Genomic DNA, 72,089 nt, shown 5'->3' with positions numbered 1-72,089 from the left:
ATCGACCAAAGATGAACGGCGCGGTGGAAGCTGCCAACAAGAACATCAAGAAAATCATACAAAAAATGACAGTAACCTACAAAGACTGGCATGAGATGTTGCCTTTTGCTCTTCATGGTTATCGCACATCTGCGCGTACTTCAACAGGGGCAACTCCATTCTCCTTAGTCTATGGTATGGAGGCAGTTCTTCCAATTGAAATTCAGATTCCTTCCCTAAGGATTATGAAAGAAGCCAATCTAGACGAAGACGATTGGATTCAAACACGGTTGGACCAGATAAACTTGATTGATGAGAAAAGGCTCGCAGCTATTTGTCATGGTCAGCTATACCAAAAGCGCATGATCAAAGCCTTCAACAAAAAAGTCAAAAGTCAAGCATACCAAACTGGTGGCTTGGTTGTCAAACGCATCATCTTACCACAAGGTGATCCCAGAGGCAAATGGACTCCCACCTACGAGGGACCCTTCATAATCAAGAAAATATTCTCCGGCGGCGCCATGTTGCTTACCACCATGGATGGTGAGGATTTCCCACACCCTGTGAATGCTGACATAGTCAAAAAATACTTCTCTTAAAAAGAAAAAAAAACAAACACAGCTCGCTAAGTTGAAAACCTGAAAAGGCAACTTAGGCAAAAAATGAGCGTCTCGGTGGATTGAAAACCCGAAAGGGCGGTCCAGGCAAAAATTAGAGACTAAACAAATACTATCCCGGTAGGCTGAAAACCTGAAAGGGCGGCCTAGGCAAAAGTTAGGGAATGAAGCATACAACTGTGTTCCGTTCAGCTGCCTACTCACCATCAAGATTCAACACCTCAAAGACACCGATCAGTCTAATCACTTTCTTCCAACAAGTGAGGGATGAGATGCTCGAGGACAGATTGGCAATAGCAGAGTTGAAACTTGACTGGATCATTTTCACATAGCTATTTATCTTCATAAATATTTTTCAAAACTTTCTGACAGTTTCCTACTTCTAGGATTGTTGTCTCCCTGTGCTAACCCGCCTATCATGGCTCTTTTCAATGCAGCTCTTTCAAAAATCACTATTTTCATTTTTTCTGTTTGAATACGTAAGCATCCCAATGATAATTTTGAATGAACATATGCATTTGAATATGATTGATGTTTACCAGGAAAAACAGGAATGGCATTCAGGAAATGTCCCGATCATCTGGACATCATTCCATCAGAAGGAAATCACCAAGAGAAACGCATTTCTCAGCAAATTCCTCAAAAAGATTTTCTCTTCAAAAGAAGTCTTATTCCCCAGCAGGTTTGTTCCAGATTACTATCTTCAGAAGGGGTGATCCCCGCACCCGGACTTGGTCAGATAGTGCATCGGAGGATTATACATCTTCCTCATTCCCATTTGAAAGGGCATCAGAACTTCCAGTTACCTTTGGTTCCCCAAGCAGTAGTCAAAGATCCTTCAACGGGATACCCGGGTTCTCAAAGAATTTCCCCAGACGAGGGTACTCAAGCAAGACAAAAGATCATCAACGATCACAATACATTCATGTCCAGCTGACTAGTGGGAATTTATTTTTCCAATTAGAAGCTTGACATCACATTCACATTCACATTCACATTCACATTCACATTTACATTCATACATTCATACATTCATACATTCACATATTCATACATCATACATCATACATCATGCATCATGCGCATATTCATACACAGCATAACATGCATATTTCTTCGGGAATATCTCACATTTACATGCATCATAAACATTGCATATCACTAACTTGATTTTTCAGGTAGGCAGATATCTTCAACAAAGATGTTCTCAATCACATGCCGTGTTCACCTGAATTCCATGAACGGTTCTCTCAGATATAATCAAGCCGAAGATTCATTCTGATCACTTACCAACTCAAAAACAGACATTGCAGATCTAAGTTGATACCTCAGACGGTTCCAAAACGATCTAACATTGCAGATCTAAAGCGATACCTCAGACGGTTCCAGAATGATCTAACATCAAAGATCTAAAGCTGATACCTCAAACGGTTCCACAATGATCAACTTTCAAAATCTAAAGCAGAAAAAACTTTGGACGAGTTCCGTAGCAATCATCCTCCAAGACTTAAAGCGGTAACCTTGGACGGTTCCGAAACAGTCAACACAAAGACTTTCAAATCCTTCATCGAGATATAATCAATGGGTTCATTCTGATGAACAAACCCTCAACACATTTACCAGGTGGCATCTGAAAGCCCATCTCAGGTAATGTTTCAATCTGCCAACAACATTTCGCAGACGACATCCAAATGCAACTTCCAACATCTCTTCCGATCAAGGTAAGTGCAAATTTTCAGGGCATCTATATATTCAATCATCTTCTACCTTCAGATTTCAGACAATCTCTTCAGGTTTAAGAAGATTGAATAGGGGCAACTGTTATACCCCAAAATTTGCCCACATATTTTTCAAGAAAACTCCAATCTGAAAATTAAGGGTCTCATATAATCATGGATTTTTATTTCAACAAATGTCCTAACATATGAAACACTTAGTTTTTAGAATTTTTCGTATACGGTAATTTGGCCTGCAGTTGAATTTATTCTTACGCAAACGCCAAATACTGTTTATTACTTCACACATGCTATTTATTTATTTACAGATAAATAGTACTGACACAATTGGTACAGAGTTAAATCTTTTTGCAGGCGCAGAATCAGGAAACTCAGACTGTACTGGTAACAATTAGATTATTATTATCTTTTGTTTCCCACTAATTTTTGTACTATATTCCATTATTTGCAAAAATCTTTTCAAATCTCTTTTTCAAAAATCAAATCTCTCCTTTTTCCAACACTATCATACACTTTCTTTCAAATCTTACTTCCACTCAAATTTTCCTTTTATACGGAATCACATCATTCCCCAACGTCTCTATCCTTCTTTCCATTCTATAAATACCTCTCATTTTCTTCCATAAAATCTCACATCAAATTCCAATTCATTTCTCAAAATTCCACTTCATAATCCATCTTCTTTTCTTCCCTAACAAGAATGGCAAAGTGGATAGAGACACTGTTTCTTACAGTCATCACCATTGCTACGGTGATCATGACTTTCTTCTGCCTGCATAGTCCTGAGGAGTGTGGACCTGCAATGGTTATGCTCCCAATCATCTACATGTTATTGTTCATAGCATGGGTCATTAATCGTCATTCTTAAAATTTGCCGTATTTCTTATTTCTTAAATGTACCGTTTATTCGTCGTACTGTTCAATATAGTATGTGATATTTGTACTGTCAGTATTAAATGTTGTACTATTTGTCATAATATTGCTTAGTTACTAAGATAATATTTTGTGTGTTTTCTGCCAGTCAAATATTCCTATTTCTGTGCATTAAATGATTTTCAGGGTTATTATCGGTAATTTTGCCCGCATACCGTAAATATTAGTTATTTATTATGTCTGTGTTTTTCTAACAAGTCATGTAAATAAACTTTCATTTTTCACATAAAACAAAAACAAAAAAAAAAAACAACAAAAAAAAAAATTAACTTTGACTGTTGATTTTTCACTCTAACTACAACGTCAATACCTGAACAGTCAGTCGACAGCCGAACTGCTGGCAGTACAATTCTCAGTGTTTTGTGCCATCAATCAAATCAATCTTTCACAATTCAAAATTCCAAGATTTTTGTTCAAAGAAGTCTTCTGAATATCACATGATTAGCAGAGACTCAACACTGCACAAAAATCAGGTACGCTTAACTGTCTCCTACACAAACAGTCCCTAATCAGGGTTTTTCTTGTTTTTACAGGGGCAACAAGTTTTTGAGAGCTCAAATGGATTTCATATACATCCATATATCTCAAAGTACCATCATACAAATTTTCAAACTTCAATTCACTCAGACGCACCGTCAGCAGCTCAAACAGTCAACAGACGACCCGTTTGACCAAAAAAGTCAACAGACAGTCAAAAATGAAATTTTTTGTCAAAGTCCATATTTTGTCAAAGGATTCATCATTTGATCATTGGATGATCATAATTCATCAAGGAAAGATCAAAAATCAACAAAACCCTAAGATTCAAAATTAGGGTTTTTGCCTGAAAAGTCAACTCAACTTTGACTGATCATAACTCTCTCATCCTTCATCCAAAAAATTCAAACCAAAGCTTGTTTTGAAGGAAATTCAATTATCTTTCAAATGCCATTGATCCCATGATCATTGGATTCACCATTTGAAAAATATGACCACAGACATTACAGGTCATTTTCAAAGTCAACAAAAAGACACTTTTTTCAAAAGGACACACAAGGAGCTTCAAAAATCATTTTGACATGAGACCAAAGACATTGGTTAGAGGACTCTTTGAGGTTTCCAAAAAGTGCAAGATCTCCTTCATATGACAAAAATTGAAGGATTTACACCTTGTTGAAGTTGGCTAAATTTTGGTAAAATGCATGAAGTCAACATTGCTAAAAAATGTATTTTTTCCAAATGGGGCCAAGTTTTCAGCATTCAAACATCATTTCCATGTTACTATGGGCCTCCCACGACCAAGACTAAGCCCATACCTTTTTTTATCCATTTTCGCATGATTTTATCTTACTTTAAGATTAAAATTAAAAGGAAAATGCATGGATAAAGGTTAGCTTACAAATCAAGCATGACTCACCTCAAAGAATCTTCATCTTTCTGCAGAGAATTGAAGGGCAAGGCAGGTGCATTGAAGGCAAGATGACTTGGTCAAGAATTCAAGCTTTTTTATATTAAAAAATGCAAAGTTTCAACAAAGGCAACTAAGACACATCTTAGCTTCATTTCTAAGCACACATAGCTTATAAATAAGCTATCTTAGTTCAGCAAAGAGAGGGACACGAATTCAGAAGCATAGCATAGCATATAACACTTGTAATCACTTCAAAAAATTCAAAGAAAAACTCAAATTCGAATTTGTAATTTCAGTCCATTTCAATACAAACTAAGCATTCATACACCTTCCTTAAACATCACTGAAACTATCTCAATCAATTACAAGCCTTGAAGCTCACTGAATCGAGCTACACAGGTCAAAATTTGTTCAAACTAAAATCAATTCGTATCTGGTTATTCACACATGTTTAACAAGATGTAGACATACTATTGAGTTTGGTTTGAGGTGTAGATCATTTCTGGAAACTTAATTGAAGTTTGGACACGTATAAACGAAACTACCATTTTAGGGTTCATAGCTTCAAATTTAGGGCTTTCCAAATTAGGCAAAATTAGAAGTTCTAAATAGCGCCATTAGATTCGTATGGACAAAACGAATTGAATGGTACCATCGCGCTAAATGTATGTGTGCGTTTGACCCTATTCGCTATTTTGCAGGTTTAGTAAGTAACCAATTACAGCGCTTTTGGTAAGAAAGCGCTATTAAAAGTCTCGTCTGAAGGTTGAAGACGAAGACGTGTCCCCTCCCTATTGGTTCTGACGCGCGCGCTTTTTTTGAATATAACCCTTGGTTTCAGTGTTTTGCAGGCGTGTCATAAGTGATGTTCCCTCACCATCTGGACCATCTGATCTCATTTATGACTCATCCAACGCTCCAGATCACGCATGCACACCATGCTCCCTCACAAACAACCACACAGGATCAGTATCCTTTATTTCTATTTTATTTTTTATTTCTATTTTAATTTCTTTATAAAATTAATTAAAAATAGTTTTAAAAATCCAAAAAATACACAAAAAATATTTTTAGACTTCTAAAATAATATACTATTTTCTGAAATAAAAATATTTTATTTTCTTCAAAATTTTAATATTTTTGCATAATTAATTAGTATATATTTATATATTTGCTTTTTTAATTATTCTAACCAATCAAAAAATCATAAAAAAATTGTTCTTTATGTTAAATATTGTTTATATATTATAAACTAATTTTGTACATATTTTGAATAATTTTATCTTTAAGTTTTAATTATTTTTATAATTATTTGCATAATTATGTTTTAATTAACTTAAATCAATTTCCAAAAATCCCAAAAAAATTAGTTTTGTTTTAAAATTAATTAACAAATATTTTGTACATATTTTAAACTTAATCTCTAGGTTTAAATCTATTTTCATCTTTTTTCTTCATTTTAATTTAATTAGTCATGCATTAATTATAATTAAAATCAATCATAAAAATCCAAAAAAACATGCCTTTTATTTTCTTGCAATTTAAATTCCTAGATAAATGTATAGGATGTCAAATTCATGTAAATAGGCTAGTTTACATTTCCTGCACAATCGATGTAATAGCGTAGATTTACTTTCCGCACTTTACATTTCCGCATTTTAATTTCCAGCAAATATAAACTGCGTGTATGTCAAAGATAAAATTGAACCGTTAGATCACTAACTTCAAAGATAAATATCTGAATCCAATCACAATCACACTTGCACCTCTTCAGGTAATCCTTCTCATTCTTTCAAAATCAAAGTCAAATTCTACTGTTTTGAGTACAAAATCGAACCTTGCTTTTATATCCGGTGAAAGGATAGATTTTTAAAGGAAATAGGATAAAGACCTTACAACTCAGGGTAGACCTCCTAGTTTGCTTGCTCAAATCAAAACAAACAAAATTCTCATACACTGTTGATTTTTCAAAGCTTTCAAAAAAGACAATACTTTGTATACATCCAAACACGGGTTATTACAAAGTTAACGTTCTTTTCAAAACATCTTTCGAAAGATAAACAAGCATTTTGTATACATCCACACACGGATCATTACAAAATTCAAATTACAAAGGTATTTGAAACCACATATGAGCAATTGAAAAAGTGATCGAAAAACAAGTGAGCTAAGCAAACTTAAGAGCCCATGGATAACCATGGATACAAAGGGTGCTAACACCTTCCCTTTGTATAACCTACCCCCTTACCCAGAATTTCTTAAAGGTCTTTTTTCTGTTTCTTTTATAAACCTTTCCTTAATTGGATAAAATAAAAGGTCGGTGGCGACTCTGTGAATTTTCAAAAATGCGAAAGCATTAAGCGACAAAAAGAGTCAGTTCACGTATCTCTACAGATCAGAGGTATGGCCCGGTATTAAAAAAAAATCGGAGGTCCACAGTCTGTATCCACAAAGTTCAAAGAAAGAACACCCTTCTGAACATAGTCCCTCATAAAATGATGTTTAATCTCAATATGTTTAGCTTTGGAATGTAAGATAGGATTCTTAGATAAACATATAGCAGAAGTATTATCACAGAAAATAGGAATGTTACTCTCATATATCTGATAATCTTCTAGCTGACTCTTCATCCATAGCATTTGTGTGCTACATCCAGCAGCAGCAACATATTCTGCTTCTGTAGTTGAGAGAGCTATGGTAGCTTGCTTCTTGCTATACCAGGAGATCAGATGACTTCCAAGGAATTGACAACTTCCAGAAGTACTCTTTCTTTCAATTCTATCTCCAGCATAGTCAGCATCACAGAATCCTACTAAGTTGTATTCTTTAGATCTTCTGTAGACTAAACCAACGTTAATAGTACCTTTCAGATACCTCAGAATTCTCTTAACAGCAGTTAAGTGAGATTCTCTAGGATCTGATTGGAATCTAGCACACAAACAAACACTGAATAGAATGTCAGGTCTAGAAGCAGTTATGTATAGAAGAGATCCAATCATACCTCTGTACAGCTTCTGATTTACCTTCTTACTTACCTCATCCTTACCTAAAACACATGTTGGATGCATAGGAGTTTTGGCTTCTTTGCTTTCAGAAAGATTAAACTTCTTCAGAAGTTCTTTCACATACTTCGTTTGATGAACATAGGTTCCGTCAGAAGTTTGATTGATTTGAATCCCAAGGAAGTACTTGAGTTCACCCATCATACTCATTTCGAATTCAGCCTGCATAGACTTAGCAAACTCCTTTCCAAGTGAAGCATTGGATGTTCCAAAGATAATATCATCAACATAAATTTGACAAATTAAAATATCCTTCTTAGATGTTTTACAGAAAAGAGTTGTGTCCACTTGACCTCTAGTGAAACCATTGTCCAGAAGGAAAGAACTTAATCTTTCATACCAAGCTCTGGGAGCTTGCTTCAATCCATACAATGATTTCTTAAGTTTGAAAACATATTCTGGAGACTTAGAGTCTTCAAAACCAGGAGGTTGATGGACATAGAATTCCTCATCTATATAACCATTTAAGAAGGCACTCTTAACATCCATCTGATACAGAGTGATGTTATGTTGAGTGGCAAAAGAAATCAATAAGCGAATAGATTCTAACCTGGCCACTGGTGCAAAGGTTTCTGTATAGTCAATCCCTTCTTGCTGACTATATCCCTGAGCCACCAGTCTGGCTTTGTTTCTTACCACTTCTCCCTTTTTGCTAAGCTTGTTTCTGAACACCCACTTAGTACCAATGATGTTGAGTCCTTTTGGTCTAGGAACCAAATCCCATACATCATTCCTTGTAAACTGATTCAGTTCTTCTTGCATAGCAATTATCCAGTATGGATCTTCTAGAGCTTGATCAACAGAAGTTGGCTCGATCAAAGAAACAAGACCTAACTGACATTCTGCATTGTTCTTAAGGAATGCTCTTGTTCTGATGGGATCGTCTTTCTTTCCAAGGATCACATCTTCTGAGTGAGCTAAGGAGAGTCTAGAAGATCTTCTGACTGTTGGCTCTTCAGAAATCCTGAGATTCTCTAAAGATGCAGCAACTTGATCTTCTGATCCATTGCTTCTGAGACTTTCAGCTTCTGGAGCTTTGCTTCTTGGTTCTACAGCTTCTGATATGTCAATATCTATATCTGCAAAATTCTCAAACTGCTTTGGTTTTTCAAGACCAAGCTTATCATCAAACCTGATATTGATTGATTCTTCTACAACCAATGTTTCAGTATTGTATACTCTGTAGCCTTTAGAGCGTTCAGAATATCCAAGAAGAAAACATTTTTGTGCCTTAGAATCAAACTTACCAAGATGATCTTTAGTATTCAGAATAAAACACACACATCCAAAAGGATGAAAATATGAAATGTTGGGCTTTCTGTTCTTCCACAATTCATAAGGAGTCTTATTTAGAATAGGTCTTATAGAGATTCTATTCTGAATATAACATGCAGTGTTTATTGCTTCTGCCCAGAAGTGCTTAGCCATATTGGTCTCATTGATCATGGTTCTGGCCATTTCTTGCAGAGTCCTATTCTTTCGCTCTACAACTCCATTTTGCTGTGGAGTTCTAGGGCAAGAGAAATCATGGGCAATACCATTTTCTTTGAAGAACTCCTCAAAGAATCTGTTCTCAAATTCGCCACCATGATCACTTCTGACCTTTATGATTTTGCACTCCTTCTCAGATTGGATATGAGTGCAGAATTCAAAGAACACTGAATGAGACTCATCCTTGTGTTTTAAGAACTTTACCCATGTCCAGCGGCTATAATCATCTATGATGACTAATCCATATTTCTTCCCTCTGACAGATGCTGTTTTGACTGGTCTAAACAGATCAATATGCAGAAGTTCTAACGGCCTTGAGGAAGAGACAACATTCTTAGATTTGAATGCAGGTTTGGAGAACTTGCCCTTCTGACATGCTTCACAAAGAGCATCTGATTTATATTTCAGATTTGGGAGTCCTCTGACCAGATTTAGTTTGTTAATCTGAGAAATCTTTCTCAAACAAGCATGTCCTAATCTTCTATGCCAGACCCATTGCTCTTCAGAAACAGACATAAGGCAAGTCACCTTCTGCTTCTCAAGATCTGAAAGATCAATCTTATAGATGTTGTTCTTTCTTTTGCCTGTAAATAGGATTGAGCCATCCTTCTGACTTACAGCCTTGCAAGACTTTTGATTGAAGATTATATCATAACCATTGTCACTTAATTGACTTATGGACAATAAGTTATGCGTTAATCCTTCTACAAGAAGTACATTAGTTATGGAAGGAGAGTTACCAAAACTTATGGTTCCAGAGCCAATAATCTTGCCCTTCTGATCTCCTCCAAACTTGACTTCTCCACCTGGTTTAAGCACCAGGTCTTGGTACCATGACATTTTGTGCTTTGTCCTCTTTGCAGCTAAGGATATCTGCAATAGAAATTATCTTCTCCTTAGGTACCCATAATTTCTTGGGTCCTTTCTTGTTAGTTTTCCTCAAGTTCTGATTGAACTTGGGTTTAGCATAATAGTTAACAGGAGGAACAGCATGATATTCTTTAGGTTTGACAGCATGATATTTCTTAGGTTGTGTCACATGCTTCTTGGTGTGTACAGTGTTAAAACTCTGTGCATGTGAAGTGAGCCTAATATCATGTGCATGGCCATATTTGAACTGATCATACAATGGCTTGTATGTGATTTTCAGATCATCAATAGGTTCAAATTTATGTGAGGTATCACCCTCATAGCCAAAGCCAAACCTTCTGTTTCCAGAAACACCATATATCATAGAAGCAAGATGACTTCTGCCAATACTTCTAGATAGGAACTTTCTGAAGCTCGAGTCATATTCTTTCAGAATATGATTTAGACTAGGAATGGATTTTTCTGATTTAGAAGGAGATCCACTATTTTTGGATAATTTTAAAACTCTTTCCTTCAGTTCAGAATTTTCCGATTCCAACTTTTTAGTTTCAAATTCAAATTGCTTTTTCAGCTTTTTGTATTTGATACTAAAGTGAGCCTTGAGTTCCAGAAGTTCAGTCATGCTGGAAACTAATTCATCTCTAGATAGTTCAGAAAATACCTCTTCAGAATCTGATTCTGATGTAGATTCTGATCCATCATCCACTGTGGCCATCAGTGCAAAGTTGGCTTGCTCTCCTTCAGAGTCTGATTCTGATTCTGATTCAGAATCATCCCATGTTGCCATAAGACCTTTCTTCTTATGAAACTTCTTCTTGGGATTCTCTTTCTGAAGTTTTGGACATTCACTCTTGAAGTGTCCAGACTCATTGCACTCATAGCAGACAACTTTCTTCTTGTCAGATCTTCTGCCACCAGAAGATTCTCCTCGTTCAAATTTCTTTGAACTTCTGAAGCTCTTGAACTTCCTTTGCTTGCTCTTCCAGAGTTGGTTTACCCTTCTGGAGATCATGGATAATTCATCTTCTTCTGATTCTGATTCCTTAGAATCTATTTCTTCTGCCTGAAAAGCGTTAGTGCATTTTTTAAAATTAGATTTTAATGCAATAGACTTACCTTTCTTTTGAGGCTCGTTTGCATCCAGCTCTATCTCATGGCTTCTCAAGGCACTGATTAGCTCTTCCAAAGAAACCTCATTCAGATTCTTTGCAATCTTGAATGCAGTCACCATTAGACCCCATCTTCTGGGCAAGCTTCTGATGATCTTCTTTACATGATCAGCCTTGGTGTAGCCTTTATCCATAACTCTCAATCCAGCAGTTAGCGTTTGAAATCTTGAGAACATCTTCTCAATATCTTCATCATCCTCCATCTTGAAGGCTTCATATTTCTGGATTAGAGCAAGAGCTTTAGTCTCCTTGACTTGAACATTTCCCTCATGGGTCATTTTCAATGACTCATATATATCATAGGCAGTTTCCCTGTTAGATATCTTCTCATACTCAGCATGAGAGATAGCATTCAGCAAAACGGTCCTACATTTATGATGATTCTTGAAAAGCTTCTTTTGATCATCATCCATTTCTTGTCTGGTAAGCCTTACGCCTGTAGCTTTTACTGGATGTTTGTAACCATCCATCAGAAGATCCCATAGTTCACCATCTAGACCAAGGAAATAACTTTCCAGTTTATCTTTCCAGTATTCAAAGTTTTCACCGTCAAATACTGGTGGTCTAGTATAACCATTGTTACCATTGTATTGCTCAGCAGAGCCAGATGTAGATGTAGATGTGTTTGTTGGAATTTCACCAGCCATCTTTTACAGAAGCGTTTTTCTCTTCCTGAATCTTTTCTAAACACGGTTAAGTGCTTGCACCTTAGAACCGGCGCTCTGATACCAATTGAAGGATAGAAAAACACTTAGAAAGGGGGTTTGAATAAGTGTAGCTTTAAAAACTTGTAAGATAAAAACTATTTGCACAATGATTTTTATCCTGGTTCGTTGTTAACTAAACTACTCCAGTCCACCCCCTTGGAGTGATTTACCTCACCTGAGGATTTAATCCACTAATCACACTTGATTACAATGGTTTTCCACTTAGAAACACTCTAAGTCTTCTAGAGTATCCTGATCACAACCTGATCACTCTAGGAACAAACTGCTTAGACAACTTCTAAGACTTGCTAGAGTATACTGATCAACAACCTGATCACTCTAGAACTTACAACTTAATGTAAACAAATTCTTTTAAGAGTTACAATGCTTCTTATAAAGCTATTATCACAACTGTGATTTTCTCTTAAGTTTAAGCTTAAATCTCACTAAGATATTACAACAGCAATGTAGTGAGCTTGATGATGAAGTTTGAAAGCTTTTGATTTGAACAGAGTTTGTGCAAGTTTGGTTCAGAGTTCGTAATTCGTTAACCTTTGCTTCTCATCAGAACTTCATATTTATAGGCACTTGAGCAGATGGCCGTTGGGAGCATTTAATGCTTTGCGTAATCCGTACAACATTGCATTTAATGTTTCACTCTTTTGTCAACTACCTCGAGCCTTGTTTCCGCTGTGTCTACTGGCGTTGCCTTTAATAGCTTCTAACGTTCCTTTTGTTAGTCAGCGTAGCCTGCCAGTCTAGTACTTGCTTCTGATCTGATGTTTGTGTAAACAACGTTTGAATATCATTAGAGTCAAACAGCTAGGTGCAGAGCATCTTCTTGTCTTCTGACCTTGAAGTGCTTCTGAGCGTGATACCATGAGAACTTCAGTGCTTCTGCTTCTGATCTCAAGTTCTTCTGATGCTTCCATAGACCCATGTTCTGATTGTGCTTGACCATCTTCTGATGTCTTGCTAGACCACGTTCTGATGTTACATGCTGAACCTTCTGAGTCAGTGCTTCTTGCGCTGATTTTGTGCATACTCTTTGTATAATTCCTGAAACGGAAATTGCATAGTATTAGAGTACCACACTATCTCATACAAAATTCATATCCTTGTTATCATCAAAACTAAGAATATTGATCAGAACAAATCTTGTTCTAACACTTACCACCCGTATACCCACTTTCCACAACCTGAACTTAGAGTTTATGAGTTCCCTCCGATATGAGCCTAGACTTGGATTAGGTTTCAACAGAGGAAGAGTTTCATTCAGGTTGTTTGGATTCACCTACCGCTTCACCACCCATCAGCTGGCCGAGTTACTAGGATTTCCTAAAGGCATGGATGCCTTAATGGAAGTCGATGATGAGTACTTCCCTGATAACATAGTTGACTACTTTTGGAGTACCATATCTGGTAGACACCAGAATGATCTACGACTCTCTTCAGGAATCCACAATCCCGCCATTAGGTATTTCCACATGATTCTAGCTTTCACACTTTCCGGAAAACCTTTGTGCGATACCTCGGTCACTAAGGATGAGCTAGGCATTATGATGTTTGTTTTCCAGGCCAGACTGGTTATGGGAGTTTCATTTATGCTTGCTAGGATGGCCACTCTAGCCCAAGATACCATCAGTCCTATCCTTGTAGGTGGTCTTGTCACTAAGATCGCCCGTGCTTTATCTTTGAGAGGCCCGCTTGCTAGATTGATTCCTTATGGAGGATTCAAATCCATGGACATGGAGTTTTGCTTCAACAAGAGCCTGATTAGCAACTACGAGTCTCCACCTTATCAGCTTCTCGTGAACTATGAGCCGGTTAATCATTTTGCTTTGCCTTGCATTAGGTTCACAAGTGTTCACAAGAAATAAAGTTGGATTTATGACTTGGAAGGACAAGGTGAAAATGATTTCGAGGAGGAAGAAAGTGATCCGAGGACACCGACTGGCTACCATCACATTGATACTACACCTGATGAGGATGTGCTTATGGTTGACCATGCTACTGCTATTGAGACCCTTCGGAACGACATTGCTGTACTTCGTACCGATTTAGGGAGACTCCGAGGAGATTTCCACGGATTTATGGATTTGGTCACGGCAAATCTCGACAGTTTTTATCAAGACTTTCAGTTCATCCCGGCTCCGAAAAGTGGCTAATTGAAGACCGCTAATTTTTATTTCTAACTCTTAGATTTAGACAATGAGGACATCGTCTAGTTTAAGTGTGGGGAGAGGAAATTCTTAGTTAGGATTTACCGCTTTAAGTAGTTTTAATTTTTCAGTTTTTCAATTTCAGCATTTTTATTAGTTAGCATTTCTATTTTTAAGACAAAAATTTTAGCTTTCAATTTTTGATTTTAATAAAATTCAGTATTTTCTTTATTCTGTTTTTATTTTTCTGCTATATGTTCCCTCTGCCAAATTTATACTGTGTGTGTGCATTGTTAGAAATTAGTGTTTCTAAAAAATATCTGCTAAGGATTGCTTTATGATAACACGAAAATGTATCACATATTTGGCTTGATTTACATATATTATTTCCCTATTTTATCTTAATTATGTTGCTTTATGTCGGTATTATGCTGGTATTTTCATTGTTTCAGGTTTTATGTTCGTTTTGAGGACTATTTGTGAAAAGGAAAGAAATGGAGCTAAATTCATTGCTATTTATGCCTAAAAGATGAAAAAAGGGTGCTGAAGTAAGAAAGGGGTGCAAATAGGATGGACCAAGTTTGGAAGCCCAGCCCACGAAGGAGCTGAAGCTCCTACTATGAAGAAGCTGAGACGCCCGTCTTAGGGCCCAATTGCATGGAGACGCCCGTCTCCAAAGTCCAAGGGCCACGTCATCAAAGGAGACGTCCGTCTCCCAAGTTCACCCACGTCCACTGCCACGTCTCTAAGCTCCAAGCCCACTAAGAGACGCCCGTCTCCAAAAGTACGTGGACCCCGCCACTTTCTCCATTAATTTAGTGGGCAATTCCAAGTCTTCCTATATTTTCTCAACTTCCCACGCATGATCTCTACTACTTCTCACATGATGCTGAAAGGAACTTCCATTTCCATTCACTATAAATAGAGGCTGAGCATTCATTTGAGAGTATCCAAGTTTTAGGCGCGGAAGCGCTGTTCATAGTTTTAGGCCTAAATTATCACTTTGTAAAAGTGGTAGTTTCTCACATTGAGGAACTACCACACCATTAGTTTTAGGCCTACAATTTATGTACTCTTGGATCACAATCTTGCCGACATTATTTCAAAGCTTCATTCAAGTTTCAAGATTTGTTTTGTTCGCAATTTAATTCAAGTTCGTTTTGTCTGCTTTACTTCCAGGTTTATTTATTTGCAATTATTTTAGTTTTATGTTCTTATAATATTGTTTTATCATTATCATTATCATTATAATATGGTTAGTAATTATAATTTCATGTTTAATAATTATAATTCCATGTTTAATAATTATAATTTCATGTTTGTTTCTTTAAGTATGTCTGGCTAATTTATTTAGATGTCGGTATGTAGAGTAATTTAACCGTAGGGATCCGAAATAAATTGGCTTAATTATGTTTTATTAAATATCACTTGTTTTTGGTTTGTATGTCTAATTTAATTAGTAAGTCTTAAAACCAATAGAGCGAAAGTTTGAGGTCTTAAGACGGTCAAAGGTTAAAATCAATAGAGCGAAAGTTTGAGATCTTTAACTGGATAGTAGACATAGGACATTAGTTTTAAGGATGGCGAAAGCGTATTAAAACTAATTAGAACTTATTTATTTTCAAAAAGTGTTTTTAAACCCGCGCGGGATGGCGAAAGCGTACGTTAGGGATATTAGCATGTTCCGAGTCAACAGAGCGAGAGTTTGAGATTAGGAGATTTAAGTAGATAACGACTTCATAAAACAAGCATTTTATTAACTAGGTTGTTTTCAAAAAGCGTTTCTAAATCTGGTGGGATGGCGAAAGCGTACATTAAGAGTTAGGATCGTAGTCTGAATCAATAGAGCGAGAGTTTGAGAGGAGGACTTTTAAATAACATATTTAGTAAAGATCTTTGATTTAATTAGAATCTGGCCAATGGAACTTCGGATCACCTAAGTTAGACGAACTACATACCGATATCCGCGCATTTATATTTTACCTAGATTTAAGATTTTAGTTTCCCCATTTATAAAAAAACCCAAATATCATTAGCCTTAGCTTTATATAGTAACTTTAGATAACGTTAGGTCGATTTATAGTCCCTGTGGATTCGATATCTTTTAAAACTACACGACACGACCGTGCACTTGCAGTTATCCCGACTAATAGACACGCAAAGTCGCGATCAAGTTTTTGGCGCCGTTGCCGGGGACTATTCAAGTCGATATCGTAACTCGCTGTTACACCGTAGAGACTAAGGCATTTTTTTCTTTTCTTTTTCATTTATTACAATGTATCACCCAAACTTTTTCTACAACTCCCAACAACAGTATTTCGAGGGATACCAAGAATCCCATAAATCCGACCTCGAAATACTGTTGGAAAATTTCAATGCGTCACAAACTCATTCTCACCCGAATTACCTCTTCAACTACCAATCCCAACATTTCGAGGAACCACAAGAATTTTGTAATTCCAACCAAACGTATCCTCAACCGAATTTCCCCTACGATCACCACAACCAATATTTTGAGGAGTCGCAAGATTATCCTAAATCCAACCTCGAAATAATAATGGAAAATTTTAATGAAACATCTATGATGACAAGGCATTTTGTGGAAACACAAAATGCGACGCTAACCTACTTCGAGGAACCACAAGAATCCTATAATTCTAACCTCGAAGCATTAATAGAGGATTTCAATGCAACACAAACTTATCATCAACCGAATTCTCTCTACGATCACCACGCCCAACATTTCGAGGAGTCGCAAGATTATCATAAATCCAACCTCGAAATCATAATGGAGGAATTCATTGAAGCACAAACTCTCTCTAGGCTAGAATATATGATGACGAAGCACTTTGAGGAAACGCAAAACGCAACGCTAACTCCCTTTGAAGAACCTCAAGAATCCCATAATTTTAACTTCGAAACATCAATGGAGGATTGTGACGAGACGCTAACTCACTCTAGATTAGAAGCCATGATGGAACACTTTGTAGAGACACAAACCGTCCAAAACCAAGAGTTTATCAAACAAAGTCTTCAAAACAATGAAACCCTTAGGCAACTGACCACTATGGTTGAGTCCCTCGCAACTCACAACATGGCATTAGAAACTCAAATCTCCCAACTTGAACAAAAGTCGCTAGGACACTTACTTGAGGAGTATATGGAAACAACCATTAGTGAAGAACAAATTGAAATTCCTGAGGAGAGTAATAATGAGATTGAGGAGAATGATTATGAGACTGAGAAGAGTGATAATGTGGTTGAAGAGATTTCTAGTGAGAAAAGAGTGGAGATTGAGAAAAATCCACCAACACCATCTGAAAGGGAGGTTGTAGAAGAGGTAGAGAGGAAAACACCTATTGTTATTCCTCTTCCCTATACCCCACCGATTTCTTTCCCGCAAAGTTTTGTGGAAGCTAAGGTAGACTCCAAATCCATAATGTATGTGAAGATATTGGAAAATATCCACACTAATGCACCCTTATTTGAAGTCTTGCATAAAAAGAGAAATTTAGACGACCATGAAACTAAGGATATCATTAGTGATAAGAGGGTAAGGTTAACCTTTGAGGTGGTGGATAATATCACTAAACCCGAACTTGAAAAACTGATACTTAGGATCGATCCAGAACCGCGACCACGATTTCAAAAGAATGAACCACCCCACAGAAGAAAGAAAAGAAAAGGTGAGGGATATGTGAGATGGCTTGATAAGTGGCCATGGAAAACGAGGTTTGCTAAAAGTTCAACCAAGGAGTCATTCTCGAGAGAACCACCTTGAGTGCTTGCACTCTTAAGCCGTCGAGCTATCGACGTTAAACAAAGCGCTTCGTGGGAGGCAACCCACGAGCTTTCAATTTAATGTTTTCCTTTTATCGTTTGAACTTGAAGATAATAAAGATATGGATCGCTTGTCACGTCTCGGCCATATCTAGGCGAAAAATCTATAGACGATCATCTCAAAGATGAATGGGTCTCCACGCACATTCCTACGAGTGTTGCTGCTGGTGGTGACACAGTTGATGAGCATGATAGGAGAAGATATTTCCTCTGGACGCGGAGCAGATTTGGTCGTGATAGCCCGCCGGTAGCATCCATATAGGTTCTGTCTTTTCTTCTCCACCTTGGATCGAAACATTGAGGACAATGTTTGGTTTAAGTGTGGGGGAGAAGCTTTACCGCTTTCATTTGTTGCTTTATTGTTTTCTAGTTATGTTGTCAAGTCTTTATATATGATTTTCTGTTGTTATCAAATTTCCCTAAAATTTGAAAATTTTTAATCACCAACAATTTATTTTCTTTTTGATGCATGACACGCACACTCTGAAAGTATTTAGGTCGTCACACTTTAGGCTTTGTCAGAAAGACTTGGGAATGTTTCAATAACATCGATACCGTCCTGACACCCTAAACCCCCTCATTATGTGATATCAATTTGGATGCCCATTATGTCGAGACCTTAGGATCAAGTTTTCAAAATAGCTCTTAAGTAGTTTATATTAGCAGTCGGCACCATCTTAAGTACAAACTACGTAGGGAGTCGATGAATATAAGTGAATGATCCTGTCTATAATAAAAAAATGATTTAAGTGAAAAACAACCTTCCAAGTTAGGTGACCCTCACCCGGTCATTACCCCAACGGTTGTTAAGCCAATAAGGATTCAATAATTAGCACCCACTGTTGGTTGGCCTAGAGGTCACTGGTACTGGGCTTGGTAGGGTGGACTACGGTCTGATCCCCCGCAACCGCAGTTGGGAAATATGGGGCTTTGCCATTTAAAAAACCAGAACCCCGTGCTAAAGAAAAATGATCATAGTCGCTAACCGATTTCCCCTACTATGTGCGTGTACGGATAACGGGCTTAATGTGATTGCGCTTGAATGACAAGAGTGAAAGGAAAAACGAGAGATATAGGTTGAGTTATAATGGCATAATTCAAGTTGGTTTGTATAAGGAGGGAGTTTTTGACATTGTGTCGTTACAGTATCCTTGGTGTTGGCATTTAGTACCTATCGATCTAACATTTGCCTAGTACCGCGTATGACTAGGAGCCGTGTCGTGCCTTTGTTTCAAAAACCATGCTTAATCATTTTCTTTTACCGTGTGGTTGATTGCTTGAGGACAAGCAATGGTTTAAGTGTGGGGGTATTTGATAACACGAAAATGTATCACATATTTGGCTTGATTTACATATATTATTTCCCTATTTTATCTTAATTATGTTGCTTTATGTCGGTATTATGCTGGTATTTTCATTGTTTCAGGTTTTATGTTCGTTTTGAGGACTATTTGTGAAAAGGAAAGAAATGGAGCTAAATTCATTGCTATTTATGCCTAAAAGATGAAAAAAGGGTGCTGAAGTAAGAAAGGGGTGCAAATAGGATGGACCAAGTTTGGAAGCCCAGCCCACGAAGGAGCTGAAGCTCCTACTATGAAGAAGCTGAGACGCCCGTCTTAGGGCCCAATTGCATGGAGACGCCCGTCTCCAAAGTCCAAGGGCCACGTCATCAAAGGAGACGTCCGTCTCCCAAGTTCACCCACGTCCACTGCCACGTCTCCAAGCTCCAAGCCCACTAAGAGACGCCCGTCTCCAAAAGTACGTGGACCCCGCCACTTTCTCCATTAATTTAGTGGGCAATTCCAAGTCTTCCTATATTTTCTCAACTTCCCACGCATGATCTCCACTACTTCTCACATGATGCTGAAAGGAACTTCCATTTCCATTCACTATAAATAGAGGCTGAGCATTCATTTGAGAGTATCCAAGTTTTAGGCGCGGAAGCGCTGCTCATAGTTTTAGGCATAATATGGTTAGTAATTATAATTTCATGTTTAATAATTATAATTCCATGTTTAATAATTATAATTTCATGTTTGTTTCTTTAAGTATGTCTGGCTAATTTATTTAGATGTCGGTATGTAGAGTAATTTAACCGTAGGGATCCGAAATAAATTGGCTTAATTATGTTTTATTAAATATCACTTGTTTTTGGTTTGTATGTCTAATTTAATTAGTAAGTCTTAAAACCAATAGAGCGAAAGTTTGAGGTCTTAAGACGGTCAAAGGTTAAAATCAATAGAGCGAAAGTTTGAGATCTTTAAATGGATAGTAGACATAGGACATTAGTTTTAAGGATGGCGAAAGCGTATTAAAACTAATTAGAACTTATTTATTTTCAAAAATTGTTTTTAAACCCGCGCGGGATGGCGAAAGCGTACGTTAGGGATATTAGCATGTTCCGAGTCAACAGAGCGAGAGTTTGAGATTAGGAGATTTAAGTAGATAACGACTTCATAAAATAAGCATTTTATTAACTAGGTTGTTTTCAAAAAGCGTTTCTAAATCTGGTGGGATGGCGAAAGCGTACATTAAGAGTTAGGATCGTAGTCTGAATCAATAGAGCGAGAGTTTGAGAGGAGGACTTTTGAATAACATATTTAGTAAAGATCTTTGATTTAATTAGAATCTGGCCAATGGAACTTCGGATCACCTAAGTTAGACGAACTACATACCGATATCCGCGCATTTATATTTTACCTAGATTTAAGATTTTAGTTTCCCCATTTATAAAAAAACCCAAATATCATTAGCCTTAGCTTTATATAGTAACTTTAGATAACGGTAGGTCGATTTATAGTCCCTGTGGATTCGATATCTTTTAAAACTACACGAAACGACTGTGCACTTACAGTTATCCCGACTAATAGACACGCAAAGTCGCGATCACTTTATTAGAAATAAATTGCACTGCTATTAAGCACAGGCATACTTTTTCTGTCTGTTACCTATACTGCTGCACTGCTTTAAAATTCAACTGGTATAGGATAGAGTTATAATATGCTACTGATACCATTGTGTGCACCCAATTTAAATACTTTGACTACCAGTCAAAAGTATTTATGTCCAATTTATGTTGGTCCACTAAGAATGCATGCATCCTGGTCAAAAAGGCAATGGAAGGAATCTCTGCAAAGACTGACCACGCTGCACACACGCAAGACAACAGCACATGCATGTGTCTACCGTCCGTCAGAGGGAGGTGCACACCGACCGTCACCCTGGGCCCTACATCGTTCGTCCCCCTTTTCCATGTGACGTTCATCACCTTCTTTAAATGCACATAATGCATTTGTCTCAGTCCACACCATAAGCAAACCAAATTCTCCTCTGTTCAAACTTCCCAGTGCTAAACGAATTCCCATTTTCAACTTCAATTCAAACCTACCCTTAATTTCCATTCAATACTCAGTCAATCTATTTTCAACCTTCACACTACTATATTATCCCACTGCTACAAACAGAACCACAAGCATTTTTCTGCTAATTCTTCTATAATTTTCTATCATACTTCCTGCAGAAAAATCATTATGGCTAACCTCAACAACCAAAACGAAGACGGGTTTCCTGGTGTTATTTTCCGGAACAGAGAAGCGGGAGAAATTCAACGAAACCGATACCGAAGTTTCTTTCAGAGAGGTGTGGTAGCATCAAGATTCACCCATATCGAAAGCTTGCGAAGTTTGGGGCTGTTCGAAACCAGTGTGCGAATATTACTCAATAAAACGGGTTTATCATTCATAAGCACACTAGACTTCCCCACATATGAGGCGTTAACCTTGGAGTTCCTAAGCTCGTATATTTACAACACACCCACCGACGCTTCTCACAACCTCATCGGAACCGCTACCTTCCGATTATTCAACCGAGAGTACACCTTGAATCAAGACTACTTAAGTACGATCTTTCAGTTCACACGTGTTGAGGGAGTCAACTATAGAATTCCGCCCGAGCTTGATTGGAAAAGAACCTCAAATGATATTTGGCGTCGAATATCCGGTAACGAAAATGTCGCTCCCGACATGCATTTCTCTTCGCAAATTCATAATCCGGTTATGCGTTACTTCCACCGCATTTTAGCAAATATTTTCGGAAGAACCAACAGCAACAAAGTCAATGGTAAGGAGTTATACTTCTTTTACTGTGCTTTTTCCAACCATCGGATCAATGCCAGCACTTTCCTTTTGTCTCATATTCAAGCTCTCGTATCAAGAGAAGGAAACACACCTTTCTGTGTAGGATGGCTTGTCACTGGTATAGCTCGATCCCTCTACATGAATGATAGACTTGAAAATCTACCTTCTCTACCACCCGTTTTTATGGATATCAATAACTGCAGAGCTGGTCGCCTTATCAAATCAAGACCAGACGGAAGATACAACCTCATGGTGCGAAATAGGGAAATTCGCAGTGTTATACTGCCAAACATCGAGATCACTAGGATAGACGCAGAGACAACTGGATCTATGATCTCGACGCACCTGCTCCTGGTGAAAACATACAGGAGAATCAAAATGATGCAGATAATGTGGATGAGGTTGAACAAGAAATGGATCAAGGAGAGCCCCAGCCTGATGAAAACCCCCAACCCAATCCTAAAAACGTTGCTGGACCATCTGAACCTCAACCCCGAAGAAGGAATCAACCAGTCACACTAGATGATGTGTATAGAGAGATGATATGCAACCACGAGGAAGAAACTCAGTGTCATCAAAGGATTGAGGCGGGTCAGAATGAAATGATGACGCTGATGCGTCAAATACAAAGAGATCAACACGATTATGCGCAATGGAATGATCAAAGCATTGCGGACCTCACGGAAGAAATGCATTGCTTGACATATCGTGTTGAGGGGTTACATGAGTATGTGTACCATGCTGGGATAGTTCCGCCTAGAGACGACGATGAAGGTCGAAGAGGAGGAAGAGCATGAACCCGAGGGAGAGCACGAGGAAGAGGAAACGAGTAGTGAGTTTTCACCGTTTCTACCACAAAAAGTCGCATTGAGGACAACACAACGTTTAAGTGTGGGGGATGAAGCTTGCTGCTTTTCATTTTATTTTCGGTAGATTTTAATTCTTAGTATTTAATTTCCAGTATTTTTAGTTATTTCCCTTAAAAAAAAATTAGTTTCCTGTCATTACAATCCATGTACTCTAAGCTTAATATATGCGAGTATCTTTCAGTTGTCGAATTCTCCACCTACTTGAACCATAAACTTTTTATTTTATATACATAGCCTGACACGCTTGAAAAGTACAAGAATACAACAATTTAAGATATGTTAGAAGCAAAGCACTATTAAACAAAATTGCTACAGTCTTGACACTCTAGAACTCCAATTTATGCAAGATTCAATTTAAGTACCTATTATTTCAAAGTCTTTAACCTCTAGCTTTAAAGTAGCTTTGAGTAGTTTATTCACCAGTCGACACCGTCTTAAACACAAACTACATAGAGAGGTGATGAATATAAGTGAATGATCCTGAAAATTTTCAGTAAAGGATTTAAAAGGTTGCACTGACTAAGCTAGGTGACCCTCACCCGGTCATTTAACCCAAAGGATGTATATCTCGCGAACAATAAAGAAACCTATTGTCAGTTGGTTCAAAAGTATCTGGTATTGAACTTGGTAGGGCGAATTACGGTTCGATCCCCCGCAGCTTACAATTGGTTAAAGAAGTGGGTACCACAGAAATGTGCCAGAGCCCCGTGCTAATAAGGATCAGAGTCACTAACCGGTTACTCTACTATGTGCGTGTGAAGATAAAGGGCTTAATGTGATTGCGCTCAAATGAAAACAAGCAAAATCTAGCGAAAGGGTCTAGATGAGCTGTAATAGCATGATTTGAATTGGTCTGCATAAGCTGGAGTTATCTAGTGTCGCTACTGTATCTTTAGTGTTTGTATCGAGCTTCTGTATCTCTAGCAAAGTATCGCCGCGACGCGTACGAATCGAGATGATTGCCATGCATGTGTAAAACCTTTTTCTTGATTGTTTGCTTGAGGACAAGCAAAGTTCATGTGTAGAGGAGTTTGATAACACGAAAACCTATCATATATTTAGCTTAATTTACATGCATTATTATTCTATTTCATTTCGATTTTATTATTTTATTTTGTATTATGCCGGTATTTCTATTTGTTTTCAGGAATTTATTTAATCGGAGCTCGCAAAAGAAATAATCAGAAAAAGGAGCTAAAATGAAGAAGAATTGCTTAAAATGACATTTAAATGAGGATGTGCAAATAGGAAGAAGAAAAAGGCCCAGAATGCAAGAAGCCCAACGCGCAAGAGTGAGTGGGTACGTGACGGAGGGCACATTGAAGTGCCTGCCGGTCGGCACCCCCCCCCCTTCATGTCGTTCGGCACCTCCCTTAAATACTAGTGTGTGACGTTAGTCACACACCCAGGCCCAGAAGAGACGATGTTTTCACTCTCCGCCATTTTCTCCTCCGAAAGAACAGCAATAGAGACGAAGCAAACTCAAGACCAAGATTCGGAGGCAGCTCTATAAATACCCTTCAAGATTAATTGAGAGGGTTACGCATTTTTAACCTACTTCCGTCACTTAATTCTTCTGCTATTTTCAAGTTCTGCTTTTTGTTTCCTACCCACTTCCTGCAATAGATTTCCACACCGGAAGTTCTATTGCGATTTAGTTTTCATTGTTAGCTTCAGATTTAGTTTTAGTTTAGCATCAGATCTATTTTCAAGAACTCAATTTCAGTACCGGATTCAAGAACCAGTGCTGCTCTGTTTCAAATTCAGTTTTGCTATATTAATTCAGGTTCATTTATTAGCTTTAATTATTATTGTCTATTTATGTTAGTTTATAGAATTATGCCCGGAATATTATTTATCTGCTATGCTTATTGTCATACCCCAAAATTTGCCCATCACATTCCAAGATATTTTGACTCACCTGACTCTCAATTGCTCAAGACAATATATGAATTGAGCACACTTACCCCCTCCTAAACAACAACAACCCTCCAGCTAGGATTTTGCTCCTCTCAAAGTAAAATCGGGTTCTGGAACCTCAAGTGGGCCTCATGGTCTCTCACATGCCTCAAAGGATCCTCGTTCCAAGTTTCAAGCTCTGACTCACAAGTTTGATCAGTAAACAGCTCATATGGTCAAAAGTCGACTAAGTTTGACCTAAAAGTCACCTATGGTCAAATCACAATTAAAACTCCTGATTTTTGGTCAACATCAACATTTTAATGTTAGATTCATCATTTGATCAAAGGTTGATCATGATTCATCAAGGAAAGTTCAGAAATCAACAAAACTCAAAGTTTCTAAATTAGGGTTTTTGGACTAAAAGTCAACTGAACTTTGACCAGCCATACCTTTCACATGGAGCATCAGAAATTTCCCATCCAAAGCTCATTTTGAAGGAAATTGAATTCTATACAATTTTGTATCTCACATGACAAGGCTAAAAATGATTCATTTGAGAGATATGGATCAAAAGATTATAGGTCCTTTTTGAAAGTCAACCAAAAGCAGTTTTCTGTCAAAGCCCGTATCATCAAGATAAAATCCTCAAGTGAAACAAAGCTTCCAAATAGGCTTGTAGAGGGCATCTTGAGGTTTCCAAAAAGTCCTAGACCACCTCCATACCTTAAAAATTGAGGGAGATATGCCTTGTCAAAGTTGGACTATTTTAAGGGAAAAAATGTGAAGTAAAAGGCCTCAAAATGAATTTCTTTGCAAATAGGCCCATATTCTTAAGATCCAATCTCCATCGTCATGATATGTAGAGCCCAAAATCAAATTGCCATGAAATTATTTGGTTTATTTAATTTTATTTGAATTTTTATTCATTTAAAAGTCAATAAAATTAAAAGATCAAAGATTTATGAAGGAGATTTGTTTTGAATCTAATTCCCAATCATATCCAATCAAATAACCTCCATATTTTTCATCAAATTTCGTGCACATCAAGCTTGGTGAGATTAGATATGGTATTGATCCAAAAATAGAAGGAAATATTATATTTTTTCAATCAAATTTTCATGTGAGCAAAACAATGGTCCAAGCCCATGAAAATAACCCTAATTCACACCATTATATATTCTCATAATTCTCAGCCACAAGGGGGACGAAAATATTAGGAGGAGAAGGTTAGGGTTTCAATGTGAAAGATACTCAAGAACAAGGAGAAAATTTGCATTCAACATTCAAGCAAACTTCAGGGCCAAATAACCATTCTATTGTCTTCGTGAGGTAGTGCAGAGTAAGTACACATTATTTCTAAACTCCCATGACACATGAAAAGCATATATGACATCCTTCATTATTGTTCATGTTCTTGGAATTTATAATTCGTAATTTATCATGTTCCAATGCTATCTAACCATGTATTCAAGATTGTGATGGTGTTTAGAGGCCATGAGAACTATTAGCTCGAAGCTTTCGCGCATAGATCAAGGGTTGCCATTGTTAGGGCAAAGGTGCTTGTATGCCTCGTTCTTGTGTATGCAGGGGGTTTCAGCCCAAACTAATCACGCTATTAGATTCGTAGCACATGAATTAGTAGGTCTGGGTCTTTTTTGCGTCTTGTTTGATTGTGTTTGCAGGTAATTGAAACGCATAGCATCAGCTGCGGAAAAATCCGCAGGAAAACCTATAGCAATTTTCGTAAAAAATCCACAGGCGCCTAGGTTGAAGACAATGAACAGTACCTCCCCCCTCTGACTGCGCGCGTGTTGGCTATTCATTAGTCAGTCAACCATTCCAATTTCTCTCTCCATGTGTGGCAATCATTCACTGGCAGGTCAAACGTTTCTGATCCTCTCTCTCCTTTTTGATTGGCGAAGCATGATATTGGGGGGTCCCACCTTGACTTATTTTGAATTGTTCCATTTAATAATTGTTTATATATTTATTTTTTGCTGTTTGATTCAATGTCAGTGAATGAATACAGCGCAGATGGTGATACGGTTGCCTTGATAACCATACATACATGGGTTCGAACCAGGCTTTTGCTTTTTTTTTCTTTGAATTCATTAGTTTCTTGATCCGGTGTCCACCACCCGCGCGTACTCATGGTGCGCCCTCAAACCTTGTCCATGAGATCCAGCAGCCAGCAAATCAGACACCCAGATCTTGTAGCTCCATCGTGGACGCTCAAAAGGAGTCCACACAGGATCAGAGCTAAGATTTCTAACCTTTTTTTTTATGATTAATTGCATAAGTCCTTTATTTTGTTTAATTTCTTTTCTTCTTAATAATTATTTGTTATAAAAAATATGTTCATTAGATAAAAATCATTTTTTTGAATAATTATTCTTTTTTAATCGAAAACCCGATTTTTCTCATTATATTAAAAATAATCGTTTTTAACCATAAATATCATTATTTTTGCACATAATTTTAAATCGATTATTTTAATTAGGATTTAATTGATTAATCAAGATTATGATAAATAGTTTCTTCATACACTAATCCTAGTACTTTCATTCTTGATTTTCAGGATGACCGAAGATTCGACGGCAATTCAAGTTTATTTAAATATTTTGGAATGTAATAATTAACTAGGTTTTTTTCAATTTCCGTCTTTTACTTTCCGCATACCCCCTACAGGTGTTTATTGTAAATCCCCCATCCCTAAACTTATAATAACGTAGGTCTTTACTTTTCGCACTTTAATTTCTACATGATATTAATTGCGTGGTTAGTAAAATAGGGAGTGGCAAGAATAATAACTGGACGTAGCTCACTAACGCAAGATAAATATTCGAATTAACCACATGATTGCTACACACACTCACCTCTAAGGTAACATCCTCTTATGCTGCCTTCTCGATAAAATAGTCAAGTCCCTTCGAATATAGGGATACCTTAGCTTGCTGCCCTCGATTCAAAATCACCATGTCCCTCCGATAAAAGATCATAGTCCCTTCGAGTTGCCTACGATAAATATGATCTCGTCCCTCTATTAAATGGTGATAGTCCCTTCGATTGCTAAGGTATCCTTATTGTCGCCTAAATGACTATTATATCCTTCCCTTAGACTACCTGCCCCCTTTATGGTAGGGACAGTCTTGTGGCGAACGATTATTCTCGATGACCCTTCGATGACCCGCACATCCAATTGAAAGACTTCCTGCCCTCTCATGGTATGGATAGACCCTTTCGCCCGAAAGACTTAAAGAACAAGAAAGACAATCTTAGGGTAGATGTTCTTAAATGTTTGCTCACACATTCAAATTTTCAAATGCTTTTCACACCTCCTTTTCAAAACGATTTCCAAAAGGCTACGCTTATTTACAAGCTAAAGTCCTTAACAAATCTTTTCTAAACACACACTACACTTCAAACTTTTCAAACAATACAAACAAAGTGAGCTAAGCAATTAAGAGCCCGTGGATAACCATGGATACAAAGGGTGCTTTAAACCTTCCCTTTGTATAACCTAACCCCCGAACTCAAAATCTTTCAAAAGTCTTTCCTGTTCTTTTAGCCTTTCCAATTGGATAAAATAAAAGTCGGTGGCGACTCTTGCTTACCGCGACATTTCTTTAAAGTCAGTTCACCGTGTTACACTTATTCTGTTCCGTCTATTAAAATAATGTCCGGCTAAATACTTTTTATCGGTATGTAAGGTCACATAACCGAGGGAATCGAGTAATACTATCGACATATTTTTATTAATGAAATTTATTTATCTCGTATTAATTTCTAATGCTTAATTCAACTGTTTTGTAACGAGAGTTAAAAACAATAGAAGTTAGGATCAATAAAAACGAGAGTTTGAGATTTTAAATGGACAGTAGAAATTAAACATTAACCTTAAATACAACGAGAGCGCTTTAAGGTTAATTAGACTTCATCGGTTTTCAAAAATCATTTTAAACTTTATTTGATACAGAAAGAGCGCTCACTTAGGTTTAATAATGAGATCGTAATCAATAAACACGAGAGTGTGAGAGGAAGGTTTTTAAACAAGTGATTTCTACAGAAAGAGTATTTTAAATTACGATTCATGTCGATAGTTTACTAGATCCCCGAAGCCCGACCATTACATACCGATAATATTCCCGCTTATTTAATTCAATAATATTCCTCTTACTTCTCCGTCTGATCATAATCAATCAGATATTAGCCTTAGATTTACGTAGTAACGATTAACTACATTAGTTTGATTCTTAGTCCATGTGGGTTCGATATCTTTTAAAACTATGCGATAGACTGTGCACTTGCAGTCATAATCACAGACATACCCCATTTTGTCGCGACCACTTGACAAAGTCTTGCATGTCAAATATTAAAATCACACAAAGAGTAAACGGAAGGAGAAACTTTATTAAAATCAACATTCAACTTAAACATGCCATCAGTGGGGTAAACTTTCCCAACAAAAATACCATTCTTAGTGATGGTGTACAAATCTGCGCCTATAGTTTGACTAAACTCTACCTTATTTAAAAGAAAACCAGAAACAAGATTCTTCCTAATTTCGGGAACGTGCATGACGTCCTTCAAGATCAAACACACCAGAATTCTTCGAGTCACCCCCTCAGTTGAGATTCTCATTTTTTTAGCCATTTACATTTTTTGAGCCATTTCAAGTTATAGAGTTTCGGAGTGTCAAAAAACCTTTGAGGTAGCTTCTAAACATAATTTAGAAGCTGTCTATCATATTCATCACCTTCTAAAACACCTCAAAACCATAATCACCATCAAACCTCCATTAAAGAGCATTCTTGAACCTTAACCATCAAACTTTCATTTTGTTCACACATTATCCAAACTATTAACCTAGATACCTTCTATAGAACATATAGAAGCTATCCAAACTCTTAACCACAACTGTAACACCTGGGACCAAGCTTTCCATTTTCAATTTTTTGTTTTGAAGGTACAGTCAACCAGACCATTCCAGGTGTGTTCAAGCTTAAGTAAGCTTCCATTTAGCATCCCTAAGGTACGGGGAAGCTATCCAGATCATCAAAGCACTTCTGTAACACCTCCATTGCAGGTTTTGATTCTCATTTTAGAGGTAATAAACTCAAACTTGAACTCTCATTTGTGCATCATTTTGAACAAAACTTGACACCATTCAATTCAGCATAATGTAGGGAATAAAAGCCCTAAGGTTTTAGGGATTGATTGTACATATTTGTCATTTAATTTTGGTTTGAAATTTTAAGGTTCTTGACTGTTTTCCAGAAATTCATCAGTTTCAGTTTGAATAATTTATGAAAGTTGTATGGTTGAATTCGTCTAGAAAAATCACTTAAGATGCACCTTTACATTTTCAAAAATGATTAAGATTTGAGCAAGTTCGAAAATCCAAATTTTTTTGTTCTTGAGGTTGAAGATGAAGTCCCTTTTGAATTTAGAAAAATGTTTATTTTATTTTGAATGATTTTCATTTCATAAACGACTAAATCGTTTGGCTCAGTTGGTTTGTGTGTGTGTTTAAGGTGTGTGTATAAGGTCGTGGGTTCGAACCACCCTTTTGACACTTTTATTTTAGCTTTGTTTTTTAACTAACTATTCATACACTTGTTTTCATATATTATTTGTTGGATGGACCTTATGATCACCAACTGGCGCTTGACCCAATTGTCTGGTTTTGGGCTATTGAAGTGAAGGGCATGGGTTCAAGTCCCATAGGGACCAAAACCTTTATTTTTACCACTTGTTTTATTTGCATTTTAAATCATTAAAAATAGAAAAAATATTTATTTTAACCTAATTTTTTGCATACTCATTATTTATCTTGTATATTTTACTAATATAATTTAAAATCCAAAAATATTATTTATTTTATCATTTAAAAATTAAAACAAAAACAAGTCTTTTTTATGTTTTAAAAACTTTTAAAACTCATTTATTTTTGATATTTCCACCAAGTGAACTCCTATTATTTTTGTGTGAATTTATTTAGGGCTAGGTTGAAGTCTCTTTGATGTTGCCATGTACCCTTAGACATACTCTCCTTTAGGGTATGGAACTTTAATCATTTTAAAACCAATTAGGTTTAGGTATGGTTCTAAAACCCTAATCTTCAAAACCCTAATTTGAATCTTTGATCTTTAGCATCCCCATGTTTATATAACTTGTTGCTTTGATCTCTTTCATTGTCTTTATACATATACTTGTTGATTTTTATCCTTGTATACTTGTACTTTATTCATAGTATTATCATTGTATATATACTTTTCTTACTAACCACATGCATGAAGTATTTATCCATCCATCATCCATCATATTCATTCATACATGAAATGATCTCAAGGTATAAACATCATTTTATTTATTATCATTTGAGTTTGCATTGATCTCTTTGTTATATTCACTTGTTTACTTTTGTAAGACATGTTACCACACACAGACTTGAGGTATCCATGATTGATTGCTTAAGTTGTTGTTGAAATATCTAAAGGAATGGGAATGGTATTGACTAAAATTGTCAAGGTACTATATCTCTCTTCCAAACCTCTTTATCTTTGTGCTTAGTATTGTTAAAGGTTTGCACTCCAGTTGTTTTTGAAAATGGTTTTGTATTGTTAAAGCTCAACCAACTTCTTTTAAACCTTTGCCTTGTATTGTTAAAGCTTGGCTCTTTTTATTAAACTTGTTAAGTATTGTTAAAGCTTGATATTTTAAAAACCCGTTGAATATGGTTAAAGCTCAACACCCATTTCCTTTGGTAACAATAAAGCACAGTGGAGACTCTGTTTAAAACATATGAGCTAAGTCAATTCAATGGCTTTAGTCTCACAAATTTCACCGCTACATGAAGGGAGTTATTAATAGAAAAATAGGTTTATTGGGCCTTTACCTGATTAATGGGCTTTAGTGTTATATGTGTTTTAGTGTTATATGTGTTAGGCCCATATCACTTTCCATATATTGTAACTTTTCTCTATTTTTGCTTCAATGAATCAAGAGGGAATTTCAGATTCAAACCTTTTTCTAATTTCACCAAGAGGGAATTTCAGATTCAAACCTTTTTCTAATTTCTCTAGTCTTGCAATATGGTATCACGAGACCACAAACTCTTCTTCAACCTTCTGCATCACTTCACTATAATCTGCATTTTCCCTGCATTCTCTTCATTCTTGTTGTTGCCCTAGTTTTTTCTCCCATCAACAATGGCTTCCGGCTAGAGCTGTCAAAATGGGTTAGCCCATATGGGCCGGCCCGCCAGGCCTGAAAAATCATAGGGCTTGGGCCTTAAAATTAAAGCCCATATTTTTCAGGGCCTTTTTAGCCCAACTCTGAAAAGCTTGCTACCCATTAGGGATAGCCCATATGGGTTGTGGGTAGCCCATTAGGACCGCATAATTATAAATCTTCAATATGATCCAAGATGCCAAGTTGTTAGCTCTCCTTCTTTCTGTAAACTCTTTAATATGATCCAAGATGCAAAGTCTCTTAAAAAATTAGGTCTAAATAGTGTTAGGTCATTCCTGAGCGATGCAAGATATCCAAAATACCCTTAATGAATCAAAACATTGGAAAACTCAAAAATACAAAAATCTTAGCGTAACTGCTGACACGGTCGTGTCGCCTAACACAGGCGTCCGTGTCAGCTTCTGCTCTTGACTGTGAACGTGTTTTTCTACATTTTGAGCTGACACGATCGTGTCGCCGGACACTAGTGCCTGTGTCTGCTACTGCTCCAGACTGTGAACATGTTTTTCAGCATTTTCGGCTGACACGACTGCGTCGCCTGATACTGGCGCCCGTGTCAGCTTCTGCCTCTGCTAATGCACCCTTTTTTCTTGTATTTGAGTTGACACAGCTGTGTCGTGTGACACGGGCACCCGTGTTAGCTACTGCCCATTATCCATTTTCTTCATTTTTTTCTATTTACCGCCTTCGTGCTAATTCCTTGGAGCTATTCACTTGCTTCTGAAATCACAAACAACTACCTTACAAGGCTATTAAAAGCATCTAATTAACATAGAAATTAAGAAAAACATAAAAAGAAAAATTTGTGAAATACAAAATAACTTAAACAAAACGATAAAAAGATAAACCATAGTGTTACCAAATTGAAAGATATTTGCCAAATAATTGATGGAAACTAATAAGAATTGGTGACCGATCACAACCTGAAACTTATCTCGTTGCTTGTCCTCGAGTGATGCTCGAGACAACAAATAGGTCATCCCCAAATTAATCAAATTCATCTTACCATAGTACTGTTGAGATCTTTCACGATTTTCCTTCTATTGTCCTTTCAACATTTTCTTCTTTCCCGATTTTTGAGATTCTGCTACACATCCACATTAGGGCATTCTTCATCTGTTGACTTTTCACACTCTCACCATATCTCTATGGGTTAAAGTGTTTACGCTCAAAAATTAAAGCATGCCCAGACAACTCATAGGTTTGAATAACATTTATTTTCATCTCATATGCACACAACACACACTTTTTGAGGACTTTTTCGGTTGTAACGGGGCTAGGAACCCGGTGGGATAAACAAATAAATGGGAGAACGAGGGGTTTTGGCTTAGATTCACTGTTTTCACTCTCTTCACTGTTTCATTTGTATTGTACACACTCGCGAGTATTAGATACCGTCTTATTAGGATTTTTAGTTGCTAGTCAAGTTTTTCTTTGAGATTTTGTATTCTTGTTCAACTTAGTCCTCCTCTAGATAAGTGCTTTATTCTCCTTTTCATATCACTTCTTTTTCATCAAAACCTTTCTTTTTTTTCTTCATGCACTTATATAGTTTTTGTACCGTTTCCACAACCCCAAACTTATGATTTTTCACATATCAAATTTCAACAACACTTAACTAAGCAGGGTGATGGAGTATTTGGGCCAATGGTTTAAATGATGTGGTTCATAACAAACCAAGGGGAAAAGGCTCTAGATGGGTTAACAAAGGATAACATAAATAAAGGTTGGCTGGAAAGGCTCGGGGTTAAAAACAAACAAGTGCCTCAGTGTGTATATGTGTGCATTAAAATTGCAACAAATACTTACGCAAACCAAGAGTGACCGAAACATACCTGACGAACTCTCATGGAGAAATTTTTGCTGGCTTTCTAGGATCCTCACTATGGTTGGTATAGCTTCCAGGTTCTGAAATACCTCTTGTATGGTGTAGCTTTATCTCCGCCTCGGGCTTACAAGTTTCTCATCTCAGTCCAACATCAGAAAGTCGCGTTTGACCATCCAATTCAGCAATACCAACTTTCAAGGGTTTCCTTGAAATTAAGTATGGGTTGCATTTTCCATCCACTCGCTGCCAGTTCATCAACCATTCGGTCAATCTCGATCAATTTGTAACACATGGTGAACACAATACATAGAAATAACTAGGAATAAACACACATAAACAAAAAAACTAAAAACAAATAAAACCTAAAATCAATAAAAGACCCCCCACACTTGAATCAAACATTGCCCGCAATTTTTAAATCCAAGGTAGAGAGGGCGTACTCACAGTGCTTTACTTCGGAGAAGGAGGGAACTGCAACATTAAGTGTTACATCATCTGGTGCATTTCATCTATCATTGCACCCTGAAGAGCTTGCTCATTTGCTTGACGGACCAGTTCCATTCCTTGACATGTTTGCTCAGCACGGAGGTTGCCAAACTCCATTTGTATCCACAACCATTCTTCTTGAGTCATGGATGACGACCCTCCATGTTCTTGCTCCTGAGTGTCATCCTCCATTTAATCCTCCTCCTAAATGTCAACATCAACATCATCATCATCCTGCTCATCCTTGTCATCACTATCATTCCTCCAATTCTCAGGTTCAACAATTGTAATTCTTACAGGATCGGGAAGTGTAAGAATAGTCCTATCCTGACATATTAAACCATAATGTGTGCCTTCTATTTGAATCATGCCTTGGTGGATAAAGGCACTCATATCCAGCATGGTCATGCCAATAATAGGTTTCTCATTAAGTGCAACAGGACGATAACCAAAATGCTCGGCTATTTGGGTAATCACTCCTCCCACCAAAATACTACCAGATGATGCTCGACACTTTACCTAAATGATTGGCCGCAAAAGCAGCCACATTCATAGGAATTCGATTGGCTATAACATACAGTAAATAGAGTTTCGCCTGTGATTCCACCCCTGTGTTGTCCCCTCTGCCAAACAAGGAGAAAGCAAAACACTTCTAAGCACACTTGAAACAGGGGTTGTGGATACGAGACGCCTTTGCGCTCTTAGCAACATAACCCCCTACTTGTGTGAGCTTTGCCCAGAAAGAATTTTCCCTAAATGAATCGGGATAGCTCTGGGTCCATAAATGGGGAGTCGAAGTATGCCTCCCAATTGCTCAAGCGTCAACTCATGGTCATTATTGTACAACCTAAAGTTCATGGTACCTGAATGACATCTATTGGTACCATCCCAAACATGCTGCAGCTTAAAATGCACATAACTAAAAAATTCAAGGGTTATGCGCTCATAAGTTGGCGCTTCACAGTGCATGAATTCTAAAACTCCTAACACATGAAACATTCTATTGATTTCCTGGATGGTGTCATCTTACGCCAAATATTGTGCGAGTAGCGCACTTCGTGGTCTGGTTTGTTGAAGATGATCCTGTGGGCATTAGGCTCTACCATAGGGATGGGAGTGCTCCATGCTCTAGACCTTAATGGTTCACCTGCTGGTTGTTTTCCTCTTGCACTATGCTTCGGGGGCATTTTAGGCACCTAAAAAATTACACGAAATTGAAACAGAGAGTTAGTAGAAAAAGCTACCGTAGAAAGGTAGAAGATGGAATTTGGGACACTTTTTGTGAAGACGTATTTACTATGGAGGTAGTTTGGTGGAGAAAGTTGCAAGCTTTTGATGATGGAGGTTGTGGAATTTTGAGGGTTTTGGGAGAGAGACGAGAAGAAGAAGTTAAAATAGTGAAAAATGATTATGGTTTGAGTGGGGAAGAGAGGAAAATGGGATAAATGGGGGTGGTCCCCACCAAATAATCAAAGAAAAAAAAATTTTTAAAATGCGTTGGGCCGGACACGGGCGTGTCCTCCGACATGGGCATCTGTGTCCGGCGTTGTCCCCTCGCCCTTTTTCTTTCCACGCCTTGGATTTCTGACACATGCACCCGTGTCAGCTTCGGGCCCTTTTTTTCTTTTGAAACCCTCTCCGCTGATGCACTTTCCATTTCTCTCTACTTATCTCTAACAAAGCACGGTAAGTCCTAAGGAAAATAAAACACACGAAAAACAACAAAATTCTATTAGAATTAAAAACGTGAGTTGCCTCCCACGAAGTGCTTTATTTAACGTCGCATGGCTTGATGATCGTTCATCTCACCCTGCGAGACGAACAACATGTACCTGGCCACTCTCTTGCCCTTTATAATATGGCTTCAACCTTTGCCCATTTACCTTAAATGTATCCACATTCACCTGATTTTTCAATTCAATCGCTCCATAGGAAAACACCTTGTGAATTACAAACGGTCCTGACCATTTCGATCTCAGCTTGCCAGGAAACAATTTCAACCTGGACTTATATAAGAGTAACATTTTTCCTTCCCAAAACTCCTTCTTTTGGATCCTACGATCATGCAATTTTTTGGTTTGATCTATGTAAATCTTGGCATTTTCATACGCTTGATTCTGAAATTCTTCTAACTCATGGAGTTAAAGAATTCGAGAATCTCCTGCTTTAGCAAGATCCAAATTAAGGAATTTTGAGGCCCATAAGGCTTTGTGTTCTAGGTCTAAGGGCAAATGGCAAGCTTTTCCATAAACCAATTGGTAGGGAGACATACCTATAGGTGTTTTGAATGGAGTGATGTAAGCCCACAACGCGTTATCCATCCTTGCGAGAGGAATTAACCATCTTCTCTAGGATTTGTTTGGGTTACCTATTCGATACTTCCAGTTGTCCACTGGTTTGAGGATGGTATGGAGTAGCTATACGATGCTTCACATTGTATTTCGATAGCAGCTTCTCCATGAGGTGATTTAGGAAGTGAGTTCCTTCATAACTTATGAGAGCTCTTGGTACTCCAAACCTTGTGAAGATTTTTTCCTTCAAGAACTTGACCACAACCCTCGCATCATTAGTTGGTAAAGCAACTGCTTCAACCCACTTTGATTCCTAATCCACCGCCACTAAAATGTAGTCTTCCCAAAAGACGGTGGAAATGGGCCCATAAAATCTATACCCCAAACATCAAAAAGTTCGACTTCCAACATGGCATTTTGAGGCATCTAATTTCTTTTCAAAATGTTACCCGTTCTTTGACACTTGTCGCACTCTTTGATTATCTCTTAGGCATCTTTGAATAGAGACGGCCAATATAACCCCGACTGGAGGACTTTTGCTGCAGTTCTATCACCACTAAAGTGTCCTCTAAAGTCTAAATCTTGGCATGCTTTCAGCACGTCCCTCTGTTCCTCTTCTAGAACACACCTTCTAACCAGCCCATCAAATCCTCTCTTGTACAAGAGTGGGTCATCCCACAAGTAGAACCTGCAATCATGTAAAAACTTTTTCTTCCTGTTAGAATCAAAATCATTAGGGATTACCCAACCTACCAGATAATTCACATAGTCTGCGAGCCATTAACAAAGAGGATGTGTTCATTCGCAAACTCATCCTTTATTGGGCGTTTGTCTTCCGTTTCCTCTATAGGTGACATTCGAGAAAGGTGATCTACCACAGTGTTTTCACACCCTTTCTTGTCATGAATCTCCACATCAAACTCCTGAAGGAGTAAGATCCATCTCAACAGTCTTGACTTAGAGTCCTATTTAGCAAAAAGGTAATTCAAAGCAGAATGGTCAGTATAAACAATGACTCTAAAACCCAACAGATATTGCCTGAATTTATCGAAGGAGTAAATAACATCTAGCAACTCCTTTTCGGTAGTCGCATAATTCATATGTGCAGGTTTCAACACATGACTAGCATAGTAAATAACATGTAAAAACTTCTCTCTACGTTGTCCTAAAACGGCCCCTACTGCAATATCACTTGCATCACACATGATCTCGAAAGGTAGAGACCAATTCGGGGTCACAATAACTGGTGCCGACACTAATTTAGTCTTAATTGTTTCAAATGCTACGGCACACTCTCTCTCAAACACAAAAGCCTTATCCTTAACCAAAAGAGTAGTTAAGGTTTTGGCTATCTTCGAAAAATCCCTTATGAACCTACGGTAGAAACCCGCATGCCCTAAGAAACTTCTAATACCTTTTTCATTCATCGGTGGGGCAAGTTTTGATATCACTTCAATCTTTTCTTGGTCCACTTCAATTCCCATGTGGGAAATTTTATGATCCAAGACTATACCCTCACGTACCATAAAATGAAATTTCTCCCAGTTGAGGATTAAGTTGGTCTATTGACATCTTTCTAAAACAAGAGCAAGGTTAGTCAAACAATTATCAAAAGACTTACCAAAGACCGAGAAGTCATCCATGAAGACTTCCATATGCTTTTCAAGCATATCCGCCAAAATTGATGTCATGCATCTTTGAAATGTAGTCGGAGCATTACATAACCCAAATGGCATCCTTTTGTAGGCAAAGATACCAAAGGGGCATGTAAAAGCGGTCTTCTCTTGATTTTCTGGAGCAACATCTATATGATTATATCCAGAGTAACTGTCGAGGAAACAATAGTAATCATGACCAGCCAACCTTTCCAACATCTGGTCAATGAATGGTAAAGGAAAGTGATCATTTCTCGTAGCATGATTTAATCTTCTATAATCAATGCAGACTCGCCAACCTGTAACTATCCTTGTAGGGATCAACTTATTTTTCTCATTCTTTATAACCGTAGTTCCTCCCTTCTTTGGCCCCATATGCACATGACTCACCCAAGAGCTATTAGATATGGGATAAATCATCCCCGCATCTAAAAGTTTAACCACTTATTTTCTTACCACTTCTTTCATAGTGGGATTTAGTTGTCATTAGGGTTGAACTACCGGCTTGTGATCATCTTCCATAATAATTTTGTGCATGCAAACCGTATGACTAATCCCCTTCAAATCCTCAATTGCCCATCCCATGGCACTCTTGTTCTTTTTCAAAACTTGGACGAGCTTGTCTTCTTGGATACTTCCTAGATTTGAACTTATGATAGCCGGATATTTTCCTTCAGTGTCAAGGAAGACATACTTTAGATTTTTCGGAAGTTGTATCAATTCAGCCCTCTTCTTTGTCTATTCTTTTCCTTCACCCACCTGAGGTTGCCTTAGATCTTCCCACCGATGTGTTCTAGATCCTTTAAGAGAAGGCATCGCTTCCATCATGGCTAACACTTCTACATCTTCCTCATCCACTTCTTGGGTATTTTCAAAGATTGACAAGCTTAGCTCTCTTTCTAAAGGTAACTGAGGTGAATTCAAAGGATTTTCATTTGCAACAACTTGGTCAATTACCTCTATATGTTGACTCATGCCAACATCATCTTGGTATTTCATGGTGTTTCGCATATCAATTTTTAACTCTTTTAACATAGACCTTCAGACTCATTGTGCCCTCTTATATGTCTATCAAACATCTCCCGGTCTCTTAAAATGGTCTACCCAGAATGATCGGAATCTTTCCTCTTCCGGCATCTCCAAAATAACAAAATCCACCGAAAACACGAACTTGTCAATTTTCACAAGCACATCTTCTACTATCCCGTACGGTCTTTTCACATAATGGTTAACAAATTGGAGTGTCATCCTTGTATCTTGCATTGTACCTATCCCCAATCTCTTGTAGATGGACAACGATATAAGACTCACACTTGCTCCCGAATCAATAAGAGCTTTCTTGAATGACCTATCCCCAATGGTGCAAGTAATAGTCACAGAACCTCGATCCTTCTTTTTCACCGTAATCTTCATACCCTGCAAAATAGCACTACAAGTTTCAGTCAGAATAATCAGGTCATTATCGATGGTCCGCTTCTTGGAGATGATATCCTTCATGAACTTGGCATATGTAGGCATTTGTTCAAGTGCCTCCAAGAACGGAATGTTGATTTCAAGATTTTTAAACATCTCCAAGAATTTTTCAAAATTCCTCTCATGTTTCCCATTCTTCTAATTTCTCGTGGGGAAAGGAAGTTTAATGGCCGGTTTTGGCTCAATAGTCTTTTCTTTCACCACCTGCTCAGATACAACCACTTCTTCATTTTCAACCTCATTTTCTTTAATCTCCAAGTCAACTTCAAGCAATGGGTCTTCTACTTTAGAATTTTTCTCTGAAACCTCTTTTGATTTACCACTTCTCGTGGTTATAGCACTCACATTATTTTGATCTTTTGGATTTGTAATCGTATCACCAGGTAGAGCACCCGAAGTTTGAGAACCTGCAAGTTTTTGTGCTATTTGACTCATCTGAATTTCAGGATTCTTAATAGATGCACCCGTATTTTGAAAATTACTTCTGGTTTCTTCTTGGAACTGGGAGTTTTGAGCGTCCATTTTTTCAATGGCGATCTCCCAATCCGCTTTCCTCGGCCCTTGTTGTTGAAATTGTTGTTGAGGTTGCTGATATGGTTGTTGATAAGGTTGTTGTTGTGGTGGCCGAATACTATTGTTGATGTGGTTGGTTTTGATAAGGAATAGGCCCCTGTTTTTGAACATTCCTTTATTGATCTTTCCAGGAGAAATTTGGATGATTTTTCCACCCCGGGTTATAAGTGTTGGAGTAGGGATTGTTCTGCTTTAGAAAGTTTATTTCCTCCACCTGTTGTGCAGTTGCAACACAATGCATGGCAAAATGAGGTCCTCCATAAATTTCACAATTTACCGCTTGGATAGGTTGAGCTGGTTGAACCTGTGCCACAGTTTGATTATCAAGAGCCATTTTTTAGTCTTCTTTGGACTTCAGCCACAATTTGGTCTTCCATTTTCATAACTTGATTTGCCAACTTCAAATCGACTATCCCTTAAGGCGGACTAACACTGCGGTCATATAATTCTAAATGCTCATTTGCTGCAATGGCTTCTATGATCTTCTTAAGACTAGTGGATGTTACAAAATTAGTTGAGCCACCGGCAGCTGTGTTGATGAGTTGCTTAGTCTTCATCCTGAGGCCATTAACAAAATTTTGCATTTGTTCCGTTCCATACATGTTGTGAGTAGAACATGGAACCAATAGTCGTTTAAACCTCTTATACGCAACTCCAAGTGATTCTTCTTCCTTCTGTTTGAAATTAACTATGTCATATCTCTTGCAGATGTACACAGAAGCAGGAAAATACCCGTTAAGAAAGGTTGTCTCCATTTGTTGCCATGTTGTAATGCTCCCAGCAGATATAGAGTATAACCACTTTTCAGCATCTCCGGACAAGGTAAAAGGAAACATTACCAACTTTTTAGCTTCTTCAGAATGCCCCTCAATTTTCAACGATCTGGTCATAGTGAGAAATCTCTATAAATGCTTATTTGCATCTTCATTGATTTTTCTAGAGAAAGGTCTTCTTTCGAGCTGCCTTATCATTGAAAGGTGCAACTGAAAATGAGCAACATCGACCGGTTGATTTACTATTGTCAACCGTCTAATTGGAGCGTTAACTCCTCCATAGTCACCCAAAAGTCTTTCCACGAGAGATGGCAGAGCTGTCATAGTTTCAGATTTGGAATCTGGTTGTTTCTAATAAATAAAAAAACAATTTCCTCTTGTTCAGGCTCAGATTTTATCAGTGTTTTCTTCTGTTGCTTTCAATCTTTCTTGTCTAGCTTTTCGGCGTCTAGCTCGAAATGATTATCCTGGTTCTGCGTCTAAAAGAAATTCAGCTGAGGCCTTACCTCGCATACAAAGATTAGAAATCTATTAGTAACAAGTAAATATAATAACAAAAAATAAAATTTTAGTTGCAGAGCAACAAAATTTCAATTGAATTACTGTTCAACTTATATTTTGGCAGTCCCTGCCAACGGCGCCAAAAACTTGATAGGAAAATTAGCAAGTGTACTATTTTCACTGATATAGTTTTAATAGGGGTTAATACCCAGTATCAATCTTGAGGACTGCGTAGGAAATACAAGTTTTATAATAACTCAACTAAATAAAATATCACGGGGGTTTTCTTGTTTGTTTGGAAATAAGAATAAATTATAACGAATTAAGTCAAAGCGTAAAATCAAGGTCTAGAATATATGAGAAAGCATGTTAGGGCTAAGTGTTTGAATTGCCTTGTAACAACTTTTAATCCATATTTTATGAAATATTGTTAGAATAGTTCACTACGGAATCTTAAGAATTGTTTTCCTCAATTCCTTAACTGAAAACCTTTGGTGTTTATCTTTAATCCTAATTCCTTAGTCATTAAAGTTAACATCAAGAAATATAAATATTTTTACCAAGAATCAAACGGTTACTACGGTTATATCCTCAGTCCTAAGCAATTTCACCGCAGTATTATTGTGTAAAATGCGTTGAGTTAGTTTGTCCGACCTAAATCTCAACCGTAAATCAATAACTATTTGTCCGATAGAAAAGGCGTTAAGAACTTTGCACAATAAAATAAACTAATAGAAACTGCAATAACATAAAATGATGGAAATAGAGTTTATCACATTAGCAATTCAAGGACACCCCCTAGCACTGGGGGGTTTAGCTAATCATAATATTCAAAGAAATAACAAAAGGAATTGTAGACATTACAAATTTTTTGGAATTTTTTTATCTTCAATTGTTATTGCTCTTGAAGATCTCCGTTCTCCGAAACAGTTGTTAGCTCTCCTTCTTTCTGTAAACTCTTCAATATGATCCAATATGCCAAGTATCTTCAAGAACTAGGTATAAATAGTGTTGGCTCATTCCTCAGTGATGCAAGATGTCCAAAATACTCTTAATGAATCAGAAAATTGAAAAACTTAAAAACCCAAAAATCTGAGCGTAACTACTGACACGACCGTGTCGCCTGACATTGGCGCCCATGTCAACTTTTGCTTTTGACTGTGAATGTGTTTTTCTGCATTTTGATCTAACACGACCGTGTCGCTTGACACTGGCACCTGTTTCAGCTTGTGCCTCTGATTATGCACCATTTTTTCTTGTATTTGAGCTGACACGGTCGTGTCGTGTGACACGGGCACCCGTGTCAGCTGCTGCCCATTATCCATTTTCTTCATTTTTTTCTATTTTCCGCCTTTGTGCTAATTCCTTAGAGCTCTTCACTTGCTTCTGATATCACAAACAACTACCAAACTAAGCTATTAAAAGCATCTAATTGACATAGAAATTCAGAAAAACATAAAAAGAAAAATTTGTGAAATGCGAAATAACTTAAACAAAACGATAAAAAGATAAACCATAGTGTTACCAAATTGACAGATTTTTGCCGAATAATTGATGGAAACTAATAAGAATTGGTGACCGATCACCTACTGACATTCACTACAATGTTTCTCTCCCGATTCTTCGTTACCTCAAATCATCTCCTGCTCAAGGCATTTTCTTCCCTTCTTCCTCTTACTTACATGTCAAAGCATTTTCAGATTCTGATTGGGCGACTTGTCCAGAAACACGGAAATCCATCACACGTTTCTGCATTTACATGGGTGACTCTTTGATCTCATGGAAGTCCAAGAAACAAGCCACCATATCACGAAGTTTTATTGAAGATGAATACCGTTCCATGGCTTCGACAGTCTGTGAGTTATAATGGTTAAACAACATCATCAATGATCTCCATATTCCTTTCAAGAAACCAACTCTACTTTATTGTGATAATGCTTCAGCTATCCACATTGCCAACCATTCTTCATTCCACGAACGTACGAAACACACAGAATTTGACTGCCACTTTGTTCGCGAAAAACTACAATAGCGACTTTTTCAACTACTTCCAATATCCTCATCTCAACAACTAGCTGATTTTTTACAAAACCACTAGACGTTTCTTTGTTTAAAGCCAACATCACTAAGCTTGGTTTAATTTCCATCTATCCTCAAGCTTATAGGGGGTAATAGAAAAATAGGTTTATTGGGCTTTTACCTGATTAATGGGCTTTAGTGTTATATGTGTTAAGCCCATGTCAGTTTCCATATATTGTAACTTTTCTCTAGTTTTGCTTCAATGAATCAAGAGGGAATTTCATATTCAAACCTTTTTCTAATACCTATTTGTTATACTGAAAACAACTATGTTATTTTTACACCCTTTTTACACCAATACCTATACCGTATAATGTATAAACTGTTCACCGTATTTATACGGTGAACAATGTTTTTTAACAAAATAATATTATTTTTAAAATAAAAAAAATTAAAAAAATATTATTTTTAAAATTTATTTTATAATACAATGTAAAATTGTGTCATTAACCTACTACACAACTGTATTAACCACAAAAATGTAATGTTATTAGCCAATTATTTTACTTATAATTCATTAATCACTTTCACTACTTCATCTATCATATAAGAAGAGTCTACCATTTGAGCAATTCTTAGCCTATCCACATTAGCATCTGTTCTGTGATAATTCCACATCAGCTTCGGCGGTTAACACTGATTTTCTGATCATTCATCTGCATGGTGGGCTGCGGCAGTTATTGTTGTGGGAGTTTCACCCACCCAGCTTCTGATGTTGTTGCAGTTACGCATGGTTCATCATTGTGTGCCTATCCATGTTCCAAACTACACAATGCGCAGTAATGACCTGTTTAAATGCCTTGCCTATTTATCAGTCACTTTCATTCTTCTCTTTCCATGCTTTCTAACTTCTGCGGTTATAATTCAATGCAGTGTGAATTTGATTGATCATGTCAAGGCCTGTTGAGAGAATATCAGAGATCAACGATGGAAAAGAGCTTTGGAAGATTGTTGTTAGGATTCACCACAGATGGAATGTTGTGTCCAACAACAAGGAACATTTTGAAATGATCTTTGTTGACAAATTGGTGATTAACCTGTTTATGTTTGTGTATGTTTATCATTTACGTATGTTTGTATAATTTGAAACATTTTTTGGTTTCTGGCGCAGGGAGATAATATTCATGCTGTTGTTCCAACACCACATGTGTCGGTGTTCACCGAAAAATGCCTATTAGGGCATACTTATGCTGTATCTAATTTTAAGGTGGTGCCTTATGTTCTGGCGTTCAGGGCATCAAGACACAAATATATGATTAAGTTTACTGCTGGAACGTCTGTTCTTGATGAAGACAAGCATGAGATACCCCCGAAATCGATTTATTTTACAAGTTTTTCGGACATCATAACAGGGAAGTTTGACAAACATGTCGTGATTCGTGAGTATAGTTTTTTGCTGTTTTATTATCTCATGTTTTGATGCCTTTTAGCTGTATGAAATTAATGGATTTATTTCAGATGTCGTTGGAATGGTGGATAGTATTGGTTATGCACAAACTGAGTCGGGCGCAAAGAAGCAGCAAATTAGCATGATGTTGCGTGACCACAGGTTTGTTTTTGTTATACATAAGACTCCCTGATATATGAATCATGTGATATATCCTAATGTGTTGTGATCATGGTTTAGCAACAACATGTTGAACTGTACTCTGTGGGAATCATACGCGGATCAGTTCATCAGGTTTAACAAAGTTAGGGTTGCTGCATCACTCCCTACAGTTGTGTTGCTTCAGTATGCCAAAGTGAAAGAAGAAGGTTATTCCATGACTTATTTAAATCATTTTAAGTTAATTCTAAAACTACAAAATCTGTGATAAATCCATTGACAAGGTATAATTTGAATTTGCAGGAAAGTATCCTCTGTCTGTGACAAACACCTACAATGTCACCCTTTTATGTGTTGATGCTGATTTTCCTGTCATGAAAGACTTCATTGATAGGTATGTTGATAGTATCATGCATTATGTGCAATTATTTTATTCATGACTTTGATAATGATCCATGATCTGCAGAATGCCTGCGGAGAGCAGGGTAACCCTGTCTGATCAACTCGGAGGGAATTCCTAATCTTCCTCCCAGAGTTCTGAAAATCAACAACTGACTCCTGTGCAAAAATTATTTTCAAAGGTTGTTGTTTTACCTATTGCTGAGATTATTCAACTTACGGATGTATGTCTTTCTATTTTTGTATATTATAATAATTATAAGCTCATCATTTAGTGTGAACCAAATTTCTGATATTGACTACTATTTGTCCAGATTACATTTTGTGCTACTGTCGCTACAACAAAATTATTAGTTGCGTCTCCATTTGGATGGTACTATCGTGCCTGTCATATATGTCAATCTATAGCGCGTGGGGACAGCCCCCCATTTGAGTGTGAAGCTGGTCATGAAACCATGGCTGAAGTCCTTAGGTTTTAGTTGTTCTCACCTAATATATGTTGTTTCTGTCATGTTTGTGTCGTTTTTATGTTGTTTGCTTTTTTAACGGAACGACTTCTTATGATGTTCAGGTATAAGATTGAGATTGAGGTTACTCATGGGGGCAAAAGTTACAATTTTGTCTTCTGGAATAGGGAATGTGAAATGCTTTTGGGTTTATCTACATCCCAACTTCGTAACACTATGATTCAGGTTATATTTATATTGTGCAGACGAATTAGAATGTACTTTCCGATACTTTGCGTACACTAATACGGCCGGTTGTTTAAATAGGCTGGAATTACTGATCCACTGGACTTCCCGTTAGCACTTGATCAGCTGTTGAAATTGGAAATGGCTATGAAGGTTAAGTGGTATCCACGCTGGAAGAACTGTTCCGTCGTTATGATTATAAAAAATGATCCTATTATCCAGCAACTTAAGGAAAAATGGGGAACAGATGAGGTCAGCTCTTATAAACTGTCATTCATTTTATAAAAGAAGACTTCATATTATAACAATCTTTTGCCTGATTTTGATTTTCTTTGGTAAACTCTCAAGGAACCTATACCAATCCACACTGTAATACCTGAGACTCTGGAGGTAGAAATTTTAAACTGTGTATGCCTTTTTTTACTTTTCCTGTGATTATATTATACTGAAAACTGTGTTTAACTATATATAGATTAAAGAGAGTGTTGATGAGGCTAAAACAGATGCCAATGAAGACTGTGAATTGGTTACGGTAAGTTCCACTGCAACACACTTACCTACTTACATTTATATCAATATTCCTAACTAATAGTCTTCATCGTTATCTTGCAGGAGCTGGAAATTACTTCTGAGCACAAGCCTGATGCTGTCACACCTCCTGGTAAGAGGCATTTTCCTGCTGCATCAAGTGAATCCACTGATTTGGAGGGATTACATGATGGAGAACTGTCATCAAACAAGCTGAAGAAGATAATTAAAATGGAGAAGATTGATTAGATCTATTGTTATTTAGTGTGTGTCTGGATGTTAGTTTCCTTTGCTTTTAACCATGTGTGTGATTTCGTTTTCTGTAATAATTAGTGCATGAATACTGGCCATGTGCTTCTGTTATGTTCATTTTGATTTAAGGATGTCTATGGTTTGTGTGTCTTATTATATTCAAATGATTCAAATTCAACTACATATTATATATACTATTATCACTTATTTTGATTCTTTTTGAACATATATCGTTCATTCCATTCTAACTGTACTTCTTATAACGGGGCCTTGCTTTTTTATTATTTCGACAATATACTAATGAATATTCTACTGCATGTAGTTAAAATAATGATATCGCGAAGAACAGTTTGTTTGGATTTGCAAAACCTAAGCATTCTTTCATTACATTGTAAATTGAAACATTGATTGTGCCTCACAAAGAAACACCAAAACTTTTAACATTTAACTATGTTAACTATCAATAAGTAATTTTATGACTGATCTTAGTATAATGTTCATTCAATATTATGGGACATATTTCATTTTAACTAACAGCATATCAGAGCGGATTAATAGAATATAATAGGAGAACTTCCAAAATTTGTCCTGGAAACGATTATACATTAGATCTTCAAATAGACAAAATATTAGTGTGTTACCATTTTGGATAAGGTGCTTACAAAATAATAACATGCAGCAGAATGTATAAAACACAATGTACCAAAATAGCATTCCCAACATATAATATAACCATTAAAATTCAGCTATAGTATAAGGTTAGCTGATAGCTGTAGTTGATTCATTGTCTTTCAACCTTCACGTAGATATACGGAGAGAATCGTAGCATACTCCACACTATTGTATCCCCATTATGCAGGTTAAGAGATTTGGCAAATTCGTACCATCCCAGGGCTATGTACTTTTCATATGGCTGGGGTATTCCCATTCTATTAGCTTTGTGAACCTGACAGGTAACAATGTTCTTCGTTCTCACATCCAGCAGGTTAATTTCATCTTGAAAGCGACAGAGGCATCTTTTGGCGATTTCCTTAGGGAAATGCTGCATACAGGAAATAAAGAAACTATTAACATTATACACTATTTACATTTTCAATAACATGATGATCATATTCAAATATCTCCTTACCATTACATTCTGCTGTGTAGATTTAGCATTTGTAACATGAGTGTTCCAGAAAAAATTTTGAGCACCTGTAGAACTGTCTACAGTAATGTCTGTACCGACCTTTACTTTTTTCACCACTTTACGCCTTCCTTTCTTACCCTCTTTTGATCCACTTGCTTTCCCAACTTCTGAAACTTTGATTTCATTTGTGTCAATGTCTGTTGTTTCCTCTTTTACCTTTGTAGGTCCTGCATTGGGAATGCTTTTAACACTTGCGCTATTTTGTGTGCCAACATCAACATTCGACACAACACGACCAGGGGTTACATTGCGCTGTTTGTTCCTGCGTTTTCTTTCCACCTTAGGATCATACCCTGTTTCCTTTACCAATTCTTCTATGATTTCCATTGCCTGATCATTGTTGTTCCAACATCAAATATGGATTAAAAACAAACCACATATGAAGCATTCTTTACTAAGCAATAGTTATATACCGAGCAACCACGGGTTATACACAGACTGGATAAAACAAAAACTAACTATATAATCCCACAATAAAAAACCACAATAGTCATTCAGTCGCATTTGATTTCTTGACAAATATCACACATAATACAACATTAAACTATATTGATACTACACCCATCACTAAATGCTGTTAACTGTTATTACCACACTACCATATTTTGTGTATCAATATACCCTATTTTGTACGGCAATACAAACGTGAAATAAAACTAACTGCTCATACCTGAAATCATTATTGTCATACCCCAAAATTTGCCCATACTATTTCTCTTATACAAATTCAAGTCAACACATAAAGCTCCAAGACACACTCTCCTATGCAAGGCTTAGAAACTAGGGTTTGGCTTACTCAAAGGAAAATCAGTAAATCAATGGCTCCAAGGCGTCTCATATGGCTCAATATATCTCACATCATCTCCATGACAAGTATCAAGTCTCAGCTCAAATGATTGGTCACTAAATTGTTCAGAAAGTCAACAGTCGACTAGGTTAACCTAAAAGTCAACTGTGGTCAAAGTAAAGTCAAAACTCCTGATTTTTTGTCAAGATCCTCATATTAAAGTATCATTCACCATTTGATCAAGAATTGATCATGGTTCACCAAGGAAAGATCAAGAATCAACAAATCAAAAAGTTTCTAAATTAGGGTTTTCTTAGGAAAAGTCAACTGAACTTTGACCAGCCATAACTTCCACATGGAACATCATAAATTTCCCATCTAAAGCTCATTTTGAAGGGAATTGAATTCTTTACAACTTTGTCTCTCACATGTCAAGTCTAAAAATGCTTCATTTGAGAGATATAGGCCAAAACATTATAGGTCCTTTTCAAAAGTCAACAAAAAGTCACTTTTTTCAAAAGGACACACAAGGAGCATGGAAAATTATTTTGATATAAGACCAAAGACACTGGTTATAGGACTCTCTAAGGTTTCTAAAAAGTCCTAGAACACTTCCATACCTCAGAAATTGAGAGAGATAGGCCTTGTTGAAGTCGAGCAATTTCAAGGGAAAAATGTGAAAAAGAAAAGGTCCCAAAATCCAAAATTTTCCAAATGGGCCTATGTTCTATTAATCCAATCTTCACTTTGAGCCCATGCACTCCCCAAGACAAGTCACCTATTATTTTATGTGTTTTATTATTATTTATTTTTATGATTTTTATCATTTAAATTAACTATATAAAACAATAAAATTGGTAGGAGATTTCATTTGTTTTGATTCCAATCAAATATAATCTCATAAATGGCAAATATGCAGTGCAAAATCAGTGACAAAAGAATGGGATTGAGAAAGATTGATATTGGCTTATTTTAGAAATATATTTCAAATCACATTTCCAAAATTGAAAATCAAAGATACAAGATTTTGCCAAGTTTTATTGACCTAATGCCATCCTATAAGTACCTCAAACATGCTCAGATCAGGGGTTCACGAATTCTGCAGCCAAGAACTATAAACCCGAGTTTTAAAATTCAAGAAAAACTTAAGTTTCAATTCTGGATTACAAGGCTATTCAGGGGCATTCATCGATTGCAGTACATTCCTGGACCTCCAAGGAAGCTTTTCCAATCAATAGCAAGGCTTAGAACCTCAAGAACACGCACATACACCCAACGGTTTGTCAATTTTTATTTTATATCGATTTGCATCGTACAAGCATCAATACTCAAAATTAATGGCATATTCATGTTTAGAATGTTATGATTGTTGTTTCTGGAAAGTTTGGTGTGTTGTGATGCGTTTATGAACAAATCACCATTGTTAGGGTTTCGGCTTCGAATTAGGGTTCTCCGTTCCAGGTAAAATTAGGTTACGAGGTGGTCATGGTTGAGTTCGCATGAACCAGACGATCGTGTTGGTAGGGGTGCGCCATATTTTTGTTGTGTTTTGGTCGTGTTCGCTGTTTTGTGCAGGTGTTAAAAATAGAGCTTTTTATAGCGCATGTGCAATATGCGCTGTAAAAGACGTATTGCAGAAATTCCCTGAAGAAGATGATGAGGTGGCGGGGAGTCATTGGCCCATTTGAATCAGAAAAGGGCGCGCGTGTTTCTTGCAAACCTTGGGATCTTGTGTTTTATGACTCACCATCATGCCATGCGCCTTCGTTTCCTAGCCGTCAGATTTCATTAACGTTGCATCCAATGGACCAAAGCCTGCATGTGCATCATAGACTTTCATACCTGCGCCACACCAGATCGCCAGCTAAGTTTTCTAATTTTTTTCTTTTTAATTACATAAAATCTTTTACTTTTATATATTATATATATATATATATATATATATATATATATATATATATATATATATATATATATATATATATATATATATATATATATATATATATATTTTTATTTGTTTTTTTCTTTATTATATAAAAACTATTATGTATCTTTTTTTTTCTTTTCAAAAAACCTTTTTTCTATATAACAACAATAATTATTTTATTTAATTATTTATTTAAATACTTATCTTTTCTTCTAATATATTTATTTTTATTTTATTTACATTATTTAAGATTTTTATATATATATATATATATATATATATATATATATATATATATATATATATATATATATTTTCTTTTATTCTTATTTATTTCTTCATTTATTTATAATTAACAATTTCTTTTATTTAAATTATTTTCTTATATTTATTTATTCATATTTATTTAAAATTCATATATATCTTATTTTTATTCCAAAAAATTCATAAAAATATTTTATTACCTAATTTTATTTTCTTTCTTCGATTTAATTAATTAGGTTGCGAAACCAATAATTAATTAAATCGATTGCGTTGCTTTATTCAATTTACACCCGAATCAGGGTTTACGAGAATTCGCCCTACACTGAAAATATTTCCTTTCTGTGCTTTTTTTAGGGTCGACTTCTCAGATACCTTCCGACTACGCGCCTTCAAGATCCGAAGCTAAGTATTAAATTTAATTTTTAAGTCTATTTTGTTTCCTTTTATTTTAAGGTTTGCCTTTTGAATTCTGCATACACTCATATCTATTTTTGCCTTTGCCTTTGCCATCTTTCAGGGTTAGCCCCGAGGTTTCCTCCGACCGCCAAGCATATCAGATCAAATTCAAAGCTAAGTGCCTATTTGTTTATTAATTTTAAATTTCTTTATCTTTTTATTTTTAGGGTTAGCTATGTTTGCCTCCGAACCGATAATGCACTCACCCTATTTTTGTTTGTTATTTTTCCACCTTTTCAGGGTTTGCCAATTGCCAAAGCTTCCAATATCGGTAACCCTAAACCCTGCTATTAATTATTACTCATGTTAGACCTATTAATATTGTTATCCCGCTGGTTTCAATTCCCCTTTCCTCCGCTGGTTTCATTTTCCCCTTCCCCATATTTGCTTTAATTATATTGGTTTATCAATTGTTGTGGTTAGTAACTTTAGGGAGTGCAACCCTGAATTAAACTAGCATCACTTAATCATGATAAGATAATATATTCTGAACTGATCACGTGATTGGTGCACACACGCACACTTTTGGGGTAACCTCTCTGTTGCCTGTTGCCTTGTTGCCTTGTGTTTTTTGCAGAATAGCCAGTCCTTCGAATACGAGGATACCTCAGCCATGTTGCATCGATTAAGATCATGAGTCCCTAATGATGCTGCCTTCGATACACTAAACATGATCTCGACCCTCGGAAGTTGCCTACGAAAGGGCTTGTCATACCCCAATTTTTGACCTAAGATACCACCTCATATCATTGCATATACATCATTTGCATCTCTAACAAATTGCATAGTTTGTGTTTGCTACTTGTGACTCAGCAGGGTTTAATCAAGAAATCACTCATCAATACAAGTAACAATCAATTAGGGTTTTGTCCTCCCTTCATCTCAAAAGAATTATCTTCATCAACAGTCAACATTTGGTCCTCAAAGGTTCATTTCAACAAGCTCAGGGACTTTGAATCAACCAGATTAGGGTTTTGACTGAAGACAGTATACTCCTGACTTTTGCTCAAGATTTGACCTAATGACTTGGGACATGACCTCAAGATCCCAAGTACATCATTTTGACCTAATCTATTGACTCAAGACATCTCCAACACAGGGACTGATCAACAGTGAAATTTCAAATCATCAGATTAGCGTTTTTGAACTATCAGGGACTGAAATCAGGGATCACATTTGGGAAACCCTAAGAATCCCCAGGAAGTCACTCAAAGGTTTCAATCATCTTCAAATAATCCCTATGACAACATCCAATGGAAATTACATCTCAATTCAAGATCCACAGTCATCAATCCCATCAGATCGACAATTAGGGTTTTTGACCTAATTCACCTGAACCACTGACTTTTTAATCAGAACATGGTGCCACAAATTAAACCATGGCTTAAGGTCCTCCAATACCTCAATATTATCCATTCATACCATTCATTTGGTAAGAATAGCCTGGTTCATTTGAAATCTCCAGAAACGCGATCCGTCTAAAAAAGTCAATTGTACAAGATCACCATTGACTTTTTGGAATTTTGGTCAACCATGACTTTTGAAGTTTCAAATCATCAATATATGATATATGAAGTCATTTGATCAAGAAAAATCAAGAAAATCAATCAAGAATCAAAAAGTCAAAAGTTTGACTTTCATAGAAAATTTTCTAAGTGTTTTTCAATGGTTTTTTCCAAACTTTGGAAGGGAATAACTCAAAATTTCACCTACAAACTGAAAAAAACTTCCAACATGAAAGTTGTAGATTTTGATCCAATGAACAACTTTGTCACATATAATTTTTTGCCATAAGATAAACCATTTAAGAGATATGGAGCTTCAAAGTTGGTACCTTTCGAAAATTTCACTTAAAATCTCATTTTCTTCAAAGTTCATGGATCTTTTTCACCCATTTCCTTAAAGGTCTTGAAGAAACTTTCAACTAGGGTTTTGAAGTACATAACATGAGCTTTCCAAAATGTCCAAGAGCATGAAAAAATATGGAGTGTAGCCATGGTTTTGAATTATGTCATTAGAGGTAATTATGCATGAAATTTCAAGCCATTTTCACAAAGTTCTTACACTACATGACCTATAATCCAAGTGATGACACACCAATGCAATAATTGGAAGATATTTTTCTGGTTTGAGATCAGAATGGAAGAGGATAAGAAGCTTGAGATTTAACCATGGTTTAGTCACTTTTAACCATTTGCATTTAATGTGAAAGATTCCATTTTATCTCTTAAGCCAAATCATCATTCTTGGATCAACTTGCAAGGGCTTTGTATTCAGAAAGCTTGGCCTATAAATAGAGGTTCAAATCACTTCCAAAATCACACCAAAACCTCACAATTATAGGTTTTCTCTCTTCTTTCTTGAATTGCAAGTTTCATAGTTTTCAAAGAGGTAGAAAACTCAACCTCCAAATCCTTGAAGTTATGGCCAAAGTGATGGTTCTAACATCTCATAAACATCATTTGGGATGTGTTTGATCCACTCACACACCCCAAAACACCTTAAAACTCAGAATCATCATCTCACCTCCATGTTTGCATAAAGTGAACCTTAACATGCCAATTCTCACATCAAGCCATATCTGCCCAAACTATCACTCCTAACACCATCCATATACTTCATATGAATGATCCAAACACTCACATATGACCTGTAACCTCATAATCTTCAAATTCGATTCACACTCCAAGGCTCTACAGATCGGTTTCCATAGCTTAGCACAGGTGAATTCAAATTGTTCCAGGCATCCAGACACCTTCCATAATCATCATTGAAGCTATCCAGATTGTTACAAAGCATCTGTAACACCTCCAGATCAAAATTCAATTCTCAGTTTGGCCGTTTTTGAGGTAAGTACACTTGAACTTCAAACTCTATCATACATGCATCATAAATGAAAAACTGATTTACCATCTTGTTTCTGCACACATGAGGATCATTAACCCTCAATCAATTGCATCATAACTTGCACATACACGATTTCAGAATGAATAATCGAATTAGGGTTCTTCATGTTCGTCAGAGAATCAATGGCCCTAGAGTGAAAATAAATGAAATTAAATGGTACCATCATGTTCCTTGTGAAAAATCGAGCAAGATAGACTATCTACTTGATCAAAACAATCCAGTTTCAAAGAAATTCAAATTCAAATTGGGATTGTGTTCTTGGCGCGTTTTTTGGTTCATAAGTTTTGAATTTTGGTTGGAAAATATATTTTATCAAACGCGTGTTACTTACAAGCCACAAGCGTGGCTCAGCTGGCTTTTGTTTTGGTTGGTAACCTTGAGTGCGTGGGTTCAAGTCCTTGTGTAGACAAAACCATATTTTTTAACACTATTTTTCTTATTTTTCTTTACAACTTCACTCAATTAATTAACCAATCAAATTAATTCATTTTTACTTCATTTTTTGTACACTTCTTATTTTATATATGTATTTTATGAATATCAAAAAAAATCACAAAAAAATATTTATTTAATACATTTTTAATTAAGTTTAAAATGACATATTTTTAAGTGTTTTTAAATACTTTAAATATTGTTTTTTCATTTGATTTTTCAAACTTAATCATTTGTAAATATTTTGTGATCAAACCCTAATCATTTAGGTGTAAATTAAGTATAATCTTTGTGTTTATCTTAGTTAATTTATTCTTTCAAAATTTCAAACCGTTTCAAAACAAACGATCACAGTTTTTCAAAACGATAAACCTTTTTCTTTTTTTGGTTTTCTTTTCAAAAGAAACTATTGATTAAATCTTTTTGGATTGATCAATTGATTTTCAAACATGGGTCTCTCGAATATTAGAGAGTATAAGTCCCTTTCCTTTTTATTTGTACAGTTTTTCTTTAAACAGAAAACTTCTTTCAAAACAAAACTTTCAAACTGTTTTCAAAACGACGAAACCTCGCGTTTTTTAACAAAACAATCAACCATGTTTTATAAAATAAAACAGGGGCCTCCACATAGATATAAGTCCCATTCCTGTACATGAAATTAGGTATTTCAATGTACACACACACCTTTCTGTATATATCTCGTTCAATTTGTTTTTTTTAACTTTGAACAACAAATCAAAAAATGAAGGTTTTCTTTAAATCTTCCCAAAAATACCATGGGCCTCCATGTAGGTATAAGTCCCGAGCCCTTTTGTAAATACTTGTTTACATAGCTTTTGAATAAACTCAAGTGGGTCTCTCCCCGAGTATAAGTCCCGAGCCCCCGTGTTTACAAACGGATCATGCTTACAGGTATATTTCCTTCATAAACTCCATTGTATACACACACCTTGTCATATATATGTGCTTGTTCATACTTGTTCATATTTGTTCATGTACTTGTTCATATTTGTTCGTACTTGTTCATATTTTTGATTGTGTTATATATGCTTGTTCAACTTAGTACAACACTAGGTTCCCCATAGCCTCCTATTGGGCTTCGTGCAAAGAATCTCCCTAGTTTAGGTTAGGACATAGAGTATGGTTTCCCGGTGAAATCGCTCTAAGAGCTCAAACCAACTATACCATGCCTCCCCTTGGGCTTCGTATAAACGACTTGTCCCTCCCATAGCCTCCTCTTGGGCTTACAATGCAAGGACCCTGGATTGTCCCTCCCATAGCCTCCTCTTGGGCTTACAATGCAAGGACCCTCGGATAGCCTCCTCTTGGGCTTCGTACAAGGACCCACGGGCTTCTTATAAGCATCCCCAATATCCAAATCAAATACCCTAGGAGATTAGTCATTTATCATCTCTATGATAGGAGTATCTCTTCTATATCATCACAATCAATCAATCAATCAATCAATCAATCAATCAAACTTTTTTGCCACAAGGCTGGCTAATCAATCAAACCTTTTTGCCACCATACTGGCTGATTAATCAAAGTTTTTGTCACAAGGCTGACTTCATTGAAACTTTTGCCACAAGGCTGGCTGATTAATCAAAACTTTTTGTCACCAGCCTGACTTCATTGAAAGTTTTTGCCACAAGGCTGGCTAAAAAGCATCTTTATCATTCTAAGCACCATAAGTGGCATGACCCAGGGCTTATAATGAAAAGATTTTCAAACAAAAAACAAACAGATGTATGTGATGATATAGATTAGATACATCGAACATTTAGATGACATTTGTCTCTTTTCCTTTGCTTCCACTAGCATAAGTGGGAACTACGATTGCTCTGACTTTCTCAACATCCCTTTGAGAATACGTAGGCACAAGGTCGTATCCTTGGCGAGCAAAACTTCTCCCTCAAACCACTCAAACCTTAGCACCCGTAGACCCCGAGCTACAGATGCTCTGATTCCCTCTAAGGGATATGTATGCAGAGGATCGCGATGATCTTTGCGAGCATAATCAAACAAACACCTTAGGTCCCACCTATTTCACAAGAACCTCTCAATAACATGGAATGAAAAACATAGAAAAGAAACCTATAGAGTACTATAGATACGTTGGGTGCTAATACGTTCCCTTCGTATAACCAACCCTCTTACCCAAAGATCTTTCCCCCACTTTTTAAGGTTATTGCAGCTTTTTTCCTTTTCCTACTTTGGAAACAATAAAAAGTTTGGTCGAAACAAAAGAAAAATCATTTTTTGAGCAGTCGAGCCCAAAGAAGGCATCAGGTGTCTCATCCCGAAAAAAGATAACGATTTTTCCCCGCGACAGAAAAATGGCGACTCCACTAGGGACCATCTTTTTATTGTTTCCAAAGGAAGGGTTAATTCTATTTTCTATATTTTTTTATTTCATTTTTTGTTACATGTGTGGTTCTGGTTCTGTTACTTGTGTGGTTCTGTTACAAGTAATACATTATGGACAAATCCTAACCCGGATTAAGTACACATAAGAATTAGGTGGAGGGTATAGTCATGTACAGGCGTACGTGAGAATCCTTCCGCTTAGTGGAGGTTCCTTGTTGGTAATATATGTTTAGCATGTTTCGTAGCGAAGACATTATTACTTTCATTGAACTGTAGAAGCTGAGTTGGCCGTAGAACCCCAACCCATCCTGGCCTTATTAGGTTGTGGTGCAGAAACTATTCAGGTGAAGACTTGGATTAGTTGTCATGCGGAGAACCACACTCAGACGAGTTTTTCTTGAGAATATTGCTGGCTCACAAGTTTAATTGTGCAAGCCGGTAATATCCGAAAGAAAAATGTAGACTTTGACGTATCAGTAGAACATGTTGTGCAGGTGATTAACTAGAACTATCCCATTTTTTGGTTCTCTGACCTCATGCTCGTGACGCTGGACCTTTGAACCTATGTGTACCATGTTTGTTACCATGTTTGCGTACCATGTTTGTAGTACCATGTTTGCGCTACCATGTTTGCTTTACCATGTTTGAATATGTGGCATCCATGCATCCATGCATTCATACATTCATTAAAAAAAAAACCCATCTTTTTCCATAAAAACATGATTTTTCCAAAAAAATTTAGAGAATTTTCTTTGCAAACATTATAGGATTAAGTTATGAAAGGGGTAAAAAGGTATACCAAAAAATACGGTTTCAAAGCACCTGATGTGGAAAAACTGAGAGAGTTGGCATCTTTTGTACATGATCCTCCCGATTTTAGGAAAAGTTATGGAAAGCTTTTGCCTATCCTGAACACTCATGTTGATGAAGGACTTCTCAAAACTTTGGTTCAGTTCTATGATCCCGTCTACCGATGTTTTACCTTTCCAGACTACCAGTTGGTACCGACCTTGGAAGAATATGCCAATCTTTTGGGTATTCCTGTGTCTGACAAAATACCCTTCAATGGTTTGGAAGCCATTCCTAAGTCACACGTCATTGCAGCAAGTATCCACTTGAAGAAGTCTGAAGTAGAGAGTAATTGGACTACCAAAGGAAACCTCCCGGGTTTAACTTCACACTTCTTAATAAAGAAAGCCTTTGATTTCATCGAAACTGGTAGCATGATAGCTTTTGAAGCTATACTAGCCTTGCTCATCTATGGGTTAGTTCTGTTTCCCAACGTGAACGATTTTGTTGATATCAATGCCATAAAGATCTTTTTGAATGGAAATCCTGTTCCGACTTTGCTTGGTGACATGTATTTCTCTGTCCATCATAGGAATCGCCAAGGCGGTGGAATCATTGTATGTTGTGCACCTCTGTTGTTCAAATGGATTGTTTCACACTTACCTGAGTCTCCTATCTTCACGGAAAACCGAGAAGGCTTGCGTTGGCCTCGAAGACTTATGTCTCTTACTAATCATGATATTCATTGGTATACCTTGGCTCGCTGTGGTACAGAAACCATTGACAGTTGCGGAGAATTCGCCAACGTACCCCTCATTGGTACACAAGGAGGAATTAACTACAACCCGGTCCTAGCCTGACGACAACTCGGGTATGCAAATTCAACTAAACCCATTGGTCCCTCAGTGGAAGGCTACTTCTACCGAGAAGGGGATAATCCTCAAAGGTTGAAAGCAAGAATTGTGAGAGCTTGGCACGATGTCCGATGGAAAGAAAAAGGTGAGGCAAGAAATTGCATTGCCATGGACGCCTACACCTACTGGGTAAAGAAAAGAGCAAAAGAGTTCCAAATGCCTTATGCTTATGAAAAACCCATGTTTCCTGCAGTGTCTCAACGACCCAACATTCCCACTATGGAGGAATACCAAGACACTTTGGCTAAGATGAGGGTAGAAAAAGACGCTTGGGATGAAAAGTTTCGTAGAACTGATGTGGAAAATAGAAAGTTGAAGAAAAGAGTGAAAGATCACGAAGAAACTCTCTATTATCAAGATGGATGGCTCATGAGCAAAGATAAGAGGATTCGTCAGAAAGACGCTGCAATCAAGAGGTACATCAAAGAAAGAAATAAAAATCTTGAAGGCTCAACAAGCAACGCTACGACTCCTGATGATTGGAAGAATGTTGTTGACAAACTGAGGACCGAAAAGGCCGAATTGAAAGCTTACTATGGGAAAGAAATCATGAAGCTCAAGCTGCACAACGCATTTGGTTCTTCGTCTGATGAAGATGCTTAGGATTGTTTAGCTTTTACTTATCATTTTCTTTTGTAAGGAGCTACGCTCCAATGTTGTAACATTTCCCATTTATTCAATAAAAGAATAGCTTGTGTTCAAATGTTTGCAAGGAAATAATCTTTAAAATATTTGGAAAAAATCATAAATTTCTTTTTGCATACATCATTCTGCATATCGAGTCCGTTGTATAGAGTCTCATCTTTTGGATCTTTCTCCAATAGATCGTCAAGCTGTCGCGTCTCAAAGTTTCCCGACCGCGCTCGCAATCAGATCACAGATACAATACTTGTTCAAGCAGAAGAAGAGTAATGGAACACTCTGAACAAGAGAATATTGAGCTCCATGGTACAGTGACCACCCTTCAGGAAAAGTTGGAAAGTCTCACTACTCTGGTTGACTCCTTAATGGCCGCACAGAATCAGCCGCCGCCACCAAACAGTCAAGCAACAGTGACATCTGAAGTCACTACTCCAGTTTCTACAGTTGCATTCAGCATTCCATCTTTCTCCATGCCAGAAGGTTGGGGCATGCCTTTCAGCTTTGGTGCAGGTTTTCGCCATAATTTCTCTAGGGTTCAAACAACCACAACTGAAGCGCCTGCTACACAAGGTTCGGCGTTTATTCCACATTCAGGGGTAACTTTTTCCCAAATCACTATGGCACTTTCTCAACCCACTATGACGGTTCCGACCCCTACGGTTCACACTGTTCCTTATGATGGCAATGAGATTTATCATGATCAAGGTGATAGCACAAATCAGCGTAATCTTGTGGGAGATCTCCAAGAGCAGTTTAACAAGATGCAGCTGGAAGTTAAAGCTATCCGTGGAAAAGATTTGTTTGGAAAGAATGCCCAGGAACTATGTTTGGTTCCCAGTGTACAAATACCTGCTAAATTCAAGGTCCCTGACTTTGAGAAGTACAAAGGTAGTTCTTGTCCACAAAGCCATCTTGTGATGTATGCTAGAAAGATGTCTACTTATGCAGATAATCATCAGTTGCTTATCCATTACTTTCAAGAAAGTTTGACTGGTGCCGCACTGAAGTGGTACACAGGCTTGGATAGCACTAATATTCGAACATTCAATGACCTAGGTGAGGCCTTTGTCCGACAATACAAGTATAACTCGGATATGGCTCCAGACAGAGATCAGCTTCGATCCATGGCTCAGAAAGACCATGAAGCTTTCAAAGAGTATGCCCAACGATGGAGAGAAACTGCTGCTCAGATTAATCCACCGTTAAAAAGAAAGAGATGACAAAGATCTTCTTGAATACTCTTGGCCCATTTTATTATGAACGCATGATTGCTAGTGCTCCAAGTGATTTCACCGAAATGGTAAACATGGGGATGCATCTAGAAGAAGGGGTCCGAACCGGACGTCTAACTAAAGAAGGTGGATCTTCAAGCGGAACCAAAAATTTCGGAAGTGGTTTCCCAAAGAAGGAACAAAGTGTTGACATGGTATCCCAAGGGAGGCCAAGAGGAAATGTCAATCGTCAACGACAGGTAGCTGCTATTGCACCACCCGTTAATACAGCACCGAATCCGGGATTTACCCTGCAGTTTCAACAACAACAGGCTCAACAGTTTAACAATAATCAGAATCGTGTACAAAGAGCTCCACAGTTTGATCCGATTCCAATGACCTACACAGAATTGTACCCTGCTTTGATTGAAAGAGGTCTTGTTCAAACTAAAGCACCACCACCCGTACCTGAGAAACTCCCATGGTGGTACAAAGCTGAGGTCTCATGCCCTTATCATCAAGGAGCACCTAGCCATGATCTTGAGCATTGCATAGCCTTGAAATATGAAGTTCAGAGGTTGGTTAGATCTAATCTCCTCTCTTTCAGAAATTTGAATCCAAATGTGCAAGCAAATCCGCTGCCCAATCATGGAGGGCATGTTGTAAACATGGTGTATGGATGTCCTGGTCCATACCGAGTCTATAATATCAATTTCTCAAGAGCAGATTTGGTACAAATGCACGCTACTCTCTGTCAAGGGCAGAATTTTCGCCAGCATTACTACGGTTCCTGTAGCATATGTCGTGTAGATCCTCACGGATGTTCGATTGTGAGAAGAGATCTCCAAGTTCTGTTGGATAATGGTACTATTCAGATCTACAGAAATAGGAATGAAGATGAAGTTAACGTGATAGGATGTTATCCGCATGAGCTTTTAGTCTCAGATATCAACTCGGAAATGCCTAAAGTTAACGTCATCGTTCCTCATTTCAACATGCCTGAGCGCATAGAAGTTACTTACAACAAGCCAAGGGTTCCTGGTGCTCCTTTGATCATTTGTCTACCTGGACCTGTTCCCTATGACTCTGACAAGGCAGTTCCCTACAACTACAATGCAACAATGATAAAGAATTGACAAGAAGTTCGTTTACCTACTCTTTCATCTGTCTTGAATATTGCCGATGTGAGTCGAGTAACAAGAAGTGGACGCGTGTATACTCCACTACCTCCAAAGCAGCCTATTGCTCCTGCAACCGGGCAAAATCCTGTCAATACACCAGTGGGGAATCCTGTGGAAATTCCTTCCAGTAATACGAGCACTGATGTTGGTCAATCCAGTGCAACCAATGTTAATCCTGACTTTGATGAAATTTTGAAGCTTATCAAAAGAAGTGAATACAAGATTGTGGATCAGCTTATGCAGACTCCTTCAAAGATCTCAATACTTTCATTGCTGTTGAATTCAGAAGCCCATAGGGAAGCCCTGATGAGAGTATTGGATCAAGCTTTTGTAGATCATGATGTGACTGTTGACCATTTTGATGGGATAATAGCCAACATAACAGCTTGCAACAATTTAAGCTTCTGTGATGAAGAACTCCCCGAGGAGGGTAAAAATCACAATCTTGCTTTGCACATTTCTATGAACTGTCAGTCAGACTCTTTGTCCAATGTGTTGGTAGACACCGGATCTTCCTTGAATGTGATGCCAAAGACGACTCTTGCTCGCTTGTCTTACCAAGGAATGCCTATGAAGTTCAGTGGTGTAGTAGTCAAAGCATTTGATGGTTCGCGAAAATCTGTTATCGGCGAAGTCAACCTTCCCATGACAATTGGCCCACATACATTTCAAATCACTTTCCAAGTCATGGACATTCAAGCTGCTTATAGCTGTCTGTTAGGACGACCATGGATCCATGAAGCAGGGGCAGTAACTTCTACGCTCCATCAAAAGTTAAAATTTGTAATAAATGGAAAATTGGTAACGATAAGTGGAGAACAAGCCTTGATGGTGAGTCATTTATCCAATTTCTCTTTCATAAGTGCCGATAATGAGGAAGGAACGCAGTTCCAAGGTCTCTCTTTAGAAGACGAATCTTCCAAGAAGAAAGCATCAATCTCTTCTTACAAAGAGGCAGTAAAAGTAGTGAAAGATGGAACTACCACTGGCTGGGGGCAAGTTGTGATCCCTACCAAGAATGAAACCAGAGCAGGACTCGGATGTTCACCAATGTTCTCAAACTGCACCAAGAAGGATGAAACCCGATCAAAGAAACATTCATTAGTGGAGGATTCCTTAACCCAATTCCTCAAGAGGTCAATGTCCTTATCGAAGAATGCATCGAAGAAGTTTTACCCGATACTGAAGAAGAATGGAAATGTTATCTCAATGACTCAGGATACATATCTCAGGAAGAACTATATCCTCCTTCGGAGAAATCCAAAGGCAAAGAAACCGAGCCTGTTCCTGCAGAAATTTGGGACACCTTGGGACAACCAAGTGGAAAATTTGATTACATGGTGAAATATACTGCACCTAAAAGTTCAAAGATTGCGATTGAAGATATCCAACCAACTGGATGGGGAGATCCCTTTGAATATAATAGTCAACCAGAAGAGGCTTACCAATGCTCTCAATTTTCACAGCAACCTGAAATTACTGAAGATTTCAGCTTCAACGCATCTACCAAGATTGATAACTCCGAAGATGGTTATTATCACATAAATGCCATTTTTGAAGATGAAGGGGAAGATGGCCCCGCAGTTGACTCGAAAAGTGTCTCTGACAATGAGTCTCTTCATCCTGAAGACTGTGAAATACATCCTGAAAATTCTGAAGATTGTGACTCGTCTTATGCTCTTCAAGAAGTAGAAGAAGACCGTTTCAACTCTACAAAGAACAAGGTTGACAAAACAGGACCTTCAAATCCTGCTCGACTAGCGGTCAATGTCAATACTGAAGATAATTCTGAGGAGAATTTTCCTGAATACATAATACACAGAGGAGTTCGTTGCTACTGGAAAGCTGTCGACGTTCCGAATGTTGTTCGCCGCTCAAAGTAATCACCCCGCTGTTATTTTGACCTCCTGCCTTGCCCAAAGCAGAGAGATGTTTTATAGGGCTTTGCTTTTAAATGTTCCGCCCAAATAACTTTGTGTATAGGGCTTTGTTTTAAAAGTTTCCCTCTTTGTCCCGCCCAAGACAAATGAGTTTGTGTTTAGGGCTTTGTTTCAAAAATGAATCATAAATAAAATATCATTTTGAATTCCCTACATTATATGTTCTATTTTTGCTTTTTCTGGAAATGGTAATCCTAAAAAACCAAAATAAAAAAAAAACCAAGAAAAAAAAAACTTTTCAAAAAAAAATCTGCATACACTCTTGCATTCATAAATTTTCTGAAATAAATATAAATCATATGTGCAGATTTACTATTGATAAACCCATTGAATGCAATAACCCTGTGCCCTCTCCCAACTTTGAGTTTCTTGTGATCGAAGCCGAAGAAGAGGAAGAAGAGGAGATTCCGGACGAGATCTCTCGATTACTTAAGCACGAGGAAAGAACCATTCTGCCTCACAAAGAGCCTTTAGAAAAGATCAACTTGGGTTCTGAAGAAGACAAAAAAGAAGTGACCATTGGATCGCTACTTCATGCTGATATCAAGAGTAAGTTGACAGACCTTCTCAAAGAATATGTTGACGTGTTTGCCTGGTCCTACCAAGACATGCCTGGGTTGGATACCAATATTGTTCAGCATTTCTTGCCATTGAAGCCAGAATGTTCGCCGGTTAAGCAGAAATTGCGAAGGATTCACCCTGATATGGCTAACAAGATCAAAACAGAAGTTTAAAAACAGCTCGACGCAGGTTTTCTTGTCACCTCAGAATATCCTCAATGGTTGGCCAACATAGTGCCAGTTCCGAAGAAAGATGGAAAAGTCAGAATGTGTGTTGACTACCGTGACTTGAACAAGGCCAGTCCAAAAGATGACTTTCCATTACCACATATCGACATGCTGGTTGATAACACCGCTAAATTCAACGTCTTTTCCTTCATGGACGGGTTCTCCGGTTATAATCAGATCAAGATGGCTCCCGAAGACATGGAGAAGACATCTTTCATCACCCCATGGGGTACCTTTTGCTACAAAGTGATGCCGTTTGGATTAAAGAATGCAGGCGCAACTTACCAAAGGGCAATGACTACTCTCTTTCATGACATGATGCATAAAGAAATTGAAGTTTATGTGGACGACATGATAGCCAAGTCCAGTACAGAAGAAGAACATATTGAATACCTTTTGAAGTTGTTTCAACGACTAAGAAAATATCAGCTTCGCTTGAATCCTAACAAATGTACTTTTGGGGTTAGATCTGGAAAACTCTTGGGTTTCATTGTCAGTCAAAGAGGTATTGAAGTAGATCCCGACAAAGTCAGAGCTATTCAAGAGATGCCTGCACCAAAGACTGAAAAGCAAGTAAGAGGATTTCTCGGACGATTGAACTATATCTCCAGATTTATCTCTCAAATGACTGCTACTTGTGGGCCAATTTTCAAGCTTCTCCGCAAAGATCAAGGGGTTGTATGGACTGAAGATTGCCAGAAAGCGTTCGACAGTATCAAGGAATACCTGTTAGAACCACCAATATTGATTCCTCCGGTTGAAGGAAGACCACTAATCATGTACCTTACCGTGTTGGAAGAATCCATGGGTTGTATGCTTGGACAACAAGATGAAACCGGTAAGAAGGAGCATGCCATCTATTATCTGAGTAAGAAATTCACAGATTGTGAGTCTCGTTACTCCATGCTCGAAAAAACATGTTGTGCTTTGGCTTGGGCTTCAAAACGTCTCCGCCAATACATGATCAACAATACTACTTGGTTAATCTCCAAAATGGATCCAATCAAGTACGTCTTTGAAAAGCCTGCCTTAACAGGAAGGATTGCCCGATGGCAAATGCTGTTATCTGAGTATGACATTGAATACCGTGCTCAAAAAGCGGTCAAAGGAAGCATTCTCGCCGATCACCTGGCGCATCAACCAATTAACGAATATCAATCTCTCAAGTTTGACTTTCCTGATGAAGATGTCTTGTACTTGAAGATGAAAGATTGTGACGAACCGTTACCTGAAGAAGGTCCTGATCCTGGATCAAGATGGGGCCTAATTTTTGATGGAGCAGTAAACGCTTTTGGAAATGGAATTGGGGCAATCATCATCACTCCCAAGGGTACTCATATCCCGTTCTCCGCCAGATTACTATTTGATTGCACCAACAACATCGCAGAATATGAAGCTTGTATCATGGGTCTCGAAGAAGCCATTGACTTAAGGATCAAGATCCTCGACATATATGGAGATTCAGCCCTCGTGATCAACCAAATCAAAGACAAGTGGGAAACTTACCACCCTGGCTTGATTCCTTACAGAGATTATGCAAGACGTCTGTTGACTTTCTTCAACAAGGTTGAATTGCATCATATACCTCGAGATCAGAATCGAATGGCAGACGCCTTGGCTACTCTATCTTCCATGTTCAAAGTCAATCATTGGAACGATATTCCTACAGTCAGAATTACGCGCCTTGAAAGGCCCGCCTATGTGTTTGCAACTGAAGCAGTCATCGATGATAAACTGTGGTTTCACGACATCAAACGCTTCCTTCAAACTCAAGAGTACCCACTTGGGGCATCAAACAAAGATAAGAAAACTCTAAGGAAGCTTTTTGGCAGTTTCTTCCTGAACGGAGATGTGCTATACAAAAGAAACTTCGACATGGTTTTGCTCAGATGCGTGGATAGACACGAAGCAGACATGTTAATGCATGAAGTGCATGAAGGGTCCTTTGGAACTCATTCAAATGGGCATGCAATGTCCAAAAAGATCTTAAGAGTAGGATACTATTGGTTGACAATGGAATCTGATTGTTGTAAACACGTGAAGAAATGTCACAAGTGTCAGATCTACGCAGATAAGATCCATGTGCCACCGACTCTACTCAACGTTCTCTTATCTCCATGGCCTTTCTCCATGTGGGGTATCGACATGATCGGAATGATCGAACCAAAAGCTTCAAACGGTCATCGTTTCATCTTGGTGGCTATTGATTACTTCACCAAATGGGTCGAAGCAGCATCGTACGCCAATGTTACAAGACAAGTGGTTGTGAGGTTTATCAAGAATAACATCATTTGCCGATATGGTGTTCCCAGCAAGATCATTACTGACAATGGTTCAAACTTGAACAACAAGATGATGAAAGAATTATGTGAGGAATTCAAGATTGAGCATCATAACTCTTCTCCTTACAGACCAAAAATGAACGGCGCCATCGAAGCCGCCAACAAGAACATTAAGAAGATCGTCCAGAAAATGGTCGTCACTTACAAAGACTAGCACGAAATGCTGCCATTTGCTTTACATGGGTACCGTACTTCAGTGCGTACTTCAACAGGGGCAACTCCTTTTTCTCTAGTATACGGCATGGAAGCTGTGCTCCCCGTAGAAGTTGAAATACCATCAATGAGAGTCCTCATGGAGACTAAGTTATCAGAGGCTGAATGGTGTCAAAGCAGATACGATCAGTTGAACTTAATCGAAGAAAAACGTATGACTGCTCTATGCCATGGACAGTTATACCAAGCAAGGATGAAACAAGCCTTCAACAAAAAGGTTCGACCTCGTGAATTTCAAGAAGGCGACCTCGTGCTTAAAAAGATCTTGTCTTTTCAACCAGATTCTAGGGGCGAATGGTCTCCTAATTACGAAGGCCCGTATGTTGTCAAAAGAACATTTTCTGGCGGCGCCATGACTCTTGCAACCATGGATGGTGATGAACTCCCACATCCTGTGAATGCTGATGCAGTCAAGAAATACTTTGTCTAAAAAAGAACAAAAGAACAGCTCGCTAAGTCGAAAACCCGCAAAGGGCGACTTAGGCAAAAATGAGCGTCTCGGTGGACTGAAAACCCGAAAGGGCGGTCCAGGCAAAAATTAGAGACAATAAATAGAAAAAAATTCATCCTGGTAGATTGAAAACCTGAAAGGGCAATCTAGGCAAAAATTAGGGATTTATGACAAAGTAACTGCATCAGTCCGTACTTCGTCACCTGAGGAGTCTTTTTCATCAAAGGATCTTCAATCAAATCATCGCCAATCTGAAGCGACAGGCACAGTTGGAACTCAAAGTTGTTAGGGGGAATAGTGGTTATTGCTTTCAATGTAGCCTTTTCCGCATAATTACCATTTTCAACTTTTGTAAATACTCCGTGGAATCACGCCTTTAGCTGATTACCATCCTATTAAATAAATTTGAGCCTTGTGCCCATTTGTTTGCAATTCTCGATCTTTTCTAGCTTGCAAAATGACGCTTTAATTGTGTTATTCGTTTTTGAAAGAAAAGAAAAAAAGTTTTAAATGAATTTACTTTCCTTTTTCAAAATAAAAGCGAAACTTTCCTTTGAGTTGTGAACAACAGAAGGAACATCAACAGCTATCTCCATAGGATGAATCAAAGATTATGATAGGAAAAGCTCTTCTATCCCCAGTGAAGAAGCTCTTCTATCCCCAGTGAAGAAGGTCTTTTATCCCCAGTGACGAAGATTTTCCATCTCCAGTGAAGAAGTTCTTCCATCCCAGTAAGAACGATGCTTATCTTCCCCGAAGAAGTTTAAAGCACGCAGCATCATTCATCACCTGTGTTATCTACACCATGTATTGCGACGTTGGTCCGTCTCCAGTACATACTTCTTTGTCTGTCAGTATTGTCAGCATGCATGCTACATTCATGACATTCATCATTCATACACATTTGCATCATTTATGCATTCTTGCATTTTTCAATGTTTGCTTTAAAATCACTTGTTTAGGATATATCTATCCTCAAAAAAAAAAAAAGGGTACGGGCGTGTCATCTCTCCAGTAGGTTGTCACCCATAAAACAACATATTCTTTCTCCAGTTCCCCACTGAGATCATCCCTCGTGGAAGAAGGTTGCTTCATTCTTCTCCTCTCAAAACGAAGGAGAAAATCCCCAGTTGAGTTCATCCCTTATTGGGTACAAAGTCTTGTTTGGCTGTTTCTTTCCAATTCATTCTTGGTTAGAACCCTGTCTTTACCAAAGATTCAAGTTCCGATTCCTCAAATAGAATCGTGAAAAACAGACAATAAGCAATAGCCTCATCATCCGAGCAGCTTATGTCTCTTTCAGAAGATTTTTCCTCTCAAAGAAATCAATCATGAAGACCATGTGACAATCAGGGCCTTATTACTGTTCACAAGGCTGAATAACCAGTAATTTCCCTAACAAAGTCTCCAGAATCATTTTATCACTCGGCTGATAATTGATCTTGTCTTCAGAACCGCTATCACGAGGCTGGTAGTCGGTAACCTTTTGTTCTGGTTATATTATTTAACATGTCTATCACAAGGCTGATAGTCGGTAATATTAACCAAACCTTTGAAACTCTTTTTACCATGTCAAGTCTATCACCATGCTGATAGTCGGTAATATAGTTTCATACCTTTCACCTTCTCATTATTAAACAAGTCTATCCCCATGCTGATAGTCAATAATATCGATAAGTAAGCTTTTCTTACAAAGCTATCATTCCCCGGTGAAGCATACACTTGTTTTCCCGAAAAGAAAAAACAGATTCTCTTCCTAAAACGGATTGAGACATCCTTCCCGATCTCTTTTCCCTAGTGGAGTCAGTTCTTGACATCCCCTCGGTAAAGATATCCTTGCATCATTCGCAATTTTGGTATCTTAGGTCCAAAATTCGCGTCTTCTGATATTTAAGTCTCTTCCACCCTATCAAGATGAAGATTTCCAATCTCCATATCTCAGGTTGAAGAAACTTAAATAGGGGCATCTGTCATACCCCAATTTTTGACCTAAGATACCACCTCATATCATTGCATATACATCATTTGCATCTCTAACAAATTGCATAGTTTGTGTTTGCTACTTGTGACTCAGCAGGGTTTAATCAAGAAATCACTCATCAGTACAAGTAACAATCAATTAGGGTTTTGTCCTACCTTCATCTCAAAAGAATTATCTTCATCAACAGTCAACATTAGGTCCTCAAACGTTCATTTCAACAAGCTCAGGGACTTTGAATCAACCAGATTAGGGTTTTGACTTAAGACAGTATACTCCTGACTTTTGCTCAGGATTTGACCTAATGACTTGGGACATGACCTCAAGATCCCAAGTACATCATTTTGACCTAATATATTGACTCAAGACATCTCCAACACAAGGACTGATCAACAGTGAAATTTCAAATCATCAGATTAGGGTTTTTGAACTATCAGGGACTGAAATCAGGGATCACATTTGGGAAACCCTAAGAATCCCCAGGAAGTCACTCAAAGGTTTCAATCATCTTCAAATAATCCCTATGACAACATCCAATGGAAATTACATCTCAATTCAAGATCCACAGTCATCAATCTCATCAGATCGATAATTAGGGTTTTTGACCTAATTCACCTGAACCACTGACTTTTTAATCAGAACATGGTGCCACAACTTAAACCATGGCTTAAGGTCCTCCAATACCTCAATATTATCCATTCATACCATTCATTTGGTAAGAATAGCCTGGTTCATTTGAAATCTCCAGAAACGCGTTCCGTCTGGAAAAGTCAACTGTACAAGATCACCATTGACTTTTTGGAATTTTGGTCAACCATGACTTTTGAAGTTTCAAATCATCAATATATGATATATGAAGTCATTTGATCAATAAAAATCAAGAAAATCAATCAAGAATCAAAAAGTCAAAAGTTTGACTTTCATACTTAGAAAATTTTCTGTGTTTTTCAATGGTTTTTTCCAAACTTTGGAAGGGAATAACTCAAAATTTCACCTACAAACTGAAAAAAACTTCTAACATGAAAGTTGTAGATTTTGATCCAATGAACAACTTTGTCACATATAATTTTTTTCCATAAGATCAACCATTTAAGAGATATGGAGCTTCAAAGTTGGTACCTTTTGAAAATTTCACTTAAAATCTCATTTTCTTCAAAGTTCATGGATCTTTTTCACCCATTTCCTTAAAGGTCTTGAAGAAACTTTCAACTAGGGTTTTGAAGTACATAACATGAGCTTTCCAAAATGTCCAAGAGCATGAAAAAATATGGAGTGTAGCCATGTGTCATACCCCAAAATTTGCCCATACATTTTCTCCTATTCAAGTTCAAATCAAAACACAATGCTCCTAAATACATCCTCCTACACATGGCTCTGAAACTAGGGTTTGACTTATTCAAAGGAAAATCAGTGAATCAATGACTCCAAAGCATCTCATATGGCTCAGTACATTTCACACTATCTCTATAACAAGTATCAAAGCTCATCTCAAAGAATTGGACACTCAATGGTTCAGAAAATCAACAGTCGACTAGTTAACCTAAAAAGTCAACTGTAGTCAAAGTAAAGTCAAAACTTCTGATTTTTGGTCAAGATCCTCATATTGAAGCACCATTCACCATTTGATCAAGAATTGATCATGGTTCATAAAGGAAATATCAAAAATCAACAGTTCAAAAAGTTTCTAAATTAGGGTTTTCATAGGAGAAAGTCAACTGAACTTTGACCAGCCATAAGTCTCACATGGAACATCAGAAATTTTCCATCCAACGCTCAATTTGAAGGAAATTTGATTCTCTACAAATTTGTCTCTCACAAGCCAAGGCTAAAAATGCTCCATTTGAGAGATATGGACCAAAACATTATAGGTCCTTCTCAAAATCAACAAAAAAGACACTTTTTTCAAAAGGACATAAAATGAGAATGGAAAAGGATTTTGATATGAGACCAAAGACACTGGTTAGAGGACTCTCTGAGATTTCTAAAACGTCCTAGAACTCATCCATACCTCAAAAATTGAGTGAGATACACCTTGTCAAAGTTGGACTATTTTGGAGGGAAAGGTGTGAGGGAATTTTGAATTTCTTGCTAATGGGCCTATATTTGTAAAATCCA

General features: G+C 37.4%; 1 protein-coding gene across 1 annotated transcript; it reads left to right on the top strand.

Annotated features, from left to right (window-relative positions):
• Nucleotides 1-44,666: 44,666 nt before the first annotated feature.
• On the top strand, nt 44,667-47,190 carry LOC131643240 (uncharacterized). The gene is made up of 11 exons (XM_058913391.1): nt 44,667-44,804; nt 44,888-44,968; nt 45,207-45,325; nt 45,404-45,531; nt 45,626-45,716; nt 45,789-45,807; nt 46,036-46,193; nt 46,293-46,413; nt 46,495-46,665; nt 46,886-46,945; nt 47,026-47,190. Exons 1-11 carry the CDS (start codon nt 44,667-44,669, stop codon nt 47,188-47,190), a joined length of 1,251 nt encoding a protein of 416 aa, XP_058769374.1.
• Nucleotides 47,191-72,089: the final 24,899 nt, after the last annotated feature.

Source organism: Vicia villosa, unplaced genomic scaffold (assembly GCF_029867415.1).
Source record: "Vicia villosa cultivar HV-30 ecotype Madison, WI unplaced genomic scaffold, Vvil1.0 scaffold8, whole genome shotgun sequence".
Lineage (NCBI taxonomy): Eukaryota > Viridiplantae > Streptophyta > Magnoliopsida > Fabales > Fabaceae > Vicia > Vicia villosa.
Note: the sequence above shows the minus strand (reverse complement) of the source record. Positions and strands in the feature narration are given on the sequence as shown.

What these genes read in the sequence shown, in the direction of transcription:
- LOC131643240 (XM_058913391.1), top strand. Translation starts at nt 44,667, where the DNA reads ATGTCAAGGCCTGTTGAGAGAATATCAGAGATCAACGATGGAAAAGAG. An exon ending in ATGATGTTGCGTGACCACAG is followed by an intron (nt 45,326 to 45,403) that starts GTTTGTTTTTGT and finishes ATCATGGTTTAG; the next exon opens with CAACAACATGTTGAACTGTA. An exon ending in AAAAATGGGGAACAGATGAG is followed by an intron (nt 46,666 to 46,885) that starts GTCAGCTCTTAT and finishes AACTATATATAG; the next exon opens with ATTAAAGAGAGTGTTGATGA.